We start from the raw sequence: 71543 nt of genomic DNA, 5'->3' as shown, positions 1-71543 counted from the left end.
TCGGCATCAGGGGGTGGCGATGACGAGGACCCTCGTCGCCCCTTCAGGCAGGTGAAAGGGAAGACTGTCTTTTTGGAGCAGCAGGAAGGCCGCAAGAAGCGGCGTTCGGACAGAGAGGCTCGTGCAGCAGCAGCAGCTGCAGCAGCCGCTGCACAGGCAGCACTTGGAGATCAGCCGGATGTTCCTTCATATCAGATTGCTTTCCGTGCTCGTCGTCTCGCCTCCCGGTCTCGCTCCTCCACTCACACCTCCGCTTCCACTCCGCCACCCACTCTGCCTGCCCCAGTCGCCCCTATTGCTCCATCCACCTCCACCGCCATACCCACTACCAGCACCACGCCAGCTTCCACTGCTACCCCTGCTCCCGCTCCCGCTTCTGCTCCACCTGTACCTCCTCCTCGCTTCCGGGAGCGTGACGAGACTGAGGTCCGTCCACTGGTTTCGGATCCTCGTCTGTTTGATCTTCAGCGTGCCACTGCAGCCCGGGTACGTCGGTTCAGGTACGTACCCGTGGAGTCTTGGCTGCCAGCTCAGAGAGACCCAGCAGCAGGAGTTCTTTTCAGCACGCGGATTCAGGAGTCTTTCTTCAGGGCTCAGTTGTCTGCTCAGATTGCGCTGCGTGTGCACCGCCTATTGGATCTTCCAGCCTTCTTGCTAGCAGCCGGTGCTGAGTCTGAGGCACATCTCACCTATTTGCCAGGGCTTCTGTCCTTTCTGACTATCAGCGGCAGATATGTTGAGGAGTGGGTCCGCGTCTTCTATGCCTCTGTTTGGATTGACCCGGATCATCATTGGATGAGGTTCCGCTTTGAGCGCGAGGATGTCACGATCACTGCCGATCAGATCCGACAGCTATTTGGCTTCCCTGAGTCGACGACTCGCCTGCACAGTCTCTGCTATGGCACTTCAGATCCTCCACGTCGCCCTCACGGCGGTGTGGCTCCAGGGACAGCTCACGTCGCGGCTCTGTTCCGCCCGCCTTTCACAGATGGGTCGCGACGTTCTCCAGCAGACTTCACTACCGCAACGAAGTACTTATATGAGCTCGTCAGACGGACACTCCTGCCTAGGATGGGATACAGGGAGGCTACCACTCATATTCAACTTTGGCTCCTTGGTGCCCTGGTATCCCACTCTCAGTTTGATGTTGTGGACTTCCTGACCTGTGAGATCGAGGACACTGTTCTGGATGGGATTCGTGCTCGGCGGCAGCTACCCTATGCTCACTACTTATGCCACATATTTGCGCAGCTGATCCAGCCACCTCGTTTTCAGAGCACCCTTGAGGCCTCACGCCTTGTGTTTGGATCTTACCGTCCTGCTCCAGAGATTCCAGTGCCAGCTTATGCTCCTGTGTTTGACACTCAGGCCGAGGATGCAGCACTTCGACAGTTTGACACCCAGGGTGCAGCAGCTGATGATGATGATGATGATGATGATTTTGGGATTCCTCCTCCGCCTCCGCCTCCTATGCCTCCACGCTCACATGATCATGAGGCTGGGAGCTCTAGTGCTGCCCCTGCTACCCCTCAGGCTATGGACCCTGCTCTAGCTTCGATTCTTCAGACTCTCACTCAGCAGTAGGCTCAGCTGGCAGCCGAGCAGGCCCGTATGTCCGAGAGGATGCTCTCAATGTTTCAGACTATGCAGGACAGGCAGGATTCACTTCAGCAGCAGCTTATTCAGGATAGGGCAGAGAATAGGGCATTCATGGCCCTCATGCTTCAGCATTCGGGTATCTCAGCACCTCCAGTTCAGTCTGCTCCGCCTTCTTCGCTTTACGCTCCAGTGGTGCCTTCGATCTTGTCTGCACCCCCTGCTGTTACCTCTCCGCTCCGACCGGTCACCTTGGCGTTCACGTCTCCGGTCCTCAGCTCTGTCTGCCCACAGCCGCTAGTGCCACCAGCATCTGCTGTTACCACTACCGCTGTGGCAGTATCTGTGACTGCTTCTGTTCCGGTAGCTCCTGCAGCGCTGCCTGCGTCCGAGTCAGTACCAGCTCCAGCTTCTACCGCAGATCCTGGATCCGAGACTGACTCTGACCCTCCGTCGGCATTTGCTCTGCTACCTCGACCTCGACCGGATGCGCCCCCGCCGCCTCCTCCTGCATCAGGTGTTTAGGTTCAGGTCCCTTTTGGTGTTTGACGCCAAAGGGGGAGAGATATGAGTTGTGAGAGCTAGGGGGAGTTAGAGAGTTAGAGAGAGAGTCAGTGTTCTTTTGATGTAATATTTGTGCCTGCTACTCTCTGTACTAGCTTTATGTTTTTTGGCTCACAAACTCGTCATATACTCTCGTTGCTTATGGTTGACTGTGTGTATTACGTTTTCACCTTATATCATATCACCAGTCTTCTAGCTCTTGTTTCATTAATTTACTTTCTCTTTTATATATGAACAAGAATCTTATGATGTGTATGCGCTCACTCTTATTATTATGGTACACATTCTTTCTGTCAAAGATTACTGAGTATAACTAACCATTCTTTCTATTGACAGAATCTTCAAAACAAACTACTCTCACAAAACTTGTAGGGTTGTCATCAATCACCAAAAAGGGGGAGATTGAAAGCATCTAGGCCCCTGGTTGGTTTTAGTGATTAATGACAACGTAATATTATATGTGACTAACGTGTGTTTTGCAGAGTCAAATGGTAAGTTAGGTCGCATGACAGGTAAAAGCAATACAATGAGAAAGCAATCCCGGAGATAAGAACTCGAAGCGACGGCTAAAACGACGGAACAAAAGGTGAAGGTCTACGGAGTCCGAGTGTCAAGGAGATGTGGACACTCGCGATTTAGTTAGGCCTTTTATTCTCTTTTAGCCGTACTATAAAGAGGGGTTGTCGATGAGTAGTTTGACCAAGAGAGTTCTAGTGTAGTGTTGGTGCACAATCACACTCATACACAGTGCTAGGTGTCACTCTAGAACTCACACACAAGTTAGAGCGAAAACCGATTTGAAAATCAGCTGAAAAACAAGACTTAGGGTTTCTGGCTTTGGGGCACCGGACTGTCCGGTGTGCACCGGACTGTCCGGTGCACCCTCTGCCAGGTGGGGCCTGCCTGGTCCACAGCAGAGTCTTCCCAGTCGCAGAAACCCGAGAGCGCAGTCTTCGGAGATGAATTTTAGTGGCACACCGGACACCGCACCGGACTGTCCGGTGTGCACCGGACAGTGGACTGTTCACTGTCCGGTGCGCCATGAGTCCAACGGCTAGCTGTCAGAACTAGCCGTTGGAAGTGACCGTTGGCGCACCGGTGGCGCACCGGACTGTCCGGTGCGCCATCGCGCAGCACATTGCCTGTAACGGCTAGTTGGTGGGTGAGGGCTATTTATACCCCCTCCACCCACCATATTCAATGTCTTGCACTCCACATTTATTCCAGCACTTTGGTAGAGCATTGCAAGCACCAAAAGCCTAGTGAGGAGATTAGAGAATCATAATCCGCGCTTGTTCCTCATTAGCGCTAGTGAGAGCCACCTAGAGCACACACCACTTGCATTAGGCTTCTCTTGGTCAAGCGAAAGTCTATGGCTTGTTACTCTTGGTGATCGGCATCACCTAGACGGCTTGGTGGAGTTGGGAGCTCGGTGATCACCGTGAAGATCTTGTTGGTGACCCGACTCAAGTTTGTAAGCGGTCTCGAGGGATCCACCGCGCCGGAGTGGCAAAGGATCATCTCGTAGTGAGCACTTGGTTCTTGCGAGGACCAAGGGGGAGCGATACCCTTGCGCGGGTGCTCCAACGAGGACTAGTGGAGAGTGCCGACTCTTCGATACCTCGGAAAAAATTGGAGGAGTCTTCTAAACTTTGCTTTACATTCCGCACTTAATTCAAGCACTTTACATTGTGTATTTGTTTAGCTAGTATTTGAAGTATTATCTTAGCTTTGTTACATTTCTAGTATTATATTCTTAGTGCTAGTTGTTGGGGTGAAGTTGGGCTCTTGTTTAGCTCTTGCTTAGGTTTTAATTAGTGTTGATTTTTAGAAAAGCCCAATTCACCCCCCCTCTTGGGCATCGTGATCCTTTCACTAGTCTATGGGGCCGAGGCCATCTTGCCCACAGACCTGGAATACGGTTCCCCGAGGACGAGGGCCTATGCCGACCAAAGCAACCAAGCTAGTCGAGAAGACTCGCTGGACCAGCTGGAAGAGGCTCGGGACAAGGCCTTACTACACTCGGCGCGGTACCAGCAGTCCATGCGGCGCTACCACGCCCGAGGGGTCCGGTCCCGAGACCTCCAGGTGGGCGACCTAGTGCTTCGGCTACGACAAGACGCCCGAGGTCGACACAAGCTCACGCCCCCCTGGGAGGGGCCGTTCGTCATCGCCAAAGTTCTAAAACCCGGAACATACAAGCTGGCCAACAGTCAAGGCGAGGTCTACAACAACGCTTGGAACATCCAACAGCTACGTCGCTTCTACCCTTAAGATGTTTTCAAGTTGTTCATATACCTCGCTCTCACGCAAAGTTTAGTCATCAAGGAAGGGTCCGCCTTGCCTCGGCAAAGCCCGACCATCCCTCGGGGGCTAAAAGGGGGGAACCCCCTCTGCGTCGAAATTTTCCTCGAAAAAAGATCTTTTCTGCCGGAATATCTTTCGTGCTTTTCGACTACTTCGAAAGTGGATCCTGAAAACGACGGAGTACACGTAAGCAGCCAAGGCTGACCGAGCCGAGGGACTCCTACACCTCCGGGATATGGATACCTCACTCGTCACCTTTACACGGGGCGCTCACGCTTGGTGAAGCGGTTCAGACAACCAACAGGCGAGTCTTAGTGCTCGAAAATGGGGAAAAAACATGGCTCCGTGCCGAATTCACATACATGTTCAGGCCTCGACAGCCACAATGAACAAAAACACTGGCATTCGAAGTGCCATTACAAACGGAACTCCGGTTCCACCTCCGCAGGTACGAGCAACCCCACGCGATTGGGGGGGCCTGTGGAGCAACAGAAGGCCGACGGGTGGCTCACCGTCGCCCGTTCCGGCAGCGGCAACGATGACCTCCGCCCCGGGCGGTGAAGCAGCTTCAGCAGTGAAAGGGAATTAGGCTTACACCTAGTTCCCAAATAATTTTGGTGGTTGAATTGCCCAACACAAATAATCGGACTAACTAGTTTGCCCAAGTGTATAGATTATACAGGTGTAAAAGGTTCACACTCAGCCAATAAAAAGACCAAGTTTTGGATTCAACAAAGGAGCAAAAGGGGCAACCGAAGGCACCCCTGGTCTGGCGCACCGGACTGTCCGGTGCGCCACCGGACATGTCCGGTGCACCAGGGGAACTCAGTCTCAAACTCGCCACCTTCGGGAATTCCCTGAGGCGACTCGGCTATAATTCACCGGACTGTCCGGTGTACACCGGACAGTGTCCGGTGCGCCAAGGGAGGTCGGCCTCAGGAACTCGCCAGCTTCGGGAAACTCCAACGGCTAGTCCACTATAATTCACCGGACTGTCCGGTGTGCACCGGACTGTCCGGTGCGACTCCGGTGCAACGGCTACCTCCGCGCCAACGGCTCTTTGCCGCGCAATAAATGCGCGCTCTGCGCGCGCAGATGGCAGGCGTGCCCATACTGGTACACCGGACAAGGAACAGTACCTGTCCGGTGTGCACCGGACACCCAGGCGGGCCCACAAGTCAGAAGCTCCAACGGTCAGAATCCAACGGCAGTGATGACGTGGCAGGGGGCACCGGACTGTCCGGTGTGCACCGGACTGTCCGGTGCGCCATCGAGCAGACAGCCTCCCAACGGCCACTTTTGGTGGTTGGGGCTATAAATACCCCAACCACCCCACCATTCATTGCATCCAAGTTTTCCCACTTCTCAACCACTTACAAGAGCTAGGCATTCAATTCTAGACACATTCAAAGAGATCAAATCCTCTCCAATTCCACACAAAACCCTAGTGACTAGTGAGAGTGATTTGCCGTGTTCATTTGAGCTCTTGCGCTTGGATTGCTTCTTTTCTTTCTCACTTGTTCTTGTGATCAAAACTCCATTGTAATCAAGGCAAGAGGCACCAATTGTGTGGTGGCCCTTGCGGGGAAGTTTTGTTCCCGGCTTTGATTTGAGAAGAGAAGCTCACTCGGTCCGAGGGACCGTTTGAGAGAGGGAAGGGTTGAAAGAGACCCGGCCTTTGTGGCCTCCTCAACGGGGAGTAGGTTTGAGAGAACCGAACCTCGGTAAAACAAATCCGTGTGTCACACTTCATTATTTGCTCGCGATTTGTTTTGCGCCCTCTCTCGCGGACTCGTTTATATTTCTAACGCTAACCCGGCTTGTAGTTGTGTTTATATTTGTAAATTTCAGTTTCGCCCTATTCACCCCCCCTCTAGGCGACTATCAATTGGTATCAGAGCCCGGTGCTTCATTAGAGCCTAACCGCTCGAAGTGATGTCGGGAGATCACGCCAAGAAGGAGATGGAGACCGGCGAAAAGCCCACTACAAGCCACGGGAGCACTTCATCGGAAGAGTCCCGCACCAAGAGGAAGGAGAAGAAGAAGGACTCCTCCAAACGGAAGGAGAAAAAGTCTTCCTCTTCTCACCACAAAGAGAAGAAGGAAAAATCTTCTTCCCACAAGCCGCATCGGAAAGGCGACAAGCACAAGAGGATGAGGAAAGTGGTCTACTACGAGACCGACACTTCATCAACATCGACCTCCGACTTCGATGCGCCCTCCGTCACTTCTAAGCGCCAAGAGCGCAAGAAGTATAGTAAGATCCCCCTACACTACCCTCGCATTTCCAAACATACACCTTTACTTTCCGTCCCATTAGGGAAACCACCAACTTTTGATGGTGAAGATTACGCTAGGTGGAGCGATTTAATGCGATTTCATCTAACCTCGCTCCACAAAAGCATATGGGATGTTGTTGAGTTTGGTGCACAGGTACCATCAGTAGGGGATGAAGACTACGATACGGACGAAGTGGCCCAAATCGAGCACTTCAACTCCCAAGCCACAACCATACTCCTTGCCTCTCTAAGCAAGGAGGAATACAACAAAGTGCAAGGGTTGAAGAATGCAAAGGAGATTTGGGACCTACTCAAGACGGCGCACGAGGGTGATGAACTCACCAAGATCACCAAACGGGAAACGATCGAGGGGGAGCTCGGTCGTTTTCGACTTCGCCAAGGGGAAGAGCCACAAGACATGTACAACCGGCTCAAAACCTTGGTGAACCAAGTGCGCAACCTCGGGAGCGTAAAATGGGACGACCACGAAGTGGTTAAGGTTATTCTAAGATCTCTCATTTTCCTTAACCCTACTCAAGTTCAATTAATTCGTGGTAATCCTAGATATACTAAAATGACCCCCGAGGAAGTTATCGGGAATTTTGTGAGCTTTGAATGCATGATTAAAGGTTCAAAGAAGATCAACGAGCTTGACGAACCATCCACATCCGAGGCGCAACCGTTAGCCTTCAAGGCAACGGAGGACAAGAAGGAAGAGTCTACACCAAGTAGACAACCAATAGACGCTTCCAAGCTCGACAATGAGGAAATGGCGCTCGTCATCAAGAGCTTCCGCCAAATCCTCAAGCAAAGGAGGGGGAAGGATTACAAATCCCGCTCCAAGAAGGTTTGCTACAAGTGTGGTAAGCCTGGTCATTTTATTGCTAAATGTCCTATATCTAGTGACAGTGACCGAGGTGACGACAAGAAGGGGAGGCGAAAGGAGAAGAAGAGGTACTACAAGAAGAAGGGCGGTGATGCCCATATTTGTCGGGAGTGGGACTCCGACGAAAGCTCAAGCGACTCCTCTGACGACGAGGACGCCGCCAACATCGCCGTCACCAAGGGACTCCTCTTCCCCAACGTCGGCCACAAGTGCCTCATGGCTAAGGACGGCAAAAAGAAGAAGGTTAAATCCAACTCCTCCACTAAATATGAGTCTTCCAGTGATGATAATGCTAGTAGTGAGGAAGATAATTTGCGTACTCTTTTTGCCAACCTTAACATGGAACAAAAGGAGAAATTAAATGAACTAATTAGGGCCATCCATGAGAAGGATGATCTCTTGGACTCCCAAGAGGACTTCCTAATCAAGGAAAATAAAAAACATGTTAAGGTTAAAAATGCTTACGCTCTACAAGTTGAAAAATGTGAAAAATTGTCTAGTGAGCTAAGCACTTGCCGTGAGATGATTGACAACCTTAGGAATGAAAATGCTAGTTTAAATGCTAAGGTTGATTCTCATGTTTGTAATGTTTCAATTCCCAATCCTAGAGATAATAATGATGATTTGCTTGCTAGGATTGAAGAATTAAACATTTCTCTTGCTGGCCTTAGATTAGAGAATGAAAATTTGATTGCTAAGGCTAAAGATTTTGATGTTTGCAAAGTTACAATTGCCGATCTTAGAGATAAGAATGATATACTTCGTGCTAAAATTGTTGAACTTAATTCTTGCAAACCATCTACATCTACCATTGAGCATGTCACTATTTGTACTAGATGTAGAAATGTTGATATTGATGCTATTCATGATCATATGGCTTTAATTAAACAACAAAATGATCATATAGCAAAACTAGATGCTAAAATTGCCGAGCACAACTTAGAAAATGAGAAATTTAAATTTGCTCGTAGCATGCTTTATAATGGGAGACACCCTGGCATCAAGGATGGCATTGGCTTCCAAAGGGGAGACAATGTCAAACTTAATGCCCCTCCAAAGAACTTATCCAACTTTGTTAAGGGCAAGGCTCCCATGCCTCAGGATAACGAAGGTTACATTTTGTACCCTGCAGGCTATCCTGAGAGCAAAATTAGAAAGATTCATTCTAGGAAGTCTCACTCTGGCCCTAATCATGCTTTTATGTATAAGGGTGAGACATCTAGCTCTAGGCAACCAACCCGTGCCAAGTTGCCTAGAAAGAAAACTCTCAATGCATCAAATGATCATGCCATTTCATTTAAAACTTTTGATGCATCTTATGTGCTTACTAGCAAATCCGGCAAAGTATTTGCCAAGTTTGTTGGGGGCAAACACAAGGGGTCAAAGACTTGTGTTTGGGTACCCAAAGTTCTTGTGTCTAATGCCAAAGGACCCAAAACCGTTTGGGTACCTAAAGTCAAGAACTAAAATTGTTTTGTAGGTTTATGCATCCGGGGGCTCAAGTTGGATACTCGACAGCGGGTGCACAAACCACATGACCGGGGAGAAAAGGATGTTCTCCTCATGTGAGAAAAACCAAGATCCCCAACGAGCTATCACATTCGGGGATGGAAATCAAGGTTTGGTCAAAGGATTGGGTAAAATTGCTATATCTCCTGACCATTCTATTTCCAATGTTCTTCTTGTAGATTCTTTAGATTACAATTTGCTTTCCGTATCCCAATTATGTCAAATGGGCTACAACTGTCTTTTTACTGATGTAGGTGTCACTGTCTTTAGAAGAAGTGATGATTCAATAGCATTTAAGGGTGTGTTAGAGGGTCAGCTATACTTAGTAGATTTTGATAGAGCTGAGCTCGACACATGCTTAATTGCTAAGACTAACATGGGTTGGCTCTGGCACCGCCGACTAGCCCATGTTGGGATGAAGAATCTTCATAAGCTTCTAAAGGGAGAACACATTTTAGGACTAACAAATGTTCATTTTGAGAAAGACAGGATTTGTAGCGCATGTCAAGCCGGGAAGCAAGTTGGAACCCAACATCCACACAAGAACATCATGACGACCGACAGGCCGCTTGAGCTACTCCACATGGATCTATTCGGCCCGATTGCTTACATAAGCATCGGCGGGAGTAAGTATTGTCTTGTAATAGTGGATGATTATTCTCGCTTCACTTGGGTATTCTTTTTACAGGAAAAATCTCAAACCCAAGAGACCTTAAAGGGATTCTTGAGACGGGCTCAAAATGAGTTCGGATTAAGGATCAAGAAAATAAGAAGCAACAACGGGACGGAGTTCAAGAACTCTCAAATTGAAGGCTTCCTTGAGGAGGAGGGCATCAAGCATGAGTTCTCCTCTCCCTACACTCCACAACAAAATGGTGTAGTAGAGAGGAAGAATCGAACTCTATTGGACATGGCAAGAACCATGCTTGATGAGTACAAGACTTCGGATCGGTTTTGGGCCGAGGCGGTCAACACCGCTTGCTACGCCATCAACCGGTTGTATCTACACCTAATCCTCAAGAAGACATCCTACGAACTCCTAACCGGTAAAAAGCCCAACATTTCATACTTTAGAGTTTTTGGTAGCAAATGCTTTATTCTTGTTAAAAGAGGTAGAAAATCTAAATTTGCTCCTAAAACTGTAGAAGGCTTTTTACTTGGTTATGACTCAAACACAAGGGCATATAGGGTCTTTAACAAGTCCACTGGACTAGTTGAAGTCTCATGTGACGTTGTGTTTGACGAAACTAACGGCTCTCAAGTAGAGCAAGTTGATCTTGATGAGATAGGTGAAGAACAGGCTCCATGCATAGCGCTAAGGAACATGTCCATTGGGGATGTGTATCCTATGGAATCCGAAGAGCCTCCACATGCACAAGATCAACCATCCTCCTCCACGCTAGCATCTCCACCAACTCAAAATGAGAATGAAGCTCAAGTTGATGAAGTAGAAGATCAAGCAAATGAGCCACCTCAAGATGACGACAATGATCAAGGGGGAGATGCAAATGATCAAGACAAGGAGGATGAAGAGCAAAGACCGCCACACCCAAGAGTCCACCAAGCAATCCAACGAGATCACCCCGTCAACACCATCCTCGGCGACATTCATAAGGGGGTAACCACTAGATCTCGGGTTGCTCATTTTTGTGAACATTACTCTTTTGTTTCCTCTATTGAGCCACACAGGGTAGAGGAAGCTCTCCAAGATTCGGACTGGGTGGTGGCGATGCAGGAGGAGCTCAACAACTTCACTAGAAATGAGGTATGGCATTTAGTTCCACGTCCTAACCAAAATGTTGTAGGAACCAAATGGGTCTTCCGCAACAAGCAAGATGAGCATGGTGTGGTGACAAGGAACAAAGCTCGACTTGTGGCCAAGGGATACTCCCAAGTCGAAGGTTTGGATTTCGGTGAAACCTATGCACCCGTAGCTAGGCTTGAGTCAATTCGCATATTATTAGCCTATGCTACTTACCATGGCTTTAAGCTTTATCAAATGGACGTGAAAAGTGCCTTCCTCAATGGACCAATCAAGGAAGAGGTCTACGTTGAGCAACCTCCCGGCTTTGAAGACAGTGAGTACCCTAACCATGTCTATAGGCTCTCTAAGGCGCTTTATGGGCTCAAGCAAGCCCCAAGAGCATGGTATGAATGCCTTAGAGATTTTCTTATTGCAAATGGATTCAAAGTCGGAAAAGCCGATCCTACACTCTTTACTAAAACTCTTGAAAATGACTTGTTTGTATGCCAAATTTATGTTGATGATATTATTTTCGGGTCTACTAACGAGTCTACATGTAAAGAGTTTAGTAGGATTATGACACAGAAATTCGAGATGTCTATGATGGGGGAGTTGAAGTATTTCTTAGGATTCCAAGTAAAGCAACTCCAAGAGGGCACCTTCATTTGTCAAACAAAGTACACTCAAGACATTCTAACCAAGTTTGGAATGAAGGATGCCAAGCCCATCAAGACTCCCATGGGAACAAATGGGCATCTCGACCTCGACACGGGAGGTAAGTCCGTGGATCAAAAGGTATACCGGTCGATGATTGGTTCATTGCTTTATTTATGTGCATCTCGACCGGACATTATGCTTTCCGTTTGCATGTGTGCAAGATTCCAATCCGACCCTAAGGAATCACACCTTACGGCCGTGAAGCGAATCTTGAGATATTTGGCTTATACTCCTAAGTTTGGGCTTTGGTACCCTCAGGGATCCACATTTGATTTGATTGGTTATTCGGATGCCGATTGGGCGGGGTGTAAAATTAATAGGAAGAGCACATCGGGGACTTGCCAGTTCTTGGGAAGATCCTTGGTGTCTTGGGCTTCAAAGAAGCAAAATTCGGTCGCTCTTTCCACCGCCGAAGCCGAGTACATTGCCGCAGGTCATTGTTGCGCGCAATTGCTTTGGATGAGGCAAACCCTGCGGGACTACGGTTACAAATTAACCAAAGTCCCTTTGCTATGTGATAATGAGAGTGCAATCAAAATGGCCGACAATCCCGTCGAGCATAGCCGCACTAAGCACATAGCCATTCGGTATCATTTTCTTAGGGATCACCAACAAAAGGGGGATATCGAGATTTCTTACATTAATACTAAAGATCAATTAGCCGATATCTTTACCAAGCCACTTGATGAACAATCTTTTACCAGACTTAGGCATGAGCTCAATATTCTTGATTCTAGAAATTTCTTTTGCTAGCTTGCACACATAGCTCATGAATGTACCTTTGATCATGTCTCTTTCATACGCTATGACTAATGTGTTTTTCAAGTCTATTTCAAACCAAGTCATAGGTATATTGAAAGGGAATTGGAGTCTTCGGCGAAGACAAAGGCTTCCACTCCGTAACTCATCCTTCGCCATCGCTCCAAGAAAAGAACCTTGTCCTTGGGGGAAAGAATAAAAGCCCCAAGCAAAAGGACCGGACTTCGTCTTTGGTATAATCTTAACTCATTTACTTATGACCAAAGGGGAAGATAGTACTTCGAGGGCTCTAATGATTCCGTTTTTGGCGATTCCTGCCAAAGGGGGAGAGAGTATGAGCCCAAAGCAAAAGGACCGCACCACCACCATTTTCAAAAGACTTAGTGTTAAGTATTTCTTTATCAATTGGTTTTCCTATTGTGTTCAAAAAGGGGGAGAAAGTAGTATTTCAAAAATGGTATATCAAAACCCTCTTGAACACTAAGAGGAGTATCTCATTTAGGGGGAGTGTTGCTAAGTCAAAGGAAAAGCATTTGAAACGAGGGGAGAAAATTTCAAATCTTGAAAATGCTTTGCAAACTCTTATTTACTTACCTTTGACTATTTGCAAAAGATCTTTGAAATAGATTTACAAAAGGATTTGCAAAAACAAAACATGTGGTGCAAACGTGGTCCAAAAATGTTAAATAAGAAAGAAACATTCCATGCATATCTTGTAAGTAGTTTTATTGGCTCTATTCCAAGCAACCTTTACACTTACATTATGAAAACTAGTTCAATTATGCACTTCTATATTTGCTTTGGTTTGTGTTGGCATCAATCACCAAAAAGGGGGAGATTGAAAGGGAATTAGGCTTACACCTAGTTCCCAAATAATTTTGGTGGTTGAATTGCCCAACACAAATAATCGGACTAACTAGTTTGCCCAAGTGTATAGATTATACAGGTGTAAAAGGTTCACACTCAGCCAATAAAAAGACCAAGTTTTGGATTCAACAAAGGAGCAAAAGGGGCAACCGAAGGCACCCCTGGTCTGGCGCACCGGACTGTCCGGTGCGCCACCGGACATGTCCGGTGCACCAGGGGAACTCAGTCTCAAACTCGCCACCTTCGGGAATTCCCTGAGGCGACTCGGCTATAATTCACCGGACTGTCCGGTGTACACCGGACAGTGTCCGGTGCGCCAAGGGAGGTCGGCCTCAGGAACTCGCCAGCTTCGGGAAACTCCAACGGCTAGTCCACTATAATTCACCGGACTGTCCGGTGTGCACCGGACTGTCCGGTGCGACTCCGGTGCAACGGCTACCTCCGCGCCAACGGCTCTCTGCCGCGCAATAAATGCGCGCTCTGCGCGCGCAGATGGCAGGCGTGCCCATACTGGTACACCGGACAAGGAACAGTACCTGTCCGGTGTGCACCGGACACCCAGGCGGGCCCACAAGTCAGAAGCTCCAACGGTCAGAATCCAACGGCAGTGATGACGTGGCAGGGGGCACCGGACTGTCCGGTGTGCACCGGACTGTCCGGTGCGCCATCGAGCAGACAGCCTCCCAACGGCCACTTTTGGTGGTTGGGGCTATAAATACCCCAACCACCCCACCATTCATTGCATCCAAGTTTTCCCACTTCTCAACCACTTACAAGAGCTAGGCATTCAATTCTAGACACATTCAAAGAGATCAAATCCTCTCCAATTCCACACAAAACCCTAGTGACTAGTGAGAGTGATTTGCCGTGTTCATTTGAGCTCTTGCGCTTGGATTGCTTCTTTTCTTTCTCACTTGTTCTTGTGATCAAAACTCCATTGTAATCAAGGCAAGAGGCACCAATTGTGTGGTGGCCCTTGCGGGGAAGTTTTGTTCCCGGCTTTGATTTGAGAAGAGAAGCTCACTCGGTCCGAGGGACCGTTTGAGAGAGGGAAGGGTTGAAAGAGACCCGGCCTTTGTGGCCTCCTCAACGGGGAGTAGGTTTGAGAGAACCGAACCTCGGTAAAACAAATCCGTGTGTCACACTTCATTATTTGCTCGCGATTTGTTTTGCGCCCTCTCTCGCGGACTCGTTTATATTTCTAACGCTAACCCGGCTTGTAGTTGTGTTTATATTTGTAAATTTCAGTTTCGCCCTATTCACCCCCCCTCTAGGCGACTATCAAGCAGCGGCTTCCGGGCGGGCGCTACGACATGGGGGCTCTCGTTCACTGAGGACGAGAACCAGCCATTCAGGCCGGAAGACGGAGGCCCAGGGGTGCGGGCGGAGTTGGCAATCTCATTGACAGAGAAGCCTTCTCCGGCTGCCACCACCTCAGCACCGCGCCAGCGGACGCCAGACGCCTCAAAGCGCACCGGCAGGTCCTCGCCCTCGCCGGAGCCGCCCAGAACATGAGCACCGCCCTCGCGACACACGACGTGCTGGGCGACCCACTGATGCGGCTGTCGGCACGAGGAAGGCCTGGACATGGCCGGCCCACACGCGGCGCAGCCGTCGTCCGGACGGAGGACGGAATGCTGCACCCTGGCTGAGCAGCGGCGGTCTGCCTACCCCGGCATGCCTGGGGGAAGCCTCCGCGGTGCTGGGAGATGCCTTTCTCCCCCAAACGCCGGGGGAAGAAAAGGGTTACCGACCCACGCGGAGGCGGCCTCCCGACTCGCCTCACCCTCCGCCCCAGCAAGGGTGATGAAGATCCTTGAAGCTGAGGGCGGGGCGGAGGCAGCGGCCCGGCTCGCCTCTCCCCATCCAGGGGCTGGAGGTCACCGTCTTGGGTGACTGTCGGCGAAGGGGTGCAGCCGGGCTGCATGATGAAAATCCTTGAAGCCGAACGACGGCTGAAAGGTACCAACTCCCGCAAAGTTGCGTTCCTCCAACGACGAAGCGGAAAAGCGGCGGATATCCCCCATCCGGGGGCTTGGAAGGTGGAAAGACACGATGCATTAGGGGAGCGCGAAGACATGGTTGCCCTCCAAAGGGGTCGCCCCCCTTTTTAAAGGCGACTCCCCCACTTGCGCCCTCAACCGTTGCGGGCTGAGTCTTCTCCAACACGCTCCAAGATCCTCCCCCCCCCCCCCACGGCGCGGGGGCTGGGTCCCACGCGTCTTGCAAGTCGGTCCAGAGCAGAAGAAGCCAAACCGCCGCGCGCGGTGCGTGCAACCGCCCGGCGGTTACAAGCACTTCACCACTTTTGCCCAGACCAGCGGGCGAAAGGGCGGGCAGCCATGCAGGCGGCATGCAACCGCGCCAAGTGGGCGCACCTCTCCGACTTCCAACGCGCCCAGCTTGGAGGACCAGGCCCACGCGTGATGCAACCGGTGCGCCGGTTGCTACGTGCCTGCAACTGCACCGCCACTTGCGCCACCACCGCGCCTCCTCGACTGCGGAACCAATACCGCGACTCGAGGCGACCCAGCGGCTCCAGTCTGGCGCGACGGTCAATGCGGCCGAAGACGGGCTGGCAGTAATGGCGGTGGCAGGCTGGCGGGAGCAGCGGTCACGTCGTCAGCCAAGCTTACGTCCCATCCGGGGGCAGCGAGAGAACCCTCTCTCACGGCGTGAAGACAATGCACCCGTGTCCTGTTCCTCGAACGGCTCGCGCACGCGCAACGGCTGCCCCGCGAACCGCTCGCCCCGTCGCATTAACTCCGCAGCGGGACAGGCGGCGCCTCTTGCAGGAGAAACGAGCAACGCTTCGCCTTCGCCATAATGACCGCGTCAAAAAAGGTACGCCGCGTCGTTCGATTTCGTATCCTTTTCCTTTTTTCCTCTTTCTCTCTCTTGCAACAGGGACCGGGAAAGGGGATACCCCGAAAAGGATCCTTCCCCGTGAAGGAACCAGGCTCCGAGCCTCCCTACTGATCAGAGGTTCGAAGGCTGGCCCCTCAGAAGGGTTCAACAGCCGCCTCAGAGCACGTGGGCTCCACACCCACTACTGGTCAGAGGTTCAAAGGTCGCCCCCTCGGAAGGGTTCAACGGCCGCCTCAGGCTACTCGGGCTCCGCACCCACTACTGATCAGGGGTTTGAAGGCTGGCCCCCGAAGGGTTCACAGCCGCCTCAGACACAGAGCGAGGGATGACCATGGGTACGTTCGATACATAACCAAGGCTCGGGCTGCGCTCCCGAGGTACCCTAGGACATTTCCGAGACCAGCGGGAACGATCTTGTAACGGAATCCTATCAGAGGGAGGCATCGAGCCCTCGGACCCCGTCACCAGTGGACCGGGTCCGGCAGATCACCCACAGGTACTTTTGGGCACGCCTCTGGGCCCCTAGCCGACCCCTAACGAATGGGGCACGGACGTCCGCTCAGATCACCCGCCTGCAGCTCACCGGAGACACCATGTTCGGCGCCCACCGAGGGCAACATGGCGCTCTCCCCCTCCTCCTTGCGGAAAGGCGACGCAGGGGCGTATGTAAAAAAAGCCGAGTCTGTCCCTGAACGCCATCTTGCCCTGTGCAGAGGCTCGGGGGCTGCTCTCGCAAACCCGGCTCCGGCCAAACCGTTGACAGCGTCAACATACCAGCCCGAGAACTTGGGACCCGACCGTACACCCGAGCTACGACCAGCTCGCATGAGGGAACGACCAGACCAGCCGAAGCATTGCGCGAGGCGTTAAGACCTCGGAGGAGTCAAACCACTCCTCCGAGGCCTCGGGGGCTACACCCGGCGGGTGCGCTCGCGCGCACCCACCGGAACAAAACGCAACCGAGAAAAGCTGGTCCCCTTGCAAAAAGTGCTACGAAAGCCTCCAAGCGAGTGCTAACACTCCCTTCGAGGCTCGGGGGCTACTGTCGGGGACCATAATTAGGGGTACCCTCAAGGCTCCTAATTCTCAGCTGGTAACCCCCATTAGCACAAAGCTGCAAAGGCCTGATGGGTGCAATCAAGTCAGGGATCAGTCCATTCGAGGGACTCGATCACGCCTCGCCCGAGCCTAGCCTCGGACAAGGGCAGCCGACCCCGGAGGATCTCCGCCTCGCCCGAAGCCCCCCTCTAGCGGCGAACACGTTCCCGGCTCGCCCGAGGCCCTGTCTTCGCCAAGAAGCAACCCCGACCAAATCGCAGGAGCATTTAATGCAAAGGTGGCCTGACACCTTTATCCTGACGCACGCCCCTCAGCTGACAGAGCCGAAGTGACCGACGTCACTTCGCCGCTCCACTGACCGGTCTGACAGAAAGACTGTAATACTCAAAATTGTGTACAAGGAATATATAGTGTTTTCCTTATTTGATGTGCCTCATTTGCATCATAAAAAGAGCATACACAAAATTTAGAGTTTAATTCAAACAAATGACAAAAAAAAACCATGCATCATATTGGAGTTTTGTTTGTGCATTTAATAAAATAATAACATGGATAAAAATATAATAAAGAGTTGAAGAGTTTGGGATTAAACCTAAATTAAATCCTAGAATTTGGAAATGGGAAGAAGAAAATACGAAAATAGGAAAGACCATATATATAATGTAAGGAAAATGTATAAATAAAGGTGTCTTTCATATCAACATCTTGGACTAGTACATCTAGTTCAAGTTCAAGATTTACAATCGAATGCGGATACAAATTTAAGAACTCAAATATGAAAAGAAAAGAAAAAGGAAAATAGAAAGAAAAAGAAGAAGATTAAGCTCCTGCATGGACCCAAACTACCGGTTGACCCATTCTCCCTCATCTCACGCGACCCAATAGCCAAGCCTGTGCGCCGCTGAATAAAAAAAATGGTCTTCAGTGAGGATGGCGTTAGCCAGGCGTCATGGGTGACATCACCCCTATACCTCCACCACCACTGACGGCTGGGACCACGATGTATTCGCATACGCGTATTCTTCTGGATGTGGGCGTTGGTCAAACGGAGAACGGGTTCTCCGGTGCTACCGCTCTGCTCGCCCATAAGTCGGATGGTCCTAGTTGTTGGCCGTCGCGGTTGACCTGGAGCAGAAAAAAATGGCAGGTGTGCGCCGCCTGGATTGCAGCCATTAAGAGAGAGAAACCAAGGGAGAAGGGAGTGGGTTTGATCGCGGGTGAGCGCAGGAAACCGAGGGAGGTGACCTTCGGGCCTGGTGAAATCACCGATAGCGGTGACGGACGATTCGGCCAGGTGCTGGCGACAATCCTGTGGAGCTTGCGTCGCGTGGCCGAAACTTCGCGGTGTCTTCGCCCAGCCTCGTCCTAGCCTCTGCATTGGTGAGTTGCCCCTATGTCGTGCTCGCTATGATCTACCCATAAGCTATCACCGGAACATGGGTTGTAGCGAACTTCTCCTCGTCCACGGGCGGGTGGAGCCGTGTGGCAAATGGCAATGGCGCTGCCGCGGTGGTTCATCACCGTTGGCTGGGTGCCGACCGGAGAAGACGAAGACAGGGAGTTTGGGAGGAGATGGGTTGCGCCGTCCAATAACGTGCTCGGGCAGTTCGCGCCGAGCGCCAGGGACGCGGCAGGTTAGCTGGGAAAGTAGGGAGAGAGAGTGCCATGAGGGCGTGGCGTCCATGCTTGGACGGCCGTGGTTGAAGACACTGGGCGTCCGTACATTAGGAAATAGACGGCCGAGATTAAAACGAAGAATGCCCCCTCACGTTATAAAATCAGAGTCCTTGGTTTAGGATCGTGTGGCTTAGATCGTTTAATACCCCTGTCCGTTGATTCTGTGATCAATGGTCGTTGAGAGAGGAAACCCTATATGGTTGAGCTGATCTAATCAGGACCGCATATTTCAGATCGGATGGTCTGTAAACCGCCATACCCCTTCGCCATATACGTTTTACAGAAGAGCCCCCGCTGAATCACGAAAACAACCCGCCATCCCTGCGCCTGTTGTCTGAGTCTGAGGATTTATTACATCAGGACCCCTGCGCTTTCTAGATTCGAGGCCCAGTCCAGAAAACATATAAAATAGGTAAATAAATACAGAAATTGATTTTTAATATAAAAAGAATTCCTAAAACTTGTTTATTGCATAGAAAATTCATTCTAGCTCCAAATTGAGCCATTTCAATTTCTAAAATTTTGTAATAAGATTCTCTATCATTTAGTGTATGTTTTAGCACGAAAACAGTAAGAAAATTAATTTATCATTTAATCCTATTTCAAGCACATTAAATCTTAGGAAATTCGTAACTTGAAATCTCTAACTCCAAATTTAATGATTCTAGTTCCAATGATCACATTTTAATGTATAGATTTTTTTACTGTATATTTTATTTGCATGTTTGATGTGATGTTAATTTATGCTATACTATGTATGTATTGTGTTGATGCGAGTAGACGAGCCAGCCACTGTGGAATCTGAGGTTCAGCAAGTAGAAGTAGCTGAGCAGGAGCTCATTGAAGGCAAGTTGTGCCCTTGATCACTTACTTTTCCCAGCCATGTTCTTATTAATTTTAATGATCTGCATAGGTTAATTTTGATGGGAGCCTTTATGTTACCCCAGTTTTGATTACCTCTATACCTTGTTCACCCCTGAAATATTTTTGGGTAGTACTTGCTATTGCTTTATGTGGATTGGGTATGGAGATACACTACTCATGATTATTCTGTTATTATCTTGTTACTATTACTGTTCATGTTAAGATCATTAAATTAATGGGAACATGGAGCGACCACCCGGGAAAACAGTGCTACCACAAGGGTATAATGGGACGCCCTTGGCTGACTAATTAGGAAAGCTAGTGGAAGACTACCTTACCTGAAAGGGGCAAGGGCAGTAGGGGAGAGGTCAGTGCGGGGAGGTCCCTGGTTGATTTTGCTGCGATGGCGGTCAGCCAGGAACCCTGTACTGGATCTTCCTATAAACTGTAGCGGGTTTTCGGAAGCTAGTGGAACTTTGTAAAGGCCTCGTAGTGGATCCCTAGCCATTCACCTCGGTAGTGTCTAAGGGCCTTGCAAACCCAGGCGACATGGGATACACGACTTGTGGGTAAAGATGCGCAACCTCTGCAGAGTGTAAAACTAGTATACTAGCCGTGCTCACGGTCAAGAGCGGCTCGGACCCTCACATGATTAAATTATGGAACTTAAACTTAATTTGTCATATCATCGCATTTGGGATTATTTTACTACTACTGTTCTTTATTATTATTAAGGTTTGGTATTTACTTACACTTAGTAATTGCTAATAAAATTTTGACCAACTTATAAAAGCAATGCTCAGCCTCAGCCTTTATTCCATTGATTAGCCTTACACTGCATGAACTCCCACCTTTGGTGAGTTCATGCCACATTATTCCCCACAACTTGTTGAGCGATGAACGTATGTGAGCTCACTCTTGCTGTCTCACACCCCCCCACAGGAGAAGAACATGTGATTCAGGAGGAGCCACAAGGCGAGGAGTATGATCTGATCTAGGTGGCGTTTCTCAGTTGACATTGGCGCCGACGATCCTTAGTTCGTTTTATATTTATCTTTATTTTGTAATAAGTCTTCCGCTATGTAACAAATACTCTGATGTTTTATGACATTTATCTCTATACACTCTGTTATTATATATGTTGTCTTCTTGGCGCATGTATGAGATGCACCCGGCTTTGTTCCTTAAAACCGGGTGTTACAGAAGTGGTATCAGAGGAAATGTTGACTGTAGGACGAAACCTAGATAGAAATGGACAAAAACCCTTACCTACTTACCTTACTCTGATTCATTCCATACTTACCCTATCTTGATCCTGTCTCACCTTTTGCTATTCTACTCTGATCATTCTCATCTTTGCTACTCTAAGACAAGAAGGATTTCACACCTTGGAATCCTACACTTATGGTCTTTCCAGAGATAGGTAACCTCAGACGAAAATAAAACTATTTTCTCTATTTAAAAAAATGTTGGTTGATTGTTCTGATGAAAAATGTCTGATTTGCTTCTTTGATTGATTGAAATATTATAGTTGGGCATCTTAGCATGTACCACTATAAGGTAATAAATTAGCTATGGTAGGTAAAATATTAATCTGCTTAGCTAATAAATCCCCCAAAGTAACCTGATTCGTAATCACTACCTTGTCTACAATCCTTGCTTTCTTACCCTGTATTTCTAACCCAGAGGGGCTACCCCTATAGTGTTAGAAGAGAGCACTATAGACGTGATCCTTGGTATGTCATGGTTAAGAAAGACAAAGGCAGTACATACACTGTGCTAAGGGAACCGTAGAACTCACCCGTTCCAAAGAAGAAAGATTTGAAGTTAAAATTGCAGTAACTACCACCACCAGATTAGCAGCATTCTTAGTAGATGGGAAGTTTGTTGGTGTCAACATCCGTGTGGTTAGAGATTTATTTTGGATGTCTTCCCAGAAGAGTTACCAGGGATGCAACTGGATACGGAAGTTGAGTTTGTTATTGATCTCTTACCTGGGACTGCTCCTACTTTCAAACGACCATACATGATGTTCGTAGAAGAACTAAAGGAAACCTAAGAAGCAATTAACGGAATTACAAGAGGCTGGGTACATTCGTTCGAAACCTTCACCTTGGGGAGCACCGGTGTTATTTGTGCAGAAGAAGGATGGATCACAACGGATGTGTGTGGACTATAGATCCCTTAATGATGTCACGGTGAAGAACAAGTATCCATTACCCCGCATTGAAGAATTATTTGATCAGATAAGAGGTACAAGGGTATTCTCGAAGATTGAACTCTGACCGGGTTATCACCAAATGAAGATTAGGCCATCGGATATTCCCAAGACGGATTTCTCGTCCCGTATGGTTTATATGAGTTCATCGTTATGTCATTTGGACTAACCAATACACCAACCTATTTTATGGATCTGAAGAATAAGGTGTTCATGATTTGGACAGATTCGTCGTAGTATTCATCGTCGATATCCTTATCTATTCTAAGAGTGAAGCGATCATGAGGAACATCTAAGATTAGAGCTATAGAAGCTATGAGATAATCAACTTTATGCCAAGTACAGTAAATGCGAGTTTTGGATTGACGAGGTGCCATTTCTTGGACATATCATTTCTAATGGTGCAATATCAGTGGATTCTGCTAAAGTCAAGGAGATAGTGGTGTGGAGCATACCCACTACAAGATTCGGAGTTTCTTGGGACTTGTAGGATATTATTGGAGATTTATTGAAGGATTTTCTAAAATTGCTAAGCCTATGACATCGCTTTTGGAGAAAGGAAGAGAATTCAAGTGGGATGAGAAATGCCAAGAGAGCTTTGATCAATTGAAGGAGAGATTGATGTCACCGCCAGTATTGATTATGCCAGATCTAAAGAAGGGATTTGACATTTATTGTGATGCATGTGGCCAAGGATTGGGATGCGTGCTTATGCAAGAAGACATGTGATTGCCTATGCATCTCGTCAGTTGCGGAAACAAGAGTTGAACTACCCCACTTATGACTTAGAACTGGCAGCCGTTGTGCATGCACTTAAGATTTGGAGACACTACATTATGGGAACTAAGTGCCAAGTATACATGGATCATAAGAGTTTGAAGTACATATTCACTCAGAAGGATCTCAACCTTAGGCAACGCCGTTGGTTGGAGATCATTAAGGATTATGATTTGGAGATTCACTATCACCCAGGCAAGGCAAATTTGGTTGCAGATGCCTTGAGTCGGAAAGAGCATGTTCACTCCGCTTTTGTTGTCCAGCTACCTGATGAATTAGCAAAAGATTTTGAGAGGCTCAACCCGGGAATTGTTACACATACGGAAGGAGTGACTATTGAATTGGAACCTACCTTGGAGCAAGAAATTCGTAAAGGTCGGGTTGGTGATGCTAAGATCCAGGAGATCAAGGATCTGATAACAGAGGGTAGAGGCCCAGAGTTCACGGAGGATGAGCAAGGCACGATATGGTTCAAGAATCGGATATGTGTTCCTGATATGGAAAGCCTTCATGAGACTATTTTAAAGGAGGTCCATGACTTGGATTATTCTATTCATCCTGGTAGTACCGAGATGTATCAGGATTCGAAGCAGAAATACTGGTGGTATGGATTGAAAAGAGATGTGGCTGCACATGTGACTATGTGCAATGTGTGTCAAAGAGTTAAGGTCGAACACCAAAGACTAGTTGGACTATTGCACCCACTAAAGATACCCGAGTGAAAGTGGGAAGAGATTGGTATGGACTTCATTACTGGATTGCCTCGCACCTCGAAAGGATACGATTCTATATGGGTTGTTGTGGATAGACTGACCCAAGTGGCTCATTTCATTCCGGTCAAGACTACTTATAAAGGATCTTAGCTAGCAGAGTTATATATGGCTCGAATTGTGTCTCCATATAGAGTACCAAAGAAGATCGTTTTGGATAAGAGGATCATAGTTTACCTCTAGATTTTGGAAAAGTTTTCATGAGAATATGGATATAAAGTTGAATTTTAGTTCGGCCTACCTCAGACCGAAAGGACTAACCAAGTATGGGAAGATATGTTGAGAGCTTGTGCCCTTCAACATGGTGGAAGTTGGGACAAAAGTCTACCTTATGCTGAGTTCTCATATAATAATAGTTAACAGGCCAGTCTGAAGATGTCACCGTTCGAGACTCTGTATGGCAGGAAATGCAGGATTCCTCTATATTGGATCAGACTAGAGGAAGACAGCTCTTTGGACCTGAACTTATTCAAGAGGCAGAAGAACAAATTCGTATAATTCGAGAGAATTTGAGGGTATCTCAGACCAGACAAAAGAGCTACGCTGATGATAGAAGAAGACCACTGGAATTTGAGGAAAGAAATCATGTGTACCTCAAGGTGTCACCACTCCGGGGTATGAGGAGATTCAAAGTCAAAGGAAAGTTGTCCCCTCGCTTTATTGGACCCTTCTTAATCTTAAAGCGAGTGGGTGAGGTTGCATATCGATTGGAGCTACCGGATCATCTTGCGGATGTTCATGATGTATTTCATGTATCTCAGCTGAAGAAATGTCTCAGGGTGCCTGAAGAACAGTTGCCAATGGAGGACCTTAATGTTCAAGAGGATCTGACTTATGCTGAGTACCCCATCAAGATTCTGGATACGCTGACTCGTGTCACGAGGAATAAGGTTATAAAGATGTGCAAAGTGCAATGGAGCCACCACGGTGAAGATGAAGCAACTTGGGAAAGAGAAGAAGAGCTTCGTATAGATTTTCCCCACCTTTTCCCTAGATCTTCCTAAATCTCGAGGACGAGATTATTTTTAAGGGGGGTAGGATTTGTAATACTCAAAATTGTGTACAAGGAATATATAGTGTTTTCCTTATTTGATGTGCCTCATTTGCATCATAAAAAGAGCATACACAAAATTTAGAGTTTAATTCAAACAAATGACAAAAAAAAAACCATGCATCATATTGGAGTTTTGTTTGTGCATTTAATAAAATAATAACATGGATAAAAATATAATAAAGAGTTGAAGAGTTTGGGATTAAACCTAAATTAAATCCTAGAATTTGGAAATGGGAAGAAGAAAATAGGAAAATAGGAAAGGCCATATATATAATGTAAGGAAAATGTATAAATAAAGGTGTCTTTCATATCAACATCTTGGACTAGTACATCTAGTTCAAGTTCAAGATTTACAATCGAATGCGGATACAAATTTAAGAACTCAAATATGAAAAGAAAAGAAAAAGGAAAATAGAAAGAAAAAGAAGAAGATTAAGCTCCTGCATGGACCCAAACTACCGGTTGACCCATTCTCCCTCATCTCACGCGACCCAATAGCCAAGCCTGTGCGCCGCTGAATAAAAAAAATGGTCTTCAGTGAGGATGGCGTTAGCCAGGCGTCATGGGTGACATCACCCCTATACCTCCACCACCACTGACGGCTGGGACCACGATGTATTCGCATACGCGTATTCTTCTGGATGTGGGCGTTGGTCAAACAGAGAACGGGTTCTCCGGTGCTACCGCTCTGCTCGCCCATAAGTCGGATGGTCCTAGTTGTTGGCCGTCGCGGTTGACCTGGAGCAGAAAAAAATGGCAGGTGTGCGCCGCCTGGATTGCAGCCATTAAGAGAGAGAAACCAAGGGAGAAGGGAGTGGGTTTGATCGCGGGTGAGCGCAGGAAACCGAGGGAGGTGACCTTCGGGCCTGGTGAAATCACCGATAGCGGTGACGGACGATTCGGCCAGGTGCTGGCGACAATCCTGTGGAGCTTGCGTCGCGTGGCCGAAACTTCGCGGTGTCTTCGCCCAGCCTCGTCCTAGCCTCTGCATTGGTGAGTTGCCCCTATGTCGTGCTCGCTATGATCTACCCATAAGCTATCACCGGAACATGGGTTGTAGCGAACTTCTCCTCGTCCACGGGCGGGTGGAGCCGTGTGGCAAATGGCAATGGCGCTGCCGCGGTGGTTCATCACCGTTGGCTGGGTGCCGACCGGAGAAGACGAAGACAGGGAGTTTGGGAGGAGATGGGTTGCGCCGTCCAATAACGTGCTCGGGCAGTTCGCGCCGAGCGCCAGGGACGCGGCAGGTTAGCTGGGAAAGTAGGGAGAGAGAGTGCCATGAGGGTGTGGCGTCCATGCTTGGACGGCCGTGGTTGAAGACACTGGGCGTCCGTACATTAGGAAATAGACGGCCGAGATTAAAACGAAGAATGCCCCCTCACGTTATAAAATCAGAGTCCTTGGTTTAGGATCGTGTGGCTTAGATCGTTTAATACCCCTGTCCGTTGATTCTGTGATCAATGGTCGTTGAGAGAGGAAACCCTATATGGTTGAGCTGATCTAATCAGGACCGCATATTTCAGATCGGATGGTCTGTAAACCGCCATACCCCTTCGCCATATACGTTTTACAGAAGAGCCCCCGCTGAATCACGAAAACAACCCGCCATCCCTGCGCCTGTTGTCTGAGTCTGAGGATTTATTACATCAGGACCCCTGCGCTTTCTAGATTCGAGGCCCAGTCCAGAGAACATATAAAATAGGTAAATAAATACAGAAATTGATTTTTAATATAAAAAGAATTCCTAAAACTTGTTTATTGCATAGAAAATTCATTCTAGCTCCAAATTGAGCCATTTCAATTTCTAAAATTTTGTAATAAGATTCTCTATCATTTAGTGTATGTTTTAGCACGAAAACAGTAAGAAAATTAATTTATCATTTAATCCTATTTCAAGCACATTAAATCTTAGGAAATTCGTAACTTGAAATCTCTAACTCCAAATTTAATGATTCTAGTTCCAATGATCACATTTTAATGTATAGATTTTTTTACTGTATATTTTATTTGCATGTTTGATGTGATGTTAATTTATGCTATACTATGTATGTATTGTGTTGATGCGAGTAGACGAGCCAGCCACTGTGGAATCTGAGGTTCAACAAGTAGAAGTAGCTGAGCAGGAGCTCATTGAAGGCAAGTTGTGCCCTTGATCACTTACTTTTCCCAGCCATGTTCTTATTAATTTTAATGATCTGCATAGGTTAATTTTGATGGGAGCCTTTATGTTACCCCAGTTTTGATTACCTCTATACCTTGTTCACCCCTGAAATATTTTTGGGTAGTACTTGCTATTGCTTTATGTGGATTGGGTATGGAGATACACTACTCATGATTATTCTGTTATTATCTTGTTACTATTACTGTTCATGTTAAGATCATTAAATTAATGGGAACATGGAGCGACCACCCGGGAAAACAGTGCTACCACAAGGGTATAATGGGACGCCCTTGGCTGACTAATTAGGAAAGCTAGTGGAAGACTACCTTACCTGAAAGGGGCAAGGGCAGTAGGGGAGAGGTCAGTGCGGGGAGGTCCCTGGTTGATTTTGCTGCGATGGCGGTCAGCCAGGAACCCTGTACTGGATCTTCCTATAAACTGTAGCGGGTTTTCGGAAGCTAGTGGAACTTTGTAAAGGCCTCGTAGTGGATCCCTAGCCATTCACCTCGGTAGTGTCTAAGGGCCTTGCAAACCCAGGCGACATGGGATACACGACTTGTGGGTAAAGATGCGCAACCTCTGCAGAGTGTAAAACTAGTATACTAGCCGTGCTCACGGTCAAGAGCGGCTCGGACCCTCACATGATTAAATTATGGAACTTAAACTTAATTTGTCATATCATCGCATTTGGGATTATTTTACTACTACTGTTCTTTATTATTATTAAGGTTTGGTATTTACTTACACTTAGTAATTGCTAATAAAATTTTGACCAACTTATAAAAGCAATGCTCAGCCTCAGCCTTTATTCCATTGATTAGCCTTACACTGCATGAACTCCCACCTTTGGTGAGTTCATGCCACATTATTCCCCACAACTTGTTGAGCGATGAACGTATGTGAGCTCACTCTTGCTGTCTCACACCCCCCCACAGGAGAAGAACATGTGATTCAGGAGGAGCCACAAGGCGAGGAGTATGATCTGATCTAGGTGGCGTTTCTCAGTTGACATTGGCGCCGACGATCCTTAGTTCGTTTTATATTTATCTTTATTTTGTAATAAGTCTTCCGCTATGTAACAAATACTCTGATGTTTTATGACATTTATCTCTATACACTCTGTTATTATATATGTTGTCTTCTTGGCGCATGTATGAGATGCACCCGGCTTTGTTCCTTAAAACCGGGTGTTACAAAGACAGCGCCGCCTGCGCCGCTCCGACTACGGTGCCACTTGACAGAGTGAGGCTGACAGGCAGTCAGGCCCGGTCGCACACCATAGGAAACTCCGCACCGCCTGACCCAGGGCTCAGACTCGGGCAAAGCCCCGGAAGACGGCGAACTCCGCTCCACCCGACCCAGGGCTCGGACTCGGGCAAAGCCCCGGAAGACGACAAACTCCGCTCCGCCCAACCCAGGGCTCGGACTTGGGCTCAGCTCCAGAAGACGACGAACTCCACTTCGCTCGACCCCGAGACTCAAATTCCGCCCTAGCCTCAGCCAACGGCCTCCGCCTCGCCCGACCCAGAGGCTCGGACTCGGCCTCGGCCACGGAAGACGGACTCGACCTCGACCTCGGAGAAGCCTCCACATCGCCCAACCTAGGGCGCGGACCGGCCACGTCAACAGGAGGCGCCATCATTACCCTACTCCAAGCTGACTCAGGCTACGGGGAACAAGACCGGCGTCCCATCTGGCTCGCTCCGCCAGATAGGCGATGATGGCGCCCCGCGCGTTCCCTGACGATGGCGGCTCTCGGCCCCCTTACAAAAGCAAGAGGACGTCAGCAAGGACTCGACGGCCCCGACAGCTGTCCCTCCGCCAGGCTCCAGCACTCCTCCGACGGCCACGACATCACACAAACCGGGTGCCAAGATCTCTCCGGCCGCCACGATGGCGTGTACTTAGGGCGCTAGCTCTCCTCCGCTAGACACGTAGCACTCTGCTACGCCCCCCATTGTACACCTGGACCCTCTCCTTACGCCTATAAAAGGAAGGGCCAGGGCCCTCTTAGAGAGGGTTGGCCGCTCGGGGACGAGGACGAGACGGGCGCTCGCATAAGGCCGCTCGCTCCTTCCCCGTGTGGACGCTTGTAACCCCCTACTGCAAGCGCACCCGACCTGGGCGCGGGACGAACACGAAGGCGGCGGGATTTCCACCTCTCTCTCTCCCATCTCCGGCCTCCTCGCTCTCCCCCCTTCGCGCTCGGCTTCGCGTCGACCCATCTGGGCTGGGGCACGCGGCGACACTTCACTCGTCGGCTCAAGGACCCCCCTGTCTCGAAACGCCGACAAAAGCAATCTGTGACTAATGAGAAAGGTGTTAGTTTCTAACCATTTGTTTGGCTTTAATCAGTTAACAAATCTATTGGTTGTTTGTAGATGATAATTTCAAGATATATACTAAATCTGAAAATATTACATTTCAAGATATATACTAAATCTGTAAATATGCATGCATGCGTTAATCGACCATACAGAGAAAATATTACATTTCAAGATATATACTAAATCTGAAATTTCTTTTTTTATATTACACCGTTCGAACTTGTATCAACTTGTATCTCTGTAATAGCAACTCTCTCCATAGCATTAAGTTAACAGCATGTCTATCAACTTGTATCTTAATTGCATCTGTTAACATGATCCATCCTACAGTCTTTGGACGTAAAGGACTACTCCCTTTTGATCGGTGTCAATAAGGAAAAAAAGAGATGGCTGTACACCTTGTGGCTGGCCGGCTAGCGGCTAGAACAAGCAGACCGTCTGGGACACCTGGACACCTTGTCGCTGGCCAGCTAGAAGTCTAGAACAAGCAGACTTCCTTTTGTTTATTTTGAATTTGGTTATTTGGGTTAGCTGGATGACCGTTTGGGACAAGCAGACTTGCTTTTGTTTCTTTTGTATTTGGCTATTTGTGAGTTGTGTCTGTCTCTGTGAGCTATGACTATGAGTGACTATGAGGTTGTGTTAACTTTAAAGTTTAAATAATTATTATGATTTCAAAAATTCAAGTGCATGCATCAAGCTTCTTGAGTTATTTAAGTTTTTTAGTCTATCCGATTGCAAGTGCATGTGTCATGTGTGCAAGTGCTTGAGTGCGTACTAAATTACTTGATTACATGTATACAACAAGATACTTGAGTAGTTGAGTGAGTATTTTAGTTTCTCAAACATTTACGATGTGTACTTGTTATTTGAATAAAATATTTGTTACCAATAATATTCGTGTTCGACTTGTCCGTATTCGAAAGGTGAATATCCGCATCCATAACTGAGATAATTCGTATCTATATCTACTAGCTGAATGCCCGTGCGTTGCAACGGAAATATATAATACCAGTATACTACGATAACTTATATACAAAATGTGTGTTATATTGTTATGAGAAAATGTTTCATAATCAATTTGTGATCCTAGCCATACATAAATTTTGTTAATTTAATCTAGTTATTTCACCACTACATTGCAACCATCAGTATCATGCAGACTTCGATATATGCCACGATTTGTATGGTCTCATCATTGGAGAGCACGTTCCACACATGCCGAAAAAATTCCTTCGTACATCATTAGTCATCAGACATGCACCACCATATGCTCTTGCTTAAACAAAAAGGTAAGTGTGTATGTGTTTGCGAAGAGAATTAAAGGCAGGCCGACACAAAAGCTACCCTGACGGTGGCGAGGATGACGAACTGATCACTGTTGTCGATCCTCTTCTGTGTCACCTCCGGCGCCAAGATGACGCCACAATCCTCGATATAGTAGTCATCGAACGCAGGCGACATGACGAGTACCGATGACTCTTGGTTGGGCTGCCAAAGGAAGTGCACCCCGGGCTCATCAGCGAGGTAGTACCCCTGGCCGTTGCACTACCGGATGCGCTATTCCACTACATACATCATGTTCGAGGACACTCACACAACGTCAGCAACGTCCACCGTCCCAACACACAAGAATTCATGTCCGGTCAGTAGCGACTTACGTGGCAGGTTGGGCTTCAGGTGGACGATGAGTTGGACGGCGTGATGGCGTCGTCGTCGGATGCGGTGTCCAGAACAACCCGAGAGTCATCGACGTTGGCGACAACCATGAGACCCCCCTGCTTAACGATGGACAACGCGGTGCAGCTGCTCTGGACCGCGTCCAAGCGGCGGCTTCGCGGGAGCTTGTCGTACACAACAGCGCATGCGACCACGTAAGACTGCTTTTAGAGGTCGAACTGACAGTCGTCAAGCTTCTTCTCGTCATCGATGAGCGACGACAACACGAGTGCCTCCTGCTCATGGAGTTTGTTCGGGGTTTGAAGTAGGAAACATGGATTCATGCTTGGCGTTGGTTTATGAAAATGACTCACAAGTCTGATCCATGGAAAAAAATATTACGAAGAAAAAATGTCACACATGCAAAAAAGGGAATTTAAGTATAATGCATTATTCAAACAAAAGAAATAGCATGCAAAGCTCTTCTTTAAATAATATTACCTCCATCCAAAAATATAATTCAAGAATCTCGGTGATACTTATCTACTACTACGCATTGTGCAATGGTAGTGAGCTTGGAGAGAGATGTAGTAGATGTGTTTCCTGTCATAGATGTAGACATAAACACATATAGGTGGGTGCCCGTGCGTTGCAACAGAAACATTTAATATCATGACAACTTATGAACAAATGTGTGTTATACTGTTATGTGAAAATGTTTCGTAATTAATTTGTGATCCTAGCCATACATAAATTTTGTTATTTCAATCTAACTATTTCATCACTACATTACAACCAACAGTACCGTGCAGACTTCTATACATGATAGCTGAATGCCCGTGCGTTGCAACGAGAATATATAATACCAGTATACTACGATAACTTATATACAAAATATGTGTTATACCGTTATGAGAAAATGTTTCATAATCAATTTGTGATTCTGGCCATACATAAATTTTGTTATTTATAATCTATCTGTTTCATCACTATATTGCAACCATCAGTATCATGCAGACTTCGATATATGTCACGATTTGCATGGTCTCATTATTGGAGAGCACGTTTCACACATACCGGAAGAAATTCTCTCGTACATCGTTAGTCATCGGACACGTACCACCATACGCTTTTGCTTAAACAAAAGGTAAGCGTGTGTTTGCAAGACTAATGGTCAAACATCGTATAACCATAAAGTTAGAATACTATCTTAATATATTAAATAAATTAATCCAATAGACATAGATTAACCCAATTAACATAGGATAAATAAATATCTAATTATAAAAGTATGAAACATGATATAATCAATGTTGTTACTGTGTAGTAAATATTCATACGAGACTAACACAACTGGAACGGTTCAATTTGGAATTAAAATGGGGAAGTTACGAATTTCCAAAGTTTCTATGTATTTGATATAGGATTAATTAGGAAATCAATTTTATTGTTGTTTTCATGACAAAACAGAGGTATTATGTGAAAAAAATAATATTATAGAATTATAGAAATTGGAATGAACTCATTTAGATTTAATATAAAATTTCCATGAATTAAATGAGTTTCTGCAATTATTTTTAAACTAAAAATCAATTTCTAAACTCCTTTTCACTATTTTCTTTATTTCCTGTACTGCGTCCCAAATTCCAGAAAGATCAGGGGCTAAGCTATAAATGTTTTTCTAGACTCAGTGAGCATACAAAGTGGATGGCGGGATAAACACAAAAGACGTCTTAGTTAAAGTTGTACACAATTCAACATGAGTTATGTTGGCTAGAGGGTGGAAGACTAGGTATTCTACTCAATAGATCCATGGTTCGATTCTTGAGCAGCCACAATTTATTTTTTTTTCTGCGCGCGGAACGGGGGAGGGCAGAACGGCAGACTACTATTTTTCTATCTACTCAATAGATCCAAGTTCAATTCCTGAGCAGCCACAGTTTATTTTTTCTGCGCGCGGAACGGTATCTGTATTCGAATCCGACTATAATTATTGAAAACGAATACGATATATCAATATCCGTCCGTATATCCAATTACAGAGAAAATATCCTATGCAATCACTTATCCTGGTGCAAGCATGCAATCAAGCGATCTGGTGCATCCGATCTAGATCTAATGATGACTATTATTTTATATTTAACCCCTTCCACCTAAAACATAGTACCTATTTTACTTTTAACCCCTTCCATATGAAACCGTTGGATCTTGATTGGATGCTCTGGATAGTTTGATTGCACGTTTGCACCAAAATGAATGATTGCACAGGATATGTCCTCCCAATTACATCCCTACCGCCCGCCTACCGCTGTGTTTCTTTCCTCTCCTCCAAGCCAGCGCGCGGCGCAAGCCTCCGGCGACCGGCACCCGCCTTTCTTTTATACCTCCGCCGCGGCGACCCACGCCAACCTTCGACCCCCCTAACCCAACCAAAGCCCGAACTCTCGAGATCACAGGACGCGGATCCAAACCAGAGGCCCCTGCCTGCCCTCCCCCACCACACCACAGCCTACCGCCATGTCGGCGACCGCTACGGACGAGGCCGCGGTGGAGGCGCGCCTCCAGGAGCTGCGGGGGAGGCTCGGGAAGAAGCAGCATGTGATGACCCAAGGTGGCGGTGTTTAGGCACAGGTATGGAGTATTAGTGGGTCTTTTGAGTATTAGGGTTTGGGCCATAATAGGGCCGTATTATTCTTCTTTGGGCTGTAATAAGTGATTAGCCAAGTCATTAGTCGTTCTGTTAGTTGGATTTCAGATCTATAAATACTGTAACTGGTTGATTGAGAGGGGATAGAAAAACAGAAATCGAAATCCAACTCACCGGTGTCCTTGGCTTCGTTCTTTTCACCGGTCTGCTACCGACTCACGCCCGGCGAACTCTAGCCGCGGCCACGGGTCATCACAAGTGGTATCAGAGCCGTTGATCCTCGGAGGGTGGGCATCACGGCGCCTTCCACGAAGCCATCCGTTCAGACGCGGCTGATCCTGGAAGCAATGGCGGGGACCGAGCAAAAAGGGGAGGAGCGCTGGGAGCGGATGATGCTGGCGGTGGAACGGTTGACTGGGAAGATGGAAGCGATGGAGATCGGGCAGAAGAAGGCAGAGGAAGATCGAGCACTGTTGGCTCGACACATGGAGGAGAACGAGAGAACTATTGCGCAGCTGCGATTGGATTTACAAGCGAGGGAGCAGGAAGGTAATGACACAAACTCTGAGCGCGAGCTGCGTGTTCCTCGAGGGGATGATCGGGGTGGAGGAATGGAGCGTGGAAGAGATCGTAGAGAGCAGTGGGGTGGAGGAAGAGAGAATGGGACATGCCCATTTCCGAAGTGGACATTTCCCAAGTTTCAGGGCAGTAATCCGGGAGTCTGGTTTGATCGGTGTGTTGATTATTTCACTGTTTACCAGGTGCCCGAGTGGTTGTGGGCGAGTTCAGCTTCTATGCACATGGAGGGGAATGCGTCGAAGTGGTTGCAAGTGTATAAGCTGAAACACGGATTGGGTGATTGGGGGCAGTTTACACAAGCAGTTAGGGAGCAGTTTGGAGTGGATGAATATCCTCAAGCTATGAGAGATTTGGTGAATGTGACTCAGCAGCAAGGAGTGGAGGAGTACTCTCAAGCTTTTGATGATATTAGGTATGTTGCTACCTTGCATAATCCTGAGTTAGGTGAGACCCTGTTTGTGACACACTACATTAAAGGGTTGAAACCTGAAATTCAGAATCAAGTCATGGCTCGGATGCCTAAGACAGTGGATAAGGCGAAGAGGTTGGCCAAGGTGTATCAGGAGATTGCAGAGAAGAATAGAGTTAGAAACCAAAAGGGACAAGTTCTTAAAACTCAGGTTGCAGGAGTAAGGGGGGAGAATAGGGCAGGAATATTGTACCCTGAGTTGAGCAAGGAAAGACAGTTGAGAGAATATAGAAGAGCGAATGGGTTGTGTTTTATTTGTGGAGATAAATTTGAGCCAGGCCATCAAGCAAAATGTCCCAAGAGGGTGGTAACTCAACTGCATAATCTGACCGTGGAAGATATGGGCCTGGTTTTGACTGATGAGGTATTGCAGAAGTTGGAAGATGAGGAGAAGTGTGTGGAGGAGTTACATCAGTTGTCCTGGAATGCTATTAGTGGCACGGAATGTGATGGATGTATGAGGGTCCAAGCTCTGGTTCAGGATCAGATGTTGGTCATGCTCATTGATTCTGGTAGCTCTGCAACTTTTATCAGCCAGAGAATTGTAGCAAAATTGGGGTTGATCACTGAAGATTGTTCCACTGTGCGGGTTAAGGTGGCAAATGGAGCAGCTATGATCAGTGACAAAAGAGTTAAGGAAGTAGTGTGGAGTTCTGGGGGGCACCTGTACAACACTGCTATGAGGGTGTTAGATTTGGAAGCATATGATGTGATCCTGGGGTATGATTGGCTGAAGGCTCACAGTCCTATGGAGTGTGACTGGAATAACAAGGTATTAACCTTTACTGATCAAGGGAAGACGGTCAGGTTACAGGGTGGTGCTAGAGAAGTGCAGGAAGTGCGACAAGTATCTGTGTTGCAGCTGGAGAAATGGATGAAGGGAGAGGAAGTCTGGGTATTTGTGCTTTTAGAGCAGGTTTCAGAAGACACAATTGGGACAAATGATGCAGTTCTACAGGAGATTTTAAAGGAATTCGAAGATGTTTTTGCTGTGCCTTCGAAATTGCCTCCAATCAGACCTTATGATCATCACATTCCTCTGTTGCCAGGGTCTATTCCAGTAAACTCAAGGCCTTATCGATATTCTCCAGCTCACAAAACTGAGATTGAAAAGCAAATTGCTGAACTGCTAGCAGCAGGGTTGATAGTCCCTAGTGTCAGTCCGTTTGCTTCTCCAGTTTTACTTGTGCAAAAAAAAGATGGCAGCTGGAGGTTCTGTATAGATTACAGGAAGTTAAATGGAATGACTATAAAGAACAGGTTTCCTATGCCTATGGTGGATGAGATCCTGGATGAATTAGCTGGTGCACAGTATTTTACCAGTCTTGACATGACAGCAGGATATCATCAAATTCGAATGGGAACTGAGGATGAATACAAGACTGCTTTTAAAACCCATCATGGCCATTATCAGTTTCGAGTAATGCCTTTTGGTCTCACTAATGCACCAGCTAGTTTCCAGTGTGCCATGAACTCAGTGTTGGAGCCTTTTCTCAGAAAATTTGTTATGGTTTTCTTGGATGATATTCTCATTTACAGCCCTAGTTTGGAAGTGCATTATCAACATATTCGGATGGTGTTGGCCAAGCTGAGAGAGCACCAGTTTTTCTTAAAGATGAAGAAATGCTCCTTTGTGAAGCATGAACTCAAATATTTGGGTCATGTGATTTCAAGAGATGGGGTGGCTACAGATTCTAGTAAAACTGAGGCTATGTTGTCCTGGCCACAACCTAAGAATGTGACGGAATTGAGGGGATTCTTAGGTTTAACAGGCTATTACAGGAAATTTGTGAAAGATTATGGTATTATTGCTCGACCTCTTACTAAGCTGTTGCAGAAACAACAGGTGTTTCAGTGGTCTGAAGATGCTCAGGTTGCTTTTCATAAGTTGAAACAGGCTATGGCTTCAACACCGGTTCTTGCTCTGCCCAGGTTTGATCTGCCTTTTACAGTCGAGACAGATGCGTCAGATGTGGGTCTTGGAGCGGTGTTGATGCAACAGGGCAGACCCATTGCCTTTCTTAGTAAAGCTCTGGGAGAAAAGAACAAACATCTTTCTATATATGAGAAGGAGTTTTTGGCTTTGATTATGGCTGTAGATAAGTGGAGGCAATATTTGCAGAGGGGTGCATTTGTGATTAAGACAGATCACAAATCTTTGACATTCTTGGGAGACCAGCAATTGCAGTCAGATCTTCAAAAGAAGGCTATGACCAAGTTAATGGGATTGCAATTTCAGATTGTATATAAAAAGGGGGCAGAGAATGTCGTTGCTGATGCATTGTCCAGGAGGAGTTCAGTATTGGACTTGGCTGCCATTTCTGAAGTGCAACCAGTTTGGGTACAGGAGGTGCTGAATTCTTATGCTACTGATGCTGAAGCTCAACAGTTGATAGCTCAATTGTTGGTGCGCAGTCCTGATGAGAATGGGTTTTCATTGTATCAAGGCATTATTCGTAAGGCAGGCAGGATTTGGATTGGTGCTAATTCTGCTCTGAGAACCAAGTTGGTGGCAGCTTTGCATGATAGTGCCCTTGGTGGTCATTCTGGTACTCAGGCAACTTATCAACGGGTAAAGAAAGTGTTTTATTGGAGGGGATTAAAGGCAGATGTGGTCCAGTTTGTGCAACAGTGTGCAATTTGTCAAAAGGCCAAGAGTGAAAGAACTCATCCAGCTGGGTTATTACAACCTTTGCCGGTACCACAGGGTGTGTGGGAAGATGTGACTATGGATTTCATTGAAGGTTTGCCTAAGTCGGAAGGGTTTGATACAATATTAGTGGTGGTGGACAGATTCTCGAAATATAGCCATTTCTTTCCTTTGAAACATCCTTTTACTGCAAAGGGTGTTGCACAAGTCTTTCTGGACAATGTGGTTAAGCTACATGGCGTACCCAAATCGCTGGTATCTGACAGGGATAAAGTGTTCACTAGCAGTTTTTGGAAGAACCTGTTTCAGTTGATGGAGGTCAAGCTGTTGATGTCTACAGCCTATCACCCACAGACTGATGGCCAAAGTGAACGTGTGAACCAATGCTTGGAGATGTATCTCCGGTGTGCTGTCAACTCTCAGCCCACCAAATGGAAGAGTTGGTTGGCTCTCGCGGAGTATTGGTACAATACCACTTATCATGTTGTTTTGGGTTGTACACCATTCAGGGTGTTATATGGTTATGATGCTCCTATGCTAGCCCTCCCTAGGCTCATCAATATTGAGGACCCGGATGTCACTACGTGGGTCAAGGAAAGGAGTGCTTTTTCTGCCATGTTGAAGGAACAGTTGGCTAGAGCACAGTTGCGTATGAAGCAATATGCTGATAAGGGCAGAACACCAAGAGAGTTTCAAGTAGGAGAATTGGTGCTGTTAAAACTTCAACCATATGCACAGAAGACAGTGGTGAATCGGCCTTGTCCTAAATTGTCTTTTAAGTTTTTTGGGCCTTACAAGATTATAGCTCGAGTTGGGGCAGTGGCATATAAGCTGGAATTGCCACCCGATGCTCAGGTGCATCCAGTGTTTCATGTGTCTCAGCTTAAGCCGTTTCACCCGTGTTATTCTCCAGTTTACACTGAACTTCCTCTCTTGGTTGATCTGTCCCAAGGGGATGTTGAGCCTGACCAAATTCTGAATCGAAGGATGGTACGTAAAGGAAACAATGCTATTGTCCAGGTGCTGGTCAAATGGACAGGTCTTCCAGCCGATGCGGCTACCTGGGAAGACTATGAAGTGGTGAAGGCAAGGTTTCCTACAGCGCACGCTTGGGGACAAGCGTCTTTTGACGCTGGGGGAGATGTGATGACCCAAGGTGGCGGTGTTTAGGCACAGGTATGGAGTATTAGTGGGTCTTTTGAGTATTAGGGTTTGGGCCATAATAGGGCCGTATTATTCTTCTTTGGGCTGTAATAAGTGATTAGCCAAGTCATTAGTCGTTCTGTTAGTTGGATTTCAGATCTATAAATACTGTAACTGGTTGATTGAGAGGGGATAGAAAAACAGAAATCGAAATCCAACTCACCGGTGTCCTTGGCTTCGTTCTTTTCACCGGTCTGCTACCGACTCACGCCCGGCGAACTCTAGCCGCGGCCACGGGTCATCACACAGCACTTCGAGGAGGCCGTAAACGAGCTCGCCGCCGCCGTCCGGGACCGCTACGCCGGCGCCTCTCCAGCCCTCCGCAAAGCGGTAACGCAAACCCCACCTCTCCAGCATCCACGGGAACAAAACAAAAAAAAAATTCTCGTTGCCTTCTGGATGATGGAATTCCGAATTCGGGTGGCCGGCACGGCTCACGGCTGGCTTTCCATAAACCAAATTTCGATGTCTATGGAACCGTAGGCCGTAGCACACTAGCTCTGCGTGCGTGGACATGGGTTTGCTTCGATTGCAACTGCTAAATTTATATAAATGGACTAAAAATTAGTCCCTAGAAAAACTAAACACCCTTAGGACTTGTTTCGGTTGGGGTGAATTGAGGGGATCGGAGGCTCTTTCTATATAAATTTGAATAGGAAGGGATTTAATCCACTTATGTCCCCCTCAAACCGAACAGGCCCTTAGTCATGGGGTTTCCGTGGCAATTAACCAGAGGCATTCTCACCCATTCGTCAATAGATGATGAAATCAAGGCTGGTTTAACTCGCTGTGTTACTATGGCTTTGGTCAAAAGTCAAAACTTAGATCTTATAGTAAAGTGCCTGCTGAATAATGACATATCTTTGTGCCAGAGTCCTACTAGACCGACAAATCTCAGCAATAGCAGTAATTGGTCTTTGTGTCAGGGTCCTAGACCGACAAATCTCAGCAATAGCAGTAATTGGTGGTTTGAGATACATCACAAGAGAATCAGAATGTGGAGACATGAAATGACAAGGAATCAGAGGCAGGTAGCAAGAACTAGTACATGAGCAGAGTTCAGAGGTAGGATAAGACAGAGCCTATACTTGGTCCTGTTCCATCCCCTTTGCTGGCATATGCTCTGAACCTTTATAGTTTATAGCAAGCATAACACTAACCCATTTTGCAGCCTGGTCCGTGTCAGGCCCATTTGGCAGCCCAATCCATGACACTTTCCTTTAACCCTATTATATAATGTAAGGAATGCTGTAACCAAGGTCATGTACAAGTAGCATCACAACCCCAGTATCAGTAGCCAACTTTTCTGCAGAACGTGTCATGGTAACTTCTCTTGATGTGCTTAACTAGGGGGTACATTGAAAGATATGTACTGTATATGCTACTGCATGACACACACATATACAAATTGATATATTTGCCATGGAGCTACAAAAGGCATAGCACCTTTTTGTGTGGGCATTTTGATCCATATTAATGTTGTAAAAAGCTCCCTTTGGCGATTCTTTTTTAACTGCAAAAGGTTTTGTCAATCAATTTGCATTCTATAGTACAACTATATGCCTATATTGTTATTATTACATAATATCCTATTTATTTGGACTGCTATGACCTTGAATGTCCTTTATGTTCACTCTTGACTGTTACAAGTGTCATCTACCAAAGACGCTAGTAGTGGTTGGTCAACGAGTAGTGGCACCAGCCAGCTAGGTAATGACAGTGTTCACCAACCATGGTTACTGTATGTCCCTATAGGTGAGGCCGGGTTTTTTGGGGGGGGGTTTGGACCGGTTTCACTGAGTGCAAACTGCAAAGCCATGGGGCAGTCCCCCCTCCCCCTCCCGCTTTTTTTTTTATGAAACTCATCTATTATCTTTGTGTTTATTTTGAGCAATTGTTATTTTCCGCAGATGTATTCAACGGTTTGCCGCGTTGCAACAGTGCTTCAAACCAGATATACAGCTCCAGGATTCTGGCATGTTGGTCTGAACCTCTTCGTTGGAATAGAGAAGCTGGTAAGTAATCCTGCTGAAAAGGAGCACCTGAAGACCTGCATTTCGAGGGCCCGTGAGCATCTTGATGAAAAGGAAAATGAGGATTCTGTGCCAAGCAACAGAGAAGCAGGTACATAACATATTTTTGTTATGCACTTAATGATGCAATATCTCTTAAAATTTGTTATTACCAATATCTATTTGTTAATAAGATGTTGCTTTTTCGCAGACACCAGATTTCTTTTTGAAGGGCACCTTACTGTGGGACAGGAACCTCCACCTCCAGCATGGCTTGTTGCCCAGAATTTAACGAGGGAATTGAGCATACTAACTGAATCCTCTGGTGATCAAGATGGGAGCAACAACAGAACAGTGCCTAGAGCCGAGGAGATTACACCTGCTATAATGAACCTCCTAGAAACCATATCAGGCGACAGGGATCTAGAAACTGCTTTGGAAGAATCACTGCAGGTGTGCATGAATACTTAATAATCATTTCATGAGAATCTACTTCTTTAGTACATTGCTAGGTCTTTTGTCAGGTCTTTTAACCAACTAAAGAAGGGCGCACAATTATATGCTTATGATCTTTAGTTTATCCAATCTCATGACAAACTAGCCTTGTAAACCTAATTTGCCTGCACTCAAGTGATAGTACTGATTTGCTCAAAGCAGAGGTAGTCTCATCATGTTTTTGATGGATGAGGAAATTATTCTCTTTAAGTTTATTATTATTATCTTAATTGGACCTTGCATGTAGTGGGAAAGGATCTAAGCTGTACAATTTGTAGTCAAGCAGCTTCTCTATGTGACAACTTTCTAACTCTGCCATGTATGTTTGCTTCACATAGCTGGAACTATAATAGGATGTGAAAATACTGATATCGAGTTTACATTTTAATGCCAGGGAATCATTGAGTATCCACAGAGGGCACCCCCGGCTTCAAAGGAAGTTGTCGCCAATCTTCCTGTCATTGCTGTTACCGAGGAAGTCATGTCTAGATTGGGTAGTGAGACGGAGTGTGCTGTCTGCCGCGAAAACTTGGTTGTGGATGACAAGATGCAGGAGCTTCCCTGCAAGCATCTCTTCCATCCTCTTTGTCTGAAGCCATGGCTGGTAAACTTCTTGTGAACCCTGCAGATAAATAGGCTTGAAGTAGAGGAGCAGCATTGTTGCAATCGGTATATCTAACCAATCGTGATTTTTTTTGTTTCATTTAGGACGAGAACAACTCCTGCCCTATCTGCCGGCATGAGCTGAGGACGGATGACCATGTGTATGAGAGCAGGAAGGAGCGTGAAAGGGAAGAGGAAGAAGATAGAAGGGGTGCGGCAAATGCTGTTAGGGGTGGAGAATTCATTTATATCTGAACTCAACAGTTCCAGAATGTAATCCCTTTGATGAACTTCGTGATTACCATGTTGACATATATATATACCTAGTTACTTATGCTTGAGTTAAATATCTTGCGATCTTATTACCTCTGATTTGTGCTATGCCCTATCTGTGTTCGTTTATCTTATCATCTAGTTTGTTTGTAGGCCTAGACGCATAGCAGGTCATCAATAAAAGTCGATAGGCAATCATAGTATGTTGACACACAGAGACGAAGCGGATAAGCTTGACGGTTTTTGGAATGAGAGTAGCAGATCTTGCATAGTGTCATAGTGTGGCACAACCGTTGTTCGAGGAGGATTATGACAGTGACTGGGGTGTGATGGGCGTTGGCTGATGCGTGTAATTTTCAACCCCTGTGACTAGTCCTCTTATATATATCTATCTTGTAAGTCCTATGAGAAGATAAATGATTTATTACATTTATTGTATTTTATACACTCTCCTCGTAAAATAGAGATTCTAGCTTGGCGTGTGTGACTTTTTCTCGTGAAGGTTTTTACGTAAAATTTTAAGCCTTGTGTTTGGTTTATATTTGCATTATAAACTAACAAGTGGTGTCAGAACCAAACATAAGATTAAAAATTCTATTGTTTCAATCTATCTGCAAGTTTCGTGGCGTTGTCATATATGTTTAAATCTACTGTTCAGCATCTTCGAGATGGAGTCAATTTTTATGCCATTGTTGATTGGTGGTATGCCGATTCATTTGCAAAAGTTACTACCGAGAGGTATAGTTGGTTTTAGTCACCGGTGTATGATCCATCTACAAATGGAGAAGGAAAATTTTCTATCGTCGTTGTCTCAAATCCATGCTACCATGTTTCCTGTCAATCACGTGAATCGAGAAAGTAATCAAGTTTCTCTTGTCTTGCTGCCGTTGATCGTTAGTGAAAACAAATCAACCTATTTGCTGCGCACACTTAAGGAAATTACCAAAATATTTCAAATTCATTGCTAAACATACACAAGCTGTATACCGGATTGTAGATATTTTTTTGCTAGGGTTACACCTCAATTTATGTAGTTGAGGGCTATTCTTATGCACGCTAAAGTCAATGGTGCTCTTGTTAAATTTAATAAAAATAATTTAAAATCTTGGACCAATGAGATGAGAAAAGATTGTAAAGCCTTGACTCAAATCCGACCTCGTCTTCCAAATAATATTTTTGCAAATTGTTTGCAAGATAAAATTGTAGTTGTCTTATGGCTCAAGTTGAAGTATATTTGTATGCCTAAGGATTTGACAAGCAAGATACATATGAAGCTAAAGTTATACATGCATAAGTTGTAAGAGGGTAGTTCTGTACTTGATCATCATTTGATCTTTAATAAGATTGTTTCAGAACTATAGGATATACGGGTACATTATAATCAGAAGCGGGCCCAGACATTTGAGATTGGGTATTCAAAAATTCAAAAGATTAAAGAATTTAGTGTTCTAACGCTATTTTATGTAATACATTATTGACAAATTAGTGTTCTAACACTATAGATCACAAAAACATGGGTATTCAATGAATACCCATGAAACACCCCTGGGGCCGCCCATGATTATAATGATAAGGATTTGTGTCTCTAAAACGGTTTTGGCTCCTTGCCACCTTGGGAGGAGCACTTTTTATCTAGTGCAGGGGCACCAAGATCACCGCCCATCAACTTTGCTGCATTGCTAACTTAAGGTCCCATTGTTAGAGCAACTCCAGTAGTTCTCTAATAGACTTCCTAACTCAACAATTTAAGTAGTTAACACAAAACTCATCTCCAACAGTTCTCTAAACGAACTTTCTAAATTTAACAACTTCTCATCTAACCTTATTTCCTCTCTACATTTGGCAACCATTTAGCAACTCCCTAAACAAAAATGTTTATTGCATTATGTAGATAATGAAGGTAATTGAGCAAATCCTTATATAACCATTTAGCAACTTCACTATCGGAGAACTCACATTTTTTTACTCCCAAAGTTATTTAGCAACTTCTTAAATCTATGATTTATAGAGCTAAAATTATATAACTATTGGAGTTGCTCTTAGCGCTCTTTCTGCTTCGCTCCTCGCAAGAATTAGCTCAAAGCGGTTAAACGGCTCAGCTCCGTGGTGCTTGGGAACCGCACCATAACTCCTCCAAGGGGTGAAAACGGACGGAGTAAAATCCCATTCTAACCCGTACTGTTTTCTATATTTGATCTGACTGTTTTCGTATTTACGGGAAAAACCGGAAACGATACAGAAACGAGAGAGGGTCTATCCTGCCCGTTTTTATTCGGGTTAAACTCGTATTTTGAGAATCCGAGACCATCCCAATATACATTAGTGCATTAGCTGAAGCCTCATATCCTTAGGTGACAAATTATAACATAAGTGGTCATTTTAGCCACCGGCTCTCTTTAACGACATGTGTCCTAAAAGCTCAAAAAACCGATTGTAGCTATACGTACACCACTAGCAAGCAAATATCAATGGAGTGTTGCCCCTCTATATCTATTTATTTTATATTGTTGCCATATCAGTCAGTTACCAGTTAGCTATCAAAATATCATATGTTTGTATTAGAATACAAGTTTTCACTTAAATTTCAGTTTCCATTTAACTCGTTTATCCCTCTTCCGTTTTTGTTCCTAACTAATTTGTACCCGGTAAATGATAAAATGCAGAAACGAAAACGAGGTATGGATTTTTTTCGTCCGTTTTCAACACTATCTCTACATTGACGCCTCTAATTATAATAGCAAAAAGATCGAGTGGCCGAAGCGGAAGTGGGTGATAGCGAGAAGGGAAGAAGCTCTACCGAAGGGCTCCTCATGCTGTGCGGTCGCTCCACCGTTGCTTGCTATTAGGAACACGCATAAACGGATCAAACGGGCCATTTGCTCCCACGATCCCACGAACACAGGCACCCCCACCCAAATGGCCAAAGCCGCCGCGATCGCGAGCTGCAATACACGCGCACACCCACCCTGCATGCTCGACCGCTCGAGCGGCGAGCGCCAAGCAGCCCAAGCTGGATCACAACCCTACGCGGCCACGCCACACCACAGGCCACACCGTATCGATCTGCACAGCAAAAGCAGTAGCAGCATGCCAGCATCCGATATTCCGATCCCAGCAAAAACAATTCTCACAGAAAGAGATTATTTTGCCCCCTCACCAATCCTGCTCCCAAAACTCCTAATCTTTTAATCCGCGTTTGTTTTCCTCCGGCCGTCCCTGGCTTGCAGCAGTAATGAAGCGGAGGAGGAAAAAGGAGAAAACGAAAAGGCGCAGGGAAAACAACGCACCAGCAACAGCAGAGAGCAGGCGCACATCAACTCATCTAATCTCCTCATCAAGCTGGGCGATGCGTGTGAGCAGGCAGGCGGTTAGGGCGAAAATCTGAGAAGTCCGGGAGAATCTCCGGACTGACCTCCCCGTACCCGTCAAAAATCCAATCTTGACGCCTCCCTGGTCGAGCCGAGACTGTTCCAAAGTTTCTGTCTCTGTGATGCGTGATTGTTTGCCGCTGCTAATGAGGCCCGCTCGCCTGATCCCCGTGGTCGTCGTCGCCCGTTAATCCGCTTCAGCTCTGGTTCCGGTTCTTGGACAGATTTTTTCGCCCCTCTTGGTTGTGGATTGCGCTGTTTTTGTTTGTCTGGATCTGCATAAGGGCGTGGGCCGATTCGCCACCACCACAAGCAGAGACGGCTCCTCTTTTTTATTGCCTCCACAGTGGGATTTGCTTTCGCGTTGTTGCAGTATCTATCTATTTCTGCGAATCATCTTCTAGGGCTCCGTTTGTTCTCGCGCACTTTACCCTTCGCTGCCCCCATCTCCCAGCACCGAATCCGCCCCCTTCCCGGCCGTCGATTGAGGGCGTGCCGCTGCCGATTGCGCCGCAAAATCGCGTCTTGGTAAGGCCGCACGCTCAGATTCGTGAGTTTCGCTGCGGATTTGGTTGGGATTTGGGGGATTCCTGATGCGTTTTCTGTGTCCCAGGGTTTGGTCCATGAAGAAGTGGGGTTGATTTCTGATTTCAAGGGGAGGTTTTTCTCCTGCGCGGCCGCCGCCAGGGAGGCTCCGGCCTGCCAGCCATGTCTCAAATCCAAAGCTTCTCGCGGAACAACTGTGTGCTCCTTGTGGTGCTGTGTGGGAAGTATGCTGAGAAGCGAGCACCAGCAGCGAAGTCTGGGCTGGAGGCGAAGCGGCCACGGCCGTCTTACCCATTCCCGGAGCTCAGCTCAGCTGGGCGATTGGAGGTCAACTGTTTGCTCCTTGCTTGAGTGCGCACGCTCGTTGCAGTTTGCCTCCTTTGTTTATCAGCTGAATGAAGGGGCTTCTGAATGCAGGTCCACACACTGTTTAATCCTACACCAGAGCAGTTCCTCGAGGCGCAGCGGGTGGTGCAGCCCAACTTCTTGTACATCCAGGGTCAGCAGCTTGAGGATGAGAAGGAGATTGGCTCACTTGTGTGGGGGGACGCCGATGTCTCTGATCCGCAGGCGTTTAGCACTCTTATCAGCCCACCATTCCCAACGATAGTAAGCTCTACTCTAGTGTGTGTAAATGTTATTACTTGTTAGGCAATATGCTAGCTTGCCAGTGCATTTTAGCTGCCAATTAAACTGCAAATACCAGGATGTGATATCAACAACCTATGAAGTTTTGGTAAATTCTGTTGTATGAACTTGAAGTCACTATGCCATGTGTTTGTTCCATCGTTGCATCATACAACAAAGGATTGTCTCGTCTTATGCTACACATGTTGCAACTACTTGAATAGGTTAAGTACTAGAGCTGAATCCAATACAAAAAGGTAGGTACTCGACTGTCTCGTGTATCATATCCTACACATAAAAAGTTCCGTTTAGATGATGTAAATATATACGGAAAGCAATGTTCCTAAAAAAGGGTTTGTTTCATTTACTTCACAGGAACACATATGGAACATTTATTTTGTGTAACTTCTGTGATATTCCAACATCTTGGTTGTACTGCCACATGGGTCTTACTTTTTAACATTTTTACAGTTGCTGATAACCATACTCTGAATACAGGTATATCTGGAAGTTCCTATTGGTGAAAAACTTGCCCAAGCAGTTCACTCAAAGGTAGATAGTTTCCCTGTACAGTAATTGCATTTCTTCAAACAACCTGAGTATTACTGTTTGTCCACTACTCATAGATCATGTTTTCTTGGAGATGGCCACATGGCAAAGTAGCCATATTTTCTTCGGATTGTTCATTTTAGTATGCTTTTCTTCGTTTGACAACAATGTCATGCTGCTGTTAGGCCCTGTTTGGATCTCTTAAAAATGATAATTAGATTCTAGAATGACTGAATGAGATTCTTAGAATTCAATTATCTACCCCAAACCCTTCTATTTGAAGATTCTCACTATATAACAACAATAATAAAGCCTTTTCGTCTTAAGCAAGTTGGTGTAGGCTAGAGTTCAAATCTATCAGAAACCTCAAATAATGGTTCAGGCATGTCAGTAGCTGTTTTTCATTCACTCCTATTCAAGGCTAAACCTTTAGGTATATTCCATCCTTGTAAGTCTCCTTTTACTATTTCTTTCTATGTCAACTTTGGCTTTCCCCTGCCTCTTCTCATTACTATCGCGCCTTAGGATCCTACTACACACGGGTGGCTTTGAGGTCTCTGTTGGACATGTCCAAATCATCTCAATTGGTGTTAGACAAGCTTTTCTTCAATTGTTGCTATCCCTAACCTATCACGTATATTATTGTTCTGGACTCGATTCCTTCTTGTATGGCCACAAACCCAACACAACGTACACATTTTCATAACACTTATCTGTTGAATATGACTTCTTTTTGTAGGCCAACATTTTGCACCATAAATAGCATGTATAATTCTCGTCCTATAGAACTTGCATTTTAGCTTATGTGGTACCCTTTTGCCACATAGAACGTCAGATGCTTGGCATCACTTCTTCCATCTTGTTTTGATTCTATGGCTAACATCTTCATCAAAATCCCCATTCTCTGTAGCATTGATCATAAATATTGAAAGGTATCCTTCTTGAACACTACTTGGCCTTCCAAACTAATATCCCCTTCCTCATGTGTACTAGTGCCTAAGTCACATCTCATGAATTCAGTTTTAGTTTTACTGATTCTAAAACTTTTGGACTCTAGAGTCTCTTGCCACAACTCCACTTTTCTATTTATTCCTTCCCGGCTTTCATCAACTAGCACTACATTGTTCGCGAAAAGCATACACTGAGGGCTATTCCCTTGTGACCTCATCCATCACCAGAGATTCTCACTATGAAAAAACAATAACCTAGGATCCAAAGACCCTCATTTTTTTATCAAGAATCCAGATTCTACATCACTATCTAGAAAATGAAAATGAGATCCAAATAGGGCCTTACATATAGCTTATTTCTACAAATCTATTCAACCTTATTTCCTCTATATCAAAGCCATTTGTTATTTGTTCTTAATTTATATTGCTTAAAGTGTTAGGCAACAATTTTATTATTCTGGAATTGGGAAGTTGCTAATATTATTATCTATTTATTTTAGGGGATCCCATATGTAATTTACTGGAGAAATTCATTCTCGTCTTATGCCGCATCTCATTTTCGCCATGCATTGATGTCAGTAGTTCAAAGGTATTCATTCACCCTTCCTCTTTCAGTTCGATCTAAATTGAAGTGTTAATTATAATAAATGTGCTTCTGGATGGATACAGTTCGGTGAGCCATACTTGGGATGCTTTTCAGCTTGCTCACGCATCCTTTCGTCTATATTGTGTAAGAAACAATCATGTGCAAAGTGTTAAACTTGGTCCTCGTCTCCTTGGGGATTCTCCAAAAATAAATATAAGTCCACCTGGCACTGAAATGGTTGATGAAGAAGGTTCATCTGAAGTGACCCCAGCTATAAAAATATATGATGAAGAAATCAACATGAAGTTACTTCTATGTGGAGTGTCATGCACCTTGGTAAATAAAAGCTTTAATATTCATGTCTAAAGATTAGTTATATTATTCCGATGTAGATTAATGGTTCCCTTTTCTCTCTCTCTCCCACAGGATCCTTGTTTATTGGGCTCTTTAGAGGACGGTCTGAATGCACTTCTGAATATTGAAGTATGAATGATTCTTGCTATGCAGTACCTTTTTATGTGAACTACTTTTTATATAATAAACTCGTGGTTTTGAAAATTATTGTTGAGTATAAATGATAAAAAACATTTTTCCTTAGTGTATGTAATAGTAATTTTGAAGGGCAGACCTGGTGCATTGAGGATAGCTGTCTCACTGAGTCACCAGTTCATGGATTCGAAGCATCCTCTCCATATTTGCCGGGGGGAAAGCATGCCTCGGTTTATTCCTTCCCTAGACCCTACTCATGTGGGAGCCTCTGGTACTAGGTTTGCCCTTATGTAATATTAAGTCTGATCTATGCAATGTTACATTTATGCTCTTAATCACAGATATTTTTGGTAAGGATCATAGAACAAATTCGGATTAGATGTGCAACACCAAGGCACACTTACGTATAGAAAAATACTGGATAAGCAGTGATGGTGATATCCTTACATAAAATCATAGCACATCATTTGCAATATTCATTGTTTCATCATTTGGTCTATTCACACCACATATCTAGCTACCTTATTATCGTGGGGTGATAATTGTATGGTGCCCAGGGGGCTGGTGCCCTCAACATCCAGGCTCTTGCCCTCAACATCCAGGCTGTTGCCTGCAATCACTTTGGTTTGTTTTAATGGAAGTCTTCATGCTTGTATGGTGCATGAAAGTGAAAAGTTATGCTGCTATGTGTAGACACTAGCATAGTTGTTAAGGCGGTAAGGCGGGCGACCCCCTTTTCACCTTTTAAGCGATAAGGCGTAAGGCGAGGCGACTCCTTACTAATAAAAAAAGGCAATAAGAACAGAATATATAGGAATATAGTCTCAAATAGATAGGGATAATAGTATTATAGTAGCAAATAGGAGTGCAAGTTCAACATAAACCAACATCATAGACATAACGTTCAACATAAGTAATAGATAACAATAGTAGTAGTAGTAGTCTAGTAGAGTAGATAACACTCTCATCTCTCAAGCCTCAATCTCAAAAGTCATCATCAAACTCATCATGGGGTGTAGGATTCTCTTCTCCACCATCTTCCGCCTCGTTTGCTTCATCCCTAGCACTCACACCAATGTCATCTTGTGGATCCACCACTTCATTGCTTGAATCATTTTCATCATCCTCACCTTGTTCTTCTTGTGCCCTCATTGTACTACGCCTTTGGTAGGTGTTTGCATGCATACGAGCTTGTCTTGGAAAGTTGCGGCCTCGAAGGGACTCAGATGCTCCAATGGCATTATCAACTTGTTCCCATGTCAAGTTATGCTCACCATCATCCCTACCAGCGTGTATAACCGATGAGTGTACCCACTCATTGTCCCAATCAAAATCTTCAAGCACTAATGGGTCATAACTTGTGCCACATGTCTCCCTCCTCTTTTGGAACCTATTTTGCATCTTCCGGCAGTATGATACAAAGACTAAGTCATTTAGCCTTTTGTGTAGCAATCGGTTCCTCCTTTTTGGGTGCATCTAAAAAATGAGAAGAGTAAATGATAGACATACCATACAACAACAACAACAAAGCCTTTTTGTCCCAAGCACGTTGGGGTAGGCTAGAGATGAAACCCCATATGAAAACCTCAGAGCTCAAACCCCCAAAGAAAAGAAAAGGGAGACAAAGGCAAAGGAGAACCGAAAAACGACGAAACGGGGAAACACATAAAAAGAGATAAAACCCACAAGAACCAGCAAGATCTAAAGGGGCACAAGAAAAGGTCAAACGATTAAGGAGGAAAAGCGAAACTACAAATCAGGGTTCTGGCACGTGAATTGCACACTTCCACCCCTTCCTATCCACGGCGAGCTCTTTATCAATATTCCACTCCTTCAGGTCCCTCTTCACAGCCTCTGTCCACGTCAAGGTTGGTCGACCTCTACCTCTCCACATTCTCGGGACGCCTAATTATTCCGATATGCACTGGTGCCTCTTCAGGTCTTCGTTGGATATGTCCAAACCATCTCAAACGATGTTGCATAAGCTTCTCCTCAATTGGCGCCACTCCTACTCTCTCGTATATCATCATTCCGGACTCGATCTCTCCTTGTGTGGCCACATATCCAGCACAACATACGCATCTCTGCCATACCATACATGAATATTAATTTATGAACACTACCCACAAATTCAAAGGTACTCCAACTCCTCTCACAACCGGATGATGAAGCACATAGACTAACCACACGCTTTGCAAACCTTTGCAATTCGAAGGCACAACCACCATACGAAAGCCACCAATCAACTATAATAACATGTCACATGACACATACATATTGGGGAGATTAAAACATGTAGCATGCTGAAATTAACAAAAGCACATAGACTTACGAGGGCTTTTTGTTTCAATGTTTGCAAGTGCCAAATTGTTTGAGAAGATAGGGCCACGTTGGTCCTCATAATGCATTGCAAATTCATCAATCTTAGACAATGTCTATAAATAAAAGTGATGACTCGTTTGGCTAGAGCAATTGTTTTCTTGAAATCTTTCAACTTTCCAATATCTTCTAGCATAAGATCCAAGCAATGAGCTGCACAAGGACTCCAAAACAATGTTGGAATTCGATCCATGTGAATCTTGCCTGCAGCCTTATAGTTGGCGCCATTATCTGTCACTACTTGAACCACTTTGTCTCTGCCAATATTATCAATCCTCTTCTCAAGCAAATCGGCAAGCATAGTAGCACTATGTGCTTCACTTGAAGCATCAACAGACTCTAAGAAGTAAGTCCCCTCAGGACTGTTCACAAGAAAGTTGATCAACTGATGTCCCCTCATGTCAGTCCATCCATCTAACATAAGTGTGCAACCATAAGTCTTCCAAGCTAACTCTTGATGAGCTCTCAAGTTAGTCACATCTTTCACACACTCAGCAAGTAAAGGCTCTTTAACATCATGAATACTAGGAGGAACATATCCAGTACCATATTGAGCAGTGGCCTCACAAGCAATGTGAAACTGTCTAGAATTAATGGCATTAAAATGTACACTACACTCATAGAACCACATAGCCCATTGCTTGTTGACATAATCTCTGTCAGCCTTAGACTTAGTGCATGTTTCCATGGTGGTTTGGTGGTGTGACCTTGAGGATCGCCTCTCATCCACAACTTGTTCGGGAGTTCTTCGAAGCAAGGTTGTGATTTTCCCTTTTTCTTTTTCCTTGTTTGATGTCTGTGGCTGTGCAGCTGTTCTAAACTGAAATGCAGCTCTCTTCCTTTTGGCAGCTGTCCCCGAGCTAGGTTGTTGCATAGATGTGGTGGAATCCTCTTCCCCTTGCTGCCCCTGACCATCATGATCATCATCATCAAGGAAAATAGGCCTAGACCTCTTGAAATATGCCTTCATATCTTTTCTAATCTCAGTTGTAGTCTTAGAACACATTAATGTGTCCGCATAACCACCGGCAAGATGTTCTTTTAACCTCTTGATTCCTACCATTGTCATGGTCTTGCAAAGGTTGCATGTGACCTTATCTCGATTCCCAATCTCTGTCCAATATCCATATTTCCATCCAGGATCATTAGACTTTGCTCTGTGCTTTGGATCTACCATAGGGTCAGTGTTTGCATCCACAAGAGCAGAGGCAGCGGGAGCAGAGCCTGCGCTCTCCATCGCTGACCTACAAAGGGAAATGGGACTAACTGAACTGAATAACAGGCTAACAGCAGTAACTGAAATGAACTGAATACAAAGGGAGATGGGGGAGAGAAGAGAATAGAGAGGCAGAGAGCAGATCAGCAGAGGGGGAGGGGGGCGGAGCCTCACCAGGGAGCAGTGGAAGGGGACTTCGCCGGGGAGGGAGAGGTCGCGGGCTCGCGGCCCGCGGCAGGGGAGCGCTACCGCCGGTGAATTGAGAGCCACCGCCGCCGGTGGACACTGAGAGCCGCCGTCACCTGGAGCACTGAAGCCCTAACCGCGTCCTTCTCTGGTACGTGGACAACGAACAGAAAGGATTGGGGATTGCAAAACCTCTTCAACCCTATGAATCCGGTCCAAGGCGTCCGCAGGGCGGCGCCTTATCTTCCTATGATGCGCTAGGGCGACGCCCTGAACCCTAAAGCGTCGCCTTAGCCAAGAAAGTAAGGCGAGCAGGACGCCTTGGGCCTGAGCCTCGCCTTAGCGCTTAGGCGACGCCTTAACAACTATGGACACTAGTAGCTACTTTATTCTGCATCAGAAGAAAGTATTGACATTCGGTAGGAAGTTTTGTACTTAGCGATTAGAACTTAAGGTCTCATTAGTCTGGCTTAGGTTGTTTTTTGATGGAATCGGATGGTCCAGACATCCATGCCCCCTCCCCTGTGTGTACACAAAAACCGCTCTCTAGCACAGGGTGTGATAAAACCTGTGAGCTGCCTATCATTTTGTCTTGTTTAAAGGATGCTGACACATAAAACAATGGTGCAAATGTTTAATGCTTGATAATTTAAGATATTACAAAACTTTACGACCCTCGTTTTTCCTATACTTGCATTGCTATAAAAAGTTCATGCTTTTTTACAGATTCGTGGGAGCAAACTGCAGAATCGAATCAGGTATATTGGATTGCTTTGTAATTTCTTTAGCTCTACTTACCTTCTACGGTTTTACCTTTGTATACCATGTGATTAGTCCATGAATTATTAACAAGTTTGTTTGGCATGCTGTCATGCACGATTGTGTTTGTCGATTTTGCTTATTTTTGTAGTGTATCTTCTTAATTCATGAAAACAAAATGCCAACAATACTTCTAGAAGTAGGATATAATTTAGGGAGAGAAAAATGAACAAGTGAACCTTCATTTATTTATTTGTTAAGGGAGTTTTCATATGTGCAGAGATTATTGTTTACTGCCAATGTGCTTTTGACATAGATTATTATTGTCTTTGTAAGCAGAAAATTTATTTGCTGTTCCTCCTGTCTGACAGTGCTTCTCCACCACCTCTTGAAGCTGCATCTCTACCACGTGGGATGGTTACTATGCGCTGTGATATCACTACTTGCAGCTCTTCCCATGTGTCACTCCTCGTTTCTGGTAGCGCACAGACTTGTTTCGATGACCAGGTATATATTCCTTTGTCCTTGGATAACTGCTTTGGTCCTATTGTGCAAAGTCACATGGTGTTCACCTGTCTGTGCAGCTTCTAGAGAGCCACATAAAAAATGAAATTATTGAGAAAAGCCAGTTAGTCCGGGCTCTCTCAAATAGTGAGGACAAGTTACCATCAAGTGAGCCTTTAACTTCCATGTCTACGGCTTGTGGGGCTTCTACCTTTGAAGTTTGGATGTCCCTTCCTAAGTGGGCAGCACAGGTTCGTTTCTGACATTGTTTGCATATAATATGCACTGACTAGAATTATGCTGTTTTGATGTGATCTTGTAATTTTTTTTTTCACTTATGCAACTCTAACCTTACAAATTGAACCAGTAATGTTCAACCTAACATTCTTTGAATGTTTAGGTTCTGAAGCATCTAGCGCCAGATATATCATACAGGAGTTTGGTTGCACTTGGTATTGGTTGTATAAATGGTACTCCTGTTGCTTCATTTGAGAGGCGAGATGCAGACCGTCTTCTTTTCTTTTGCACAAGCCAGTGCAAAGATTTGGCTAATGAAAACGGTCCATATTTTCATCTGCCAAGATGGTCAGCCTCCCTTACCAAGGACAGAACAAAGTTGGGTTCAGAATCAAAACAAAATCTGTTGGGTGCAAATGGAGTTTTGGAAGACAAGAAGCATATGATGGAAGGGCCTTCCTCATTTTCAGCCGTCAAGGCTAAATTAAAGCCTGCAACTATGAGGCCAATTCCTCACTCTCAAAAGCAACAAATGCATCCTTTTATGTGTTTACCTGAAACTTCCTTTCATGAAACTAGTATTGTGAAGCCAAGCTTGACAGTTGCGCCAACTGTGAAGCACAATTCAGTTTCTTATGCCCCAACCACGCACAGAAAATCAACATCAGGGCCATCTCATACTCCTTCAGTCATTCAGTTGAATCCTCTGCCTATGAAGAAACATGGATGTGATAGGTTGTCTATACAAGTATGCTCTGAGGTACATGTCTTTAACTTTCATGAGTCATGATGATATGGTTCTGTTTTCCATACACAATCAGTCTAGAGTGCACTGTTCTTTACATTTTTTGTAGGAGGACTTCTTGAAGGATGTCATGCAGTTTTTAATCCAGAGGGGCCACAATCGACTTGTACCTCACGGAGGACTAGCTGAATTTCCTGATGCAGTCCTTAACGCCAAGCGCCTTGACCTTTATAACCTGTACAAAGAGGTATTTCTTTGCAGTAGCTTACATATGAAAACTATAAGTAGGTCCAATGATATGTATTCTCAATATGTTCCCTGATAAATATTTTTCTTTATTTTTTAGGTGGTGTCTAGAGGTGGATTTTATGTGGGTAACGGCATAAACTGGAAGGGTCAAGTCTTCTCAAAGATGCGTAACCATACTGCAACAAACAGAATGACTGTATGCATTTATTGTTCAGTTCTCTGATACTTGAGTTCTTTTAGCTTTGCTGAAGAACAGGAATGCCTAATGAAATGCAATGTTCTAATTCTATGCACTTCTCTATTATATATTTAGGGTGTAGGTAACACATTAAAAAGGCATTACGAGACATACTTGTTGGAATATGAGTTAGCACATGATGATGTGGATGGCGAATGCTGCTTGCTTTGTCACAGGTTTGAGGGCTCTTCAAATCTTTCTGCTTCAATACTACTATCATATTAACATCTAACAGCTTCTTTTATGTAATTCCAGTAGCGCACCTGGAGATTGGGTGAACTGCGGTTTATGTGGCGAATGGGCTCACTTTGGTTGCGACAGACGACAAGGGCTAGGCACTTTCAAGGTAAGCAAGAAAGATGATGGTTTGTTGATCTCACCCTTGCCCGAAATCAATGACTTGATCTCATGAGGTGCTTTACTTACAGGATTACGCTAAGACAGACGGTTTGGAATACATCTGCCCCCACTGTAGCTTAGCAAACTACAAGAAGCCACCACTACCACCAAAAGTAGCTAATGGTTTCTCAAATACAGCATATGTACCACGAAGTGTTTAATTTCTTGTTTTTTTCTTTTCCTTTGGTCCCGTGTTTGTGGGAAGAAGTCATTAGAGTAGGGAATAGCCTGATGGAAAGATGGGCAAGGCCTTCAGGGTAGGTATCGAAGGTATCATCTCGCTAATTTAGTGGCTATGAGTTTTTTATAGATGTACAATTGATAACACATTCAAGTTCCTAAGTAGTTTTTTAGTGGTTATGAGGTTTATATAGCATGCATTTGAATGCGGGTGTTACTTGTTTATATTAATCTCCACTGTGTTTTTAATTTCGCTGTCTGGTTCCCCGAAACACTTGATGGAACAACATGAAGAAGCCCTGAAGCTGCTGGTGCAATGATGCACGCTTAAGTAAGCATTCACCTTCACAACATTTGGGAACAAGTGACCAACATTAGCGCCCACCGTCAGTAAACTCACTTCCACAACCTTCAGCAAGCATTCACCTTCGTCATGTCCCCGAAGAAGGCAATAGCGCCAGAGGCTGTCCTGCATCCACTGGATACCAACGAAAAGACACTCTCGCTGAGAGAAGTTCGGAGCCAGAAAAGGAAAGCTATGATCAAGGGGCTCCGGCCAGGACCGACAGTGCAGTATTTTGCTAGGAAGCCACCGCAAACTGAAAGGGAAATAAGGTCAAACCTTTTTCTAAATGATTTTGGTGGTTGAAATGCCCAACACAAATAATTGGACTAACTAGTTTGCTGTAGATTATATATTCTATAGGTGCTAAAGGTTCAACACAAACCAATAAAAAGATTGAAGTTAGGGTTCAAAAGAAAGGAGCAAAAGAAACCGAAGAGAACCCTGGTCTGGCACACCGGACTGTCCGGTGTGCCACCGGACAGTGTCCGGTGCACCAGGGTGGATCGACTTCAAACTCTTCACCTTCGGGTTTCTGAGGCGGCGCTCCGCTATAATTCACCGTACTGTCCAGTGGGTCACCGAACTGTCCGGTGTGCCAAGCGGAGCAACGGTCGCCAGCGCAACGGTCGACTTCAACGGTCGGCTGACAACGTGAACGGTCGCGGACAGTTCGCGCATAGTCAGAGCAGCGCCAGAAGGCGCACTAGACAGTGAACAGTGCCTGTCCGGTGCGGCACCGGACTGTCCGGTGCCCCAAACTGTCAAAGCTCCAACGGTTGAAACCGTCAGAACCCTAACGGTTGGGTGACGTGGCTGGCGCACCGGACTGTCCGGTGTCCCCATCAACAGCAGCCCTCCCCAATGGCTGTTTTGGTGGTTGGGGCTATAAATACCCCCCAACCACCACCATTCAAGGCATCCAAGTTTCCAGCATATTACATTCAATACAAGTGCTCTAGACTTCACTCCAAGACACAAACAAGAGATCAAATCCTCTCCGAAGTCCAAAACCACTTCAAACACTTAGTGACTTGTGAGAGAGAGATTTTCGTGTTCATTTGAGTTCTTGTCGCTTGGATCGCTTTGTTCTTCCTCCATTCTTGTTCTCAAGACACTTGTAATCAAAGCAATAGACACCAAGTTGTGGTGGTCCTTGTGAGGGGTCTAAGTGACCCGTTGATTAAGGAGAAAGCTCACTCGGTCTAGGTGATCGTTTGAGAGAGGGAAAGGGTTGAAAGAGACCCGGTCTTTGTGACCACCTCAACGGGGAGTAGGTTTGCAAGAACCGAACCTCGGTAAAATAAATCACCGTGTCATCCGCTCTATTTCTTTGGTTGATTTGTTTTCATCCTCTCTTTCGGACTCAGTTTTATTTCTAACGCTAACCCCAGATTGTAGTTGTGCTTAAAGTTTGTAAATTTCAGTTTCCGCCTATTCACCCCCCTCTAGGCGACTTTCACAAACTTTGGAAAAGCTCCTCCAGAAGATGGATGAATACGTCCGAGCTGACAATGATTTTCGCTAGAGAAGGGAGGAGGCTTACAAGTATTCTGAGATGACTAGGGGCTTCAGAGGAAGATTCCATCCCAGGCATGTCAGAACAATCCATAATCCCGGCACAAATGATGACAGGGCAAACCACACTCAAGGCAGCCAACAAAGCTCACAATCTTCAAGAATGCAACAAACCTCTTACAGGCCACAAGCTCCAAGAGGTAGAGGAGGAAGAAGCTTCGGAGGAAGGTTCAACACTCAACCTAGGAGATTGTTCTATTTATTCTGTGGGGAGGATAAGGGACACATGTAACAAGGACGTGCCAAGTCACGATCCAAAAGCAGAAGGAGATAGCTGAAGCCGAAGTACGATAGAATCAGCCGAAGCAGGTCTTGCATACTGCCTCATGCTATTCGCCATATATCCCTGAGTATGTGGGCAACCAGTAACCCACGACATCAGTTGCTTCAGCAAGTCATTCTCAAGCTGCATGGGCTTAGTTACCACCACCACCATTGGCACCTACCTTGGCTCATAATCAGCAGCCAGAAGGGCATCACCAAGTGCAACAACAACGTGACACTCAAGAGGAGTCCGAAGCTCGCACAGTCAACAACACTATGCCCAAATCGAGACATATTTACTAAAGCAACACAGGGGCTTGACCAAAAAGTTTCCAAGTTCAATGTATTTTTACTTTTCTGTCGTTATATTTCCCTCCCAAAAGACAATATAAGGAGGTTTAACCTTCGGCCTATTGTAATAAATTTGTGGTTACACCATCGAGTGTTACAAGAAGGGTGACAAAGCTCTAAAGTCGTTCCTAAGGGGATGCAGAGCTAAAATACCACCTAAGTAAAAGGTGAAGAAGCTCTAAAGTTGTTCCTAAGGGGATGCAGAGCTTAGCTCCGAAGTCGTTCCTAAGGGGATGCAGAGCTAAAATACCACCTAAGTAAAAGGTGAAGAAGCTCCAAAGTCGTTCCTAAGGGGATGCAGAGCTTAGCTCCAAAGTCGTTCCTAAGAGAATACAGAGCTGAAATGCCACCTAAGTAAAAGGTGAAGAGACTCCAAAGTCGTTCATAAGGGAATGCAAAGTCCTGGTCTTTCTTTGATGATTTAGGCATAAACATCCTTTGCATCATACCATCATATCATATTGCATAGCATTGCATGATACATCAAACACAGTGGAGTAGAAGGAAAATTGCTCCTTCAAATGTACCTGCCAACTCATGAAAGAGCGTACCAATAACACAAGATATGCGTTTGACAGTCACATTTTATGCAGGGATGGTACCTTCATCAACAATATTGCTATACAACAGCCATGACATAATATTCAGTACTGTCTCGGCAAAGAAGGCGAATTTCTTTCTTCGTGAAGCGTGAAAAGAAGGGAATGTGTTTTTTTCGCCAGTGGCTCAAAAAACGGTAAGTACGAAGGTTTCACGTATCACAAAGAAATATATTATATTAATTCACATACAAATGTTGGATAGTTGTTTCTTCAAAAATGAAAGCTACGTACAAAGACCCTAAACTCTCAAGTATACACAAATTCAGTCTTTTTTCAAGACTTTGTCGGCAGCTTCGTTCAACAGCTTGTCGACAGCTTCGTCTACGGCCTCGTTAGCAATCCTAATCATATCGAGCGTCCCCTTCAGAGATGGATCAGTTTCAGGATCGTATGGATCAATTTCGGGAGAAAGCTCAGTTGCATTAAAATACAAATATCTGTTAGCACCGAAGCTACAAAAATTTACGAAGTTAAGCCATAAAGGATATACCTATAAGTATGGCACGTTCAGCAGCTTCTTCAGCTCTTTTAGCCTCTTCTAAGGCGTCACAAGACTCTTTCTCATTTTTTCTAATAGCTTCATCAGCTATTTCTCGGCCACCCTTCAGCCATACTTCGGAATAAAACTTCCCACCTAGTGTAGCAGCTTCGACCGAAGGGTTTTTAATATCGTTGGCTGAGAAGGCAAATTCTAGCTGAGCAACAGCCTTGGCATGATCACAGCCGACATTTTTCAAAATTTACACGACCCCACGGCCACCGGCAAAGGCACAAAAACCTACTCTGTCACTAAAAATCTCTTTAAAGGCTTCGGCCTCGCCGTTAATCCACTGGATAACTCCATCGGGGTCACCATGGATGAATTTTTGCTCTGAATAAAATGCACCGACTTTGGAAAAGTTGTTCTTCAAATTTTTAGCGCATTCCATAGCCACATCGTAGCATTTTTCTTTAGCTGCATGAAGCTTGTCAACATTTCTCTCTGCCCTTGATCGTTTGATTTCAGATATTTCATGTTTTGTCAGCTCCACATTAAATTTTTCAGTTGCTTCAACAACTTTCTTTTCTAACTCTTGCACTTCAGCTTTGTACGCTTCTGCTTGAGTGGATAGCTTAGCTTCGCTGGATTTCAACCTTTCGACCAAAGATAGCAAAATCTTGTCTTTTGCGAGAGCTTCGTTTCTCAGAGTTATAACCTCCGATTGGAGGTTTCCAAGTGCTATATGACAGCTCTCGTCCTCCGCATCCTTTTGAGCCTTCAGAGCCTTACTGAGGATTAGACTGTAACGCCCTGAATTTGGGGGTAGAATTTTTCTTCTTTTCATTCACCAAATTCGGGCGTTACTCTCTTTTCTCTTCCCGTTTCGCTCCTTCTTCCCAATTTCAAACCAGTATAATGACGGGTGTCCGTGTCATGTATAAACAAAACCTAAGTGTCGTGAGTGTTGCATCATGCCGAAGCATATTTCTTTGTCTGATGTCGTGTTTAATCGCGTGTTCGTCTCGTCCCGGTTCAGATTTCGGTTCGCGATCGGAATTCTGATTGGTGTTCGACCCGCGGAGTGACCTAGCCTGGCCCAGTCTAGTCCGGTCCGGCCCAGTCTGGCCCGGTCCGGCCCAGTCCGACCCGCGCGCCCCTAGTGCCCCTTGCCCTACCCATGCGCGCGCCCCTCCCCTAATCCCGTTGTCTCATTTGATTTTCTCCCGCGCAGTAACTTCCCTCTCCCACCTCTCTCTCTCCTCGTGGTGCCCTAGGGTTTGGAGACGAGATCGCTGGAGTTTGGATCCCCGGAGGTGAGTTTTCCCCTCTCCTTCCCTTTCTCTCTCCCTCCTCCCCCTCCCTTCTTATTCCCCTGGCCGCGCGCCCTCCCCTGCCCCGTCGCGCGCCGTGGCGGCGGCCCAGCCGCGCCGCATCTCGCGCCCGGCCCTGAGCCCCTCCCCGCGTTGCGCCCCCCCGGCGAGTCCCGCCCCGGCCGAGCCCCTCCCCGCGTCGCGTCCCCCCCCGGCGAGTCCTGCCCCGGCCGAGCCCCTCCCCGCATCGCGTCCCCCAGGCGAGCCCCGCCCCGGCCGAGCCCCTCCCCGCGTCGCGCCCCCCAGCGAGTCCCGCCCCGGCCGAGCCCCTCCCCGGCCGCGCCCTCGGCTGCGCCCTGGCCTGCGCCCCGCCCGGCCGTGCCCGCGGCTGCGCCCTCGCGCGCCCCTGCCTGAGCCCGTGCCCCAGCAGCCTCGCGCCCCGCGCGGCTTGCACGGTTCGCGTGCCCTTGGCACGCGTAGCGTGCTCTCGCGCGTGCGACCGTAGTCGCGTTTCGTTTAACCCTCATTTAATCCATTTTAATTTTCTTTAGTCAATGTGCTGTGTCGCGCGCTTCGTCGCGCGACGGTCCTTTTAAATTTATATTTATTAATGTGTTGCGTCGCGCGCTTCGTCGCGCGACGATTCGTTTAATTTATATTTATTGCAGTCCTGCGTCGCGCGCTTCGTCACGCGGTGATTCGTTTTAAATGCAGTTGTGTTGGCGTAAGCCGTCGTGCGTTCCGTCGCGCAGCGCTTAACGTTTGTCTTTAGTTAATGCAAGAATCTTGTTGCGCGCTCTGTCGCGCGGCAAACCATTTATTTCTTAATTCAATTTAAATGTTGTGTCGTACGTCTCGCCGTATGACCAATCCCTTTCGTTCATCTTTACCTATTTATAGTGACTAAATGTGGAACATGACTTTACTTTATGCTAAACGCAGTGTCTAATTTGATACCCTTCTGTTTAAACGAATGGTTTAATTTATAATTATGTAAAGTGATTGCCTCTCGACCGTAGACCCGACTATCATTTCCTCTTTCTCTCTTAGCCGTAATTGCGAGCCCCGCGTTGAACGTCTGTTTATTTATTGCATTCCATTGTATGGTGTACTGTTCTTTTGGCTTTTCACAGTTATACCTAAGGATTGACTAGCTTTTGTTATCCATGTCCTTGTTTACCTATTTGGGTTGGATTATTATTGTTTAGCTTTATACTATTGCTCAACTCTAATCAATGAACATGATGAGATTTATCAATGATACGTTGTTTCCCTTCTTTATTATGATGTTATACTTGTGCCATTCAAGGGGGCTCGAGCGGTTTCTCGAGTGCCTCTCCGTAAGGACTTGTTCGTTGGACGACCGTCCGGGAAATTAGTGCAACCATGAGGGTGGAATGGGATGCCCTTAGCTGAATAATTAGAGGAACCGGGGTGTAGTTCGCTTAGCCGTCGTGCCGTTAATGGGGCTCGGTGTATGCGGCTCGCTCCGCCAAGTTTGGTTCGCCCCTTGGGGAGGAGTGCAGTACATTTAGGAAACCTAACGGGCGGCTACAACCCCGGGGAATCTTTATAAAGGCTACGTAGTGAGACCCTGCCTATTCACCTTGGTAGTGTTTAAGGGTTTGATCGGCCCGAGGCAAGAGGAAATCACGGCTTGTGGGTAAAGTGCACAACCTCTGCAGAGTGTTATGAAACTGATATATCAGCCTGCTCGCGGTTAAGAGCGGCCAAGGGAGCTCCATTGATTAGTGGTACTTGATCAGAGATGTTCGGATTACAGGTGGCAATGAGAATGATGGTTTTGGTAGTGACTCTGGTACTGGTAAGTGGTATTCTTTCCGTTTGGAAAGGGTACATCGGGTTAATAACTTGGGTTAATGCTAAAACCTGGCTTTCTACTAGTAAATAATAACATTACCAACTAAAAGCAACTGCTTGACTTACCCACACATAAAGCTAGTCCGCTACAGCCAAACAGGACGCTTGCTGAGTATGTTGATTGTGTACTCACCCTTGCTTTACGCACCAACCCCCCAAGTTGTCCGCATTGCAACCACTGCTCATGAGAAGATGAAGCCATGGAATGAAACTTCCAGAAGTTCCAAGATTATGATGAGTTCTAGGTGTGGGTTAGCGGCAAACCTCCAGTGGGCTGCCTGTGTAGGCCGTGTGTATCTACGTTTCTTTTCCGCACTTTGATTATTGTAAAGACTATGTGGATGTCTCAGACATATGATGTAATCGACTATTATTCCCCTTTTATATTATGATTTGAGCACTGTGTGATGATGTCCAGTTATGTAACTGCTGTGTACGTGAATTGCTGATCCTGGCACGTACATGGTTCGCATTCGGTTTGCCTTCTAAAATCGGGTGTGACATAGGTGGTATCAAAGCCGTGCTGACTGTAGGACCGCTAACCTAGAATAGAATGGTCGTTCTAAGGATTATAGACCCCTATTCCTACCTTGACTTTGGTATCCCTTCAAAAGTTGGTCATATCGACCAAACCTATGTTCTACTATATATTATACCTTGCTAAAAATCTTTTGTTTATTCTAATTCCTCATTTATTCATGGTTTACTTGCTGGTCATACTAGTTCTGCTCTCACTCTTATGCTTACTGTGTCTTTTGTAGATGGCTCGTCCTAGACACACTGCACGAAAGTCTGTCATCCCCTTCTTACCCTCCCGTCTCGCGGAGCGTCCGCTTCGCCGTCCAGTGACCGGTCAGTCCAGCCACTTGGAGAGGTTGCACCACTGCCTGCACGAGGAGCAGGAGCGTCGACGACAGGAGCAGGAGCAGCATGGCTCCTCTTTCTCGCTCCAGCAGGAGATAGAGTCTGTGAGGAGCTGCTCCCCTGTGTTCCCCCTAGAGGCGCCCCCTGCACCACCACTGAGCGCCCCAGCCCCTGGAGTAGCTGCTGGAGGAGACCCAGACGACGGAGGTGGCGACAGCAGCTCGAGCCATGACACCGACCTTTCTGCCGACCAGGAGCCGGAAGGATGGGTTGCTCGACTCATCACTCGCGACGCTGCTCGCGGGTGTCACTTCCACGACGCGCTCGACACCCTGCTACATCGGGCACTTGACCGACGTACTTGGTCTATCGAGTATCGCTGTGTGGTCTTCCAGCACAGTCACGGGGTCTACCCGGACCGCTGGGAGGCGACCTGCTTTGTGCGCCGTCCGGAGAACAGTCTCTGGGGTGCCGAGATCTGCTCAGAGCACTATTCCATCTCTGAGCGGGACTCAGCTGAGGCGGCCATGCAAGATGCCGCACGGCGTGCGCTTTTGCACTACTGCTCAGTTCTCGACGGGTAGCCGATGGTCTCAACCTGAAGTATTACCCCTGTCGTCCATCTGGCAGCACAGGAGGCGTGATTGTCTCACCTGTTGGTGAGGACAACCCTAGGTTGAGCAGCACAGTCAACCTAGCCGCCGTGCTAAACACGAAGCTAGACCATGCATTAGACGAGCTGAGTAGGGCTCGTGCTGAGATCGCCCAGCTGCGGGCTGAGCGCACAGAGCATCGTCACCTGGAGGATGGCTCCCCGCTCCCGTCGGGACTCAGCACCCGTACCGCTCACCTCGGCGTGGACACCAGTCTTATGGCAACCCCGACTGCAAGACCAAGATAAATTTAGAACCATATATCGTCAGCGTTGGATCTTGTAATTAATACGAAAATATATACATAGAAGCTATAGTCTTAGCGTTAGTCTTGCTTTTAGTTAGTCTTAGTTAGACAGGGTAGTTTGCTGATCCTATGCATTTATGTTTGTGATGATGAACTATGTTGGATTTGGATCTTTGTAATGACTGTCACCAGAGTGTGGGTACCCCCTGCATTTTGGTTTACTTGTTATATTAATGAAGTTAGTTATCTAGTTGGGAAGCCTTTTATTCCACTTTCCTCTTTATCTGAGAAGTTGTGTTGGAGATCAGTGAAGACGTTCATCTGTTCAGTGTCGTGGAGAATTCTATACTCTCTTCTTATGCTGCAAGATTTGCAAGATCAGTTCTGATGTGTGATTGCATTCTGCAGATGTCAGAAAACAGGCGCAGAGTAGGAAGGCGTGCTCAGCAAGAGCAGGCAGCTCAGTAGGATGAGGCACCCCAGCAGCAGCAGCTGCTGCCACCCCCGCCCCCGATGTCCATCGAGCAGATGTTCATGATGCAGACTCAGGCAGTTCAAGCCATCGGTCAGACTTTGGCCGCCATTCAGCAGCAGCAACAGCCACCACCTCAGCCCCAGATGCCTCAGATGCCCAAGGACAAGCGTGCTGAATTCATGAGAGGTCATCCCCCAATGTTCGCTCACTCTTTTGACCCCATGGATGCTAAAGACTGGCTGCGCACAGTGGAGCAGGAGTTGCATACCGCTCAGTGCGACGACAGGGAGAAAGTTCTGTATGGTCCCTGTCTGTTGAGAGGAGCAACTCAGTCTTGGTGGGAGTCTTATCTCGCCACCCATGCCAACCCTGACACCATCACCTGGGAAGAGTTCAGAGGTAGCTTTCGTCAGTACCATGTTCCTGCAGGTCTGATGACAGTGAAGAAGGAGGAGTTCCTGACACTCAAGCAAGGGTCATTGTCTGTCAGTGAGTACTGAGACAAGTTTCTGCAGCTGTCTCGCTATGCTCCTGAAGATGTCAACACCGACGCCAAGAGACAATACTGTTTCCTGAGAGGCTTGGTTGACACTCTGTAGTATCAGCTGATGAATCACACCTTCCCAACATTTCAGCACCTAATTGACAGAGCAATCATGACAGAGAGGAAGCATAAAGAGATGGAGGATCACAAGCGCAAGATCAGTGGACCCCAGCCTGGAAGCAGCAATCGCCCTCGTTTCTCAGGCAATCAACCTCAGCAGTTTAGGCAGAACCAACGTCCACCTCAGCAACAACAGTTTCAAAGACAGTTCCCTCAGTACCAGCAGCAGAATCGCTAGAACAATCAGTCAGGAGGAGGTCAGTTTCAGAGGCAGAATCAGCAGACACCTCGTCTTCCTGCCCCAGCAACCCAGCAGAACAGTCAAGCAGCACCAGCTCAGGGTGGAAGCAGGGCATGTTTCCACTGTGGAGAGCAAGGCCATTGGGTGATGCAATGTCCAAAGAAGGCAGCCCAGCAACAGTCAGGCCCCAATGCCCCAGCAAAGCAGAATGTGTCTCAGGCTGGAGCAGACAACCTCTCTCAGCCACGCTACAACCATGGGCGACTGAACCACTTGGAGGCTGAAGCAGTTCAGGAGACCCCCTGGCATGATAGTAGGTATGTTTCTAGTCAACTCCCATATTGCAGAAGTGTTATTTGATACTAGAGAAACACATTCATTCATTACTGCATCATGGGTAGAAGCACATAATCTTCCAATAACTACCATGTCAACCCCCATTCAAATTGACTCAGCCGGTGGTAGAATTCGAGCCGATAGCATTTGCTTGAATGTAAGTGTGGAAATGAGGGGGATAGCGTTTCCCGCTAACCTCATAGTAATGGGTACTCAAGGAATAGATGTCATCCTAGGGATGAACTGGCTAAATAAGTATCAGGCAGTTATCAGTTGTGATAAGAGGACAATCAAGTTGGTGTCCCCATTAGGAAAGGAAGTGGTGACCGAGTTAGTCTCGCCTGGGCCAAAGAAAGGAAGTTGTTATCAGATGGCTGTTGATAGTAGTGAAGCAGACCCACTAGAAATCATCAAGGTTGTGTCCGAGTTCCCAGATGTGTTCCCCAAGGACCTACCAGGTATGCCACCAGAGCGAAAAGTTGAGTTTTCCATAGAGCTTCTTCCCGGCACCACCCCCATCTTTAAGAGAGCTTACAGAGTATCTGGACCAGAGTTGGTTGAGCTTAAGAAGCAGATCGATGAGCTGTCAGGGAAAGGATACATCCGGCCAAGCACCTCACCTTGGGCCGCCCCTGTCCTATTTGTGGAGAAGAAAGATGTCACCAGAAGGATGTGTATCGATTATCGAGCTCTGAATGAGGTCACAATCAAGAATAAGTACCCCTTGCCTAGAATAGAAGATCTGTTCAACCAGTTAAGAGGAGTCAGTGTGTTCTCCAAGATAGATCTGAGGTCAGGTTATCATCAGCTCAGGATTCGACCTTCAGACATTCCGAAGACGGCATTCATTACCAAGTATGGGTTGTACGAGTTCACTGTGATGTCTTTTGGTTTGACCAATGCACCAACCTTCTTCATGAATCTGATGAACAGTGTATTCATGGATTATCTTGACAAGTTTGTGGTGGTATTTATTGATGACATTCTGATATATTCTCAAAGCAAAGCAGAGCATGCAGATCATTTGAGGATGGTATTGCAGAGATTGCGAGAGCACCAGTTGTATGCAAAGTTCAGCAAGTGCGAGTTCTGGATTTATGAAGTCCTGTTCTTGGGTCACATAATCAACAAAGAAGGATTGACTGTGGATCCGAAGAAAGTGGCAGATATTCTGAACTGGAAAGCGCCAACAGATGCCCGAGGAATCAAGAGCTTCATTGGAATGACCGGATATTATCGGCGATTCATTGAAGGGTTTTCGAAGATTGCGAAACCAATGACAGCTTTGCTAGGCAACAAAGTTGAGTTCAAGTGGACCCAGAAATGTCAAGAGGCCTTCGAAGCGCTGAAAGAGAAGTTGACTACAACGCCTGTCTTAGTCTTGCCTGATGTGCATAAGACCTTCTCGGTGTATTGCGATGCTTGTTACACTGGTTTGGGATGTGTGTTGATGCAGGAGGGAAGAGTTGTGGCTTACTCGTCCCGACAGTTGAAGGTTCATGAGAAGAATTACCCAATCCATGACCTAGAGTTGGCAGCAGTGGTTCACGCACTGAAGACATGGAGGCACTATCTGTATGGGGAGAAATGTGATGTTTACACAGACCACAAGAGTCTGAAGTACATATTCACTCAGTCGGAGCTGAATATGAGGCAACGAAGATGGTTAGAGCTGATCAAAGACTATCAGTTGGAGATTCATTACCATCCAGGCAAAGCGAACGTAGTGGCAGACGCTTTGAGCAGGAAGAGTCAGGTCAATCTGATGGTCGCTCGTCCGATGCCTTATGAGTTGGCCAAAGAGTTTAACAGGTTGAGCCTCGGATTTCTGAATAATATGCGAGGAGTAACCGTTGAGTTAGAACCCACATTGGAGCGGGAAATCAAAGAAGCACAGAAGAATGATGAGAAGATCAGTGAAATCCGGCAACTGATCCTAGACGGCAGAGGCAAAGACTTTCGGGAAGATGCAGAAGGTGTGATATGGTTCAAAGACCGCTTGTGTGTTCCCAATGTCCAGTCTATTCGGGAGTTGATCCTCAAGGAAGCTCATGAGACAGCTTATTCTATACACCCTGGAAGTGAGAAGATGTATCAGGATCTGAAGAAGAAATTCTGGTGGTACGGAATGAAGAGGGAAATCGCAGAGCATGTGGCTATGTGTGATAGTTGTCGACGGATCAAGGCAGAGCATCAAAGGCCAGCTGGATTGTTGCAACCGTTGCAAATTCCTCAGCGGAAATGGGATGAAATCGGTATGTATTTCATAGTTGGATTGCTTCGCACTCGAGCCGGCTACGATTCCATTTGGGTAGTAGTGGACCGCTTAACCAAGTCAGCCCACTTCATACCTGTCAAGACCAACTATAGCAGTGCAGTATTGGCAGAGCTGTATATGTCTCGGATCGTTTGTCTTCATGGTGTGCCAAAGAAGATAGTGTCAGATAGAGGAACACAATTCACCTCTCATTTCTGGCAGCAATTGCATGAAGCTTTGGGTACACATCTGAATTTCAGTTCAGCCTATCATCCGCGGACCGACGGTCAGACCGAAAGAACCAATCAGATCCTTGAAGACATGTTGAGAGCCTGTGCGTTGCAAGATTAGTCCGGATGGGACAAGAGATTACCTTACGCAAAATTCTCCTATAACAACAGTTACCAGGCCAGCTTGAAGATGTCACCCTTTCAGGCGCTTTATGGGAGGAGTTGTAGAACTCCATTGCAATGGGATCAGCTTGGAGAAAAGCAAGTGTTCGGGCAAGACATTCTGCTTGAAGCCAAAGAGAACGTCAAGATGGTCCGGGAGAATCTGAAGATAGCGCAATCAAGGCAGCGAAGCTATGCGAACACAAAAAGAAGAGAGATGAGTTTCGAAGTTGGAGATTTTGTCTATCTGAAAGTGTCACCGATCAGAGGAGTCAGAAGATTCGGAGTCAAGGGCAAGCTAGCACCCCGCTATGTTGGCCCATATCAGATTCTCGCAAGGCGTGGAGAAGTGGCCTATCAGCTCAGTTTGCCAGAAGGCTTGTTCGCAGTGCATGATGTCTTTCATGTATCTCAGTTGAAGAAGTGTCTGCGTGTGCCAGAAGAGCAGTTGTCAGTGGAAGGTCTTGAAGTCCAGGAGGACTTGACCTATATAGAGAAGCCAGCACAGATTCTTGAGACTGTAGACAGAGTCACCCGGAGGAAGACTATCAGAATGTGCAAAGTTAGATGGAGTCACCACTCTGAGGAAGAGGCAACTTGGGAGTGTGAAGATGATCTGATGGCTAAATACCCTGAGCTCTTTGCTAACCAACCTTGAATCTCGAGGGCGAGATTCTTTTAAGGGGGTAGGTTTGTAACGCCCTGAATTTGGGGGTAGAATTTTTTCTTCTTTTCATTCACCAAATTCGGGCGTTACTCTCTTTTCTCTTCCCGTTTCGCTCCTTCTTCCCAATTTCAAACCAGAATAATGACGGGTGTCCGTGTCATGTATAAACAAAACCTAAGTGTCATGAGTGTTGCATCATGCTGAAGCATATTTCTTTGTTTGATGTCGTGTTTAATCGCGTGTTCGTCTCGTCCCGGTTTGGATTTCGGTTCGCGATCAGAATTCCAATTGGTGTTCGACCCACGGAGTGACCTAGCCCGGCCCAGTCTGGCCCGGTCCGGCCCAGTCCGGCCCGCGCACCCCTGGCGTCCCTTGCCCTACCCATGCGCGCGCCCCCTCCCCCTAAACCCGTTGTCTCATTTGATTGTCTCCCGCGCAGTAACTTCCCTCTCCCACCTCTCTCTCTCTCCCCCCGTGGTGCCCTAGGGTTTGGAGACGAGATCGCTGGAGTTTGGATCCCCGGAGGTGAGTTTTCCCCTCCCCTTCCCTTTCTCTCTCTCCCTCCCCCCCTCCCTTCTTCTTCCCCTGGCCGCCCGCCCTCCCCCGCGGGCGCCGCATGCCCTCCCCTGCCCCGTCGCACGCCGTGGCGGCGGCCCAGCCACGCCGCATCCCGCGCCCGGCCCTGAGCCCCTCCCCGCGTCGCGCCCCCTGGCGAGTCCCGCCCCGACCGAGCCCCTCACCGCGTCGCGTCCCCCCCGGCGAGTCCCGCCCTCCCCGAGCCCCTCCCCGCGTCGCGTCCCCCCGGCGAGCCCCGCCCCGGCCGAGCCCCCTCTCTGCGTCGCGCCCCCCCCCGGCGAGTCCCGCCCCTACCGAGCCCCTCCCCGCGTCGCCCCCCCCGGCGAGTCCCGCCCCGGCCGAGCCCCTCCCCGCGTCGCGCCCCCCGGTGAGTCCCGCCCCGGCCGAGCCCCTCCCCGGCCGCGCCCCTCCCGCGCGCCGCTCCCCTAGCCGCGCCCTCTGCTGCGTCCTCGCGCGCCCTGGCCACGCCCTCGGCTGCGCCCTGGCCCACGCCCCAGGGGCGCGGCCGCGCCCCGGCCGTGCCCCCGGTTGCGCCCTCGCGCGCCCCTGCCCGAGCCCGTGCCCCGACAGCCTCGCGCCCCGCGCGGCTTGCACGGTTCGCGTGCCCTCAGCATGCGCAGCGTGCTCTCGCGCGTGCGACCGTAGTCGCGTTTCGTTTAACCCTCGTTTAATCCATTTTAATTTTGTTTAGTCAATGTGTTGCGTCGCGCGCTTCGTCGCGCGACGGTCCTTTTAAATTTATATTTATTAATGTGTTGCGTCGCGCGCTTCATCGCGCGACGATTTGTTTAATTTATATTTATTGCAGTGCTGCGTCGCGCGCTTCGTCGCGCGACGATTCGTTTTAAATGCAGTTCTGTTGGCGTAAGCCGTCGTGCGTTTCGTCGCGCAACGCTTAACGTTTGTCTTTAATTAATGCAAGAATCTTGTTGCGCACTCTGTCGCGCGGCAAGTCATTTATTTCTTAATTCAATTTAAATGTTGTGTCGTACGTCTCGCCGTATGACCAATCCCTTTCGTTCATCTTTACCTATTTATAGTGACTAAATGTGGAACATGACTTTACTTTATGCTAAACACAGTGTCTAATTTGATACCCTTCTGTTTAAACGAATGGTTTAATTTATAATTATGTAAAGTGATTGCCTCTCGACCGTAGACCCGACTGTCATTTCCTCTTTCTCTCTTAGCTGTAATTGCGAGCCCCGCGTTGAACGTCTGTTTATTTATTGCATTCCATTGTATGGTGTACTGTTCTTTTGGTATTAAATGTGTGGAATGTATGTTTGAACTCGTATAGAGAACGATCTGGTTGAAGAGCCCGAGGAACTCACAGGAGAAGCCCCTGAGCAGCAGCTGGTTGGTAGAGGCAAGTGTCCCTTGACCTATCTTTGTCCTATACATTCTTTAATTCACCTCTCGCATTTTACAGTTATACCTAAGGATTGACTAGCTTTTGTTATCCATGTCCTTGTTTACCTATTTAGGTTGGATTATTATTGTTTAGCTTTATGCTATTGCTCAACTCTAATCAATGAACATGATGAGATTTATCAATGATACGCCGTTTCCCTTCTTTATTATGATGTTATACTTGTGTCATTCAAGGGGGCTCGAGCGG

At 46.5% G+C, this 71543-nt stretch overlaps 2 protein-coding genes across 8 annotated transcripts; both read left to right on the top strand.

Annotated features, from left to right (window-relative positions):
• The first annotated feature begins 32924 nt into the window (after positions 1–32924).
• LOC100280915 (E3 ubiquitin-protein ligase AIP2) lies at positions 32925–42201 on the top strand. 7 transcript variants are annotated; one of them, XM_020547696.3, is made up of 6 exons: positions 32968–33293; positions 40121–40334; positions 40434–40675; positions 41112–41321; positions 41426–41593; positions 41747–42201. In XM_020547696.3, exons 2-5 carry the CDS (start codon positions 40121–40123, stop codon positions 41573–41575), a joined length of 816 nt encoding a protein of 271 aa, XP_020403285.1. In that variant the 5' UTR covers positions 32968–33293; the 3' UTR covers positions 41576–41593; positions 41747–42201. The 7 variants fall into 7 exon arrangements, 6 of the variants coding, with proteins under 6 accessions (XP_008667898.1, XP_020403285.1, XP_020403286.1 ...); XM_020547697.2 differs by lacking the exon at positions 41747–42201 and adding an exon at positions 38460–38540 and having other exon boundaries at positions 32968–33260; positions 41426–41687; XM_035965416.1 differs by lacking the exon at positions 32968–33293 and adding an exon at positions 38209–38540.
• Positions 42202–44337: 2136 nt separating this feature from the next.
• Positions 44338–56031, top strand: LOC103647451 (AT-rich interactive domain-containing protein 4). The gene is made up of 16 exons (XM_008671989.2): positions 44338–45489; positions 45575–45834; positions 45925–46116; positions 46633–46686; positions 48134–48222; positions 48303–48555; positions 48646–48702; positions 53216–53247; positions 53620–53755; positions 53833–54003; positions 54153–54749; positions 54844–54981; positions 55081–55179; positions 55297–55397; positions 55477–55567; positions 55650–56031. Exons 2-16 carry the CDS (start codon positions 45670–45672, stop codon positions 55779–55781), a joined length of 2307 nt encoding a protein of 768 aa, XP_008670211.1. The 5' UTR covers positions 44338–45489; positions 45575–45669; the 3' UTR covers positions 55782–56031.
• Positions 56032–71543: the final 15512 nt, after the last annotated feature.

Source organism: Zea mays, chromosome 2 (assembly GCF_902167145.1).
Source record: "Zea mays cultivar B73 chromosome 2, Zm-B73-REFERENCE-NAM-5.0, whole genome shotgun sequence".
Classification (NCBI taxonomy): domain Eukaryota; kingdom Viridiplantae; phylum Streptophyta; class Magnoliopsida; order Poales; family Poaceae; genus Zea; species Zea mays.
This window is presented reverse-complemented; position numbering and strand designations above follow the sequence as displayed.

Bases quoted from the DNA above. Each gene is read 5' to 3' on its own strand.
- LOC100280915 (XM_020547697.2), top strand. From the start codon at position 33,180: ATGTCGGCGACCGCTACGGACGAGGCCGCGGTGGAGGCGCGCCTCCAG. The intron at 38,541-40,120 runs GTAACGCAAACC...TATTTTCCGCAG, and splicing joins CTCCAGCCCTCCGCAAAGCG to ATGTATTCAACGGTTTGCCG. The intron at 41,322-41,425 runs GTAAACTTCTTG...TGTTTCATTTAG, and splicing joins TTTGTCTGAAGCCATGGCTG to GACGAGAACAACTCCTGCCC.
- LOC103647451 (XM_008671989.2), top strand. From the start codon at position 45,670: ATGTCTCAAATCCAAAGCTTCTCGCGGAACAACTGTGTGCTCCTTGTG. The intron at 45,835-45,924 runs GTCAACTGTTTG...TTCTGAATGCAG, and splicing joins GCTCAGCTGGGCGATTGGAG to GTCCACACACTGTTTAATCC. The intron at 55,180-55,296 runs GTATGCATTTAT...TTATATATTTAG, and splicing joins CTGCAACAAACAGAATGACT to GGTGTAGGTAACACATTAAA.